Source organism: Oryza glaberrima, chromosome 10 (assembly GCF_000147395.1).
Source record: "Oryza glaberrima chromosome 10, OglaRS2, whole genome shotgun sequence".
Lineage (NCBI taxonomy): Eukaryota > Viridiplantae > Streptophyta > Magnoliopsida > Poales > Poaceae > Oryza > Oryza glaberrima.
The window spans coordinates 9,670,824-9,742,912 of NC_068335.1; the positions used below are offsets into that span (position 1 = coordinate 9,670,824).

At 41.0% G+C, this 72,089-nt stretch overlaps 1 pseudogene; it reads right to left on the bottom strand.

Annotated features, from left to right (window-relative positions):
- Positions 1-4,401: 4,401 nt before the first annotated feature.
- On the bottom strand, positions 4,402-41,914 carry LOC127785818 (uncharacterized; annotated as a pseudogene).
- Positions 41,915-72,089: the final 30,175 nt, after the last annotated feature.

Here is a 72,089-nt window from a genome sequence, read left to right on the forward strand (position 1 = left end):
ATGGGTACATTATTTGGAACACATTTGCCTCCTAATGAAGTAAAAACCCATCAGGTCTCGGGTTATGGGTCCCCGTTGCCATCTCTACTTACTACCTACTTTACAATTATGAAAGTAGGTAGTAGAGAATAATGAGGATGAAAAGTGTGTAGTAAGACCCCATACTATCTATTTTTACTATTGTGGAAGTGGGTAGAAGGGGAGGTACTAACTATACCCAGCAATAGCACTACCACCTGATAAGGGCATCCGCAGTGTATATGCTAAAAGTTGCTATTAGCGTGGGGTCCACAATCAGATAGAAATAACTATGTGAGCCTCCCTAACATAGCTTTGGCTGAGAAAAATAAGGTGGGATTCACCCATAAAAACTCATCCATGCTCTACATTCTTTGAGGTATTCCACAAATGAGATGCTTCCCGCTAAAAACTATAATTTATTTGTTTGTTGCTTGCTTGTTATCGGTAATAGTGTAAAGACCTGGTAACTATTACTGCCTCCTCCCACAATGTTTACTACTAGGTAACAAATTAAAGGTGTATTAATTGCTTACTACCCATTTCTACCACATTGTGGTTGCTCTAATAAGCAATAAAAAACATTAAATTCTCTTCTTTCTTATCCTCTCTCTCTTTTCTATCTAACTATTGCTCTGCATGACCTAGCTTACTATCTTCACATTGTGAGATAGAAGCAACTATAACCTAGTTTTGTAGATCTTATCTTACTACACACTTTGTAAATATACATTGAGGATGTTAGAGTACCCACTTACAGGCTAACAAAACAAAAAAATGTTGTGCCAAAGTCCTTGCATGTAGTAAAAAAGACGCATGATGTACAATGATTTTATCTATACTACTTCACAAAAGCCTTACATCTGCCTCCCACTGGAAGCAACAGGCTCCTCGCCAGACTTCTTCCCCTTTCCCCCTCAAGCCGTGTGGAGGCAAGGTTCCCCCACCACACTGTTTTCCCCGTCTGCGGTGGTTCCGCACCGTTGGATCCGCCGCACTGGTCACCTCTTCCTAATCACAAGCTTTGCTTTGCCCCGCCACTAAGGCTGGCCCACAATCCTCTTCTGTCCCTACAGCTTCAACACTGCCTCCTACCACAACCATTCCTCTATGCCTGGCGATCTCCCCCATTTTCCCCTTACCCCAACCTTCCTCCCTCCCCACAACCAGGATCCTAAAGCCTAACTCATTGTCTACCGATGGTCATCGGAGCTGGAAGAGTGGAGGTCGTCGGTGCATGAATGATAAAGCAATTCTAAGGTCCAAAATTTACAAGATTTGATCCAATTTTTTATTGTTGAATGCCATTTAGCAATTCCCAAAAGAAAAACTTAGTTCAGAAGTTCAGTCATCATGTCTGGACCATAAACATTATTAGTTTATTACCTTGAGATCACAAATGAAAATAAACTAATCAACTTGCGGTACAGAGCGCACCGTATTCACAATTCCAAACGGTTCACTTAGTCACCCACACTGTGATCAGTGTTCACTCCATCCGAAGATATTATTTCCCCAATTTATTGTTCTGATCTGCTCGGAATGAAGGTTCTAATTGTCATAGCAGGCTTCACAAATGCACTTGCGTTTCGGCCATCTGCCCTCATAGCTGTAGCTCCTCACGTGCTTTTGGAAGAAGATTTTGCAGGTCAGGAAGCACAGTGGCTTCACGCAGACGAACTTTGTGAAATCATAGCTGTTGCAATGCTCCTCTCTACAAGCCACAAGGTGAAATTATCTCATGAGACTTGTGAAAGGAAAGCTTTCGAAACTTATCATAGATTAATATTTCAAAAGTAGAGCTAACAATTGTTGTAAAGTAAATGTTGTTTTTCTTGCATATTTTTTATGCCTTAAACTATTTTAATTTCAGCATATACATATACAAATCTCACATAGATGAGTAGATAGATAGATAGATAGATAGATAGATAGACAGACAGACAGATAGACAGACAGACAAATAGATAGGCACATAGACACAAACAAACACAAACATAGACAAAAAGAAAGATAACCTGCATGAGTCGAAGAACTTCCTAGAAGCACAAGTAGCATGAGCAAAGAAAGAGTAACAGTTCTCTCCATTATGATTAATTGGTTTTTCTATTGGTTTGCACAAAAGAGGGCATACCAATGTGTAGATGTAGGATGCAAATTTATAACCATTTCAAAGAAAGGAAACTATCAATTGATTATGAATTATCTGGTGTAGTCTTTATAGCCTTCTTGAAATATATTTATAAAAATTCAATGCCTACTCTCCATTTGCAATAAAAAAAGATTTGCAAGTCATATAATACATGAGCAACTGTACATAGACATTAGTTGCCTTTTGAGGCATTATGCATTATCGAATACTATGCAAGTTTCCTAACATGTAATACTTGTGTGTTTTCCAGCTGTATTGTAAATTCAAAGTAATCTAAAATTGTGGCTTAGTAACTAACTTTTGTGCCTCCAAGAGATATCTAGAGTGCCTAATATTCTTCATTTCCACCTCTCTCAACCGGACGGGCCTAAGAACAAAGAGAGCAAACACTCTACGTGTCTTTATCTAGGTTTGTTTCAACCCATGGTCTTTCTTGAAGGAAACAATATCCGATTTTAGTAATATAGGCATGGTAGTTGTCACACCTCGATTTTCCTTCGGGATTAAAAATCATCAAATAATGCATTTTTAGAAATTATATTAAAAGCTAAAGTAATCTAACCAAGAAAATTAATGAGGAAATTAATTTTTTTCCTTTAAAAATCATGGCTGGAAATATTTTTGTAATATTCTCCATGCTCTAGAATATTCTCTAAAATTTTCTGTGAATTTCCGGAGCTCAATATCTAATTTTAATACACAAAGTTCATTTAACCAATTAAAATAAATGGAAAACAAATTGAAAACTCCTTCCTTGTACTTGGGCTGTTTTTGGCCCAAGTCTTTTTCCCGTACTCCTTTCCCTCCTGCCTCCTCGGGCCGGTCTCCTCTTTCCCTCCTCCCTCCTCGGGCCGCCGGCCGAGCTCGCTCTCTCCCTCGAAGTTTGTTTAGCCTCGTCCACCAAATCCAGCCGCTCCGTTGATCTCCTTCCAAAATTGATCGCAAATACGGATTCCCCACAATCTCCTCTACCTTATCCCCAAAAAACCCCCGTGAATCCCAAATCAAATCGCGTGGAATCAACGCGGTTTTGGGCTCCTATTTTCCGGTGAACCCTAGCTAATCCGCCTCCAATTCCTCTCAAATTCAATCTTATCTCCTCACTCTTTGCCTGTGAAAATCCATCCGCGTGCTCCCTCCACCTTTCCCCCTTTTACCAGAGCCTCCTGTGCCCTAGCCATCTCTCCCCACGCTCGGCTTCTGTCTTCATTGCCGGCCGCTGCTCCAGCCATTGTTAGACGCCGCTTCGGCCAACGCCCTTCTATGCCATCGCCTTCCACGACACCGTAGCCATTGTGCGAACATCAGCCACTAGTTCCCTTGCACCGAATCCCACCGGAACCACGCCTCCACCGCAAACCCACGCCACTGCCACCACCGTCCTAGTCGTCGCCGCGCCTCGCAACCACCACCACCAGCTTCGCTGTGCCGTGCCGCACCCTAGCAGCCATCCCACTTCCTCAAATCACCACCGAAGCACATCTTCCACCATCAACCCAAGGCTGTCGCCGTATTCGCCACCTCTAGCCGCCGTTCATCGTCGCTAGGTGCTGTCCTCGCTCGCCACCACTGCCTTCCCCAGGGCTCGGAGCACCTCGGCCGCCACTCCTCCATCACCGGGAGCCACCGAAATCCACCCCGCTGCTCCTCGGTGAGCTCCTCCGCTAGCTCCTTCTTTGGTTGGCGTTTCCTGTCGCACCGTGCCGCCTTTTATCTCCCTAACCCCTCCTCCATCATCCTTAGGTCAAGGCTTAGCCCGTCCACCTCTCCGTCTTCCCGCTCCGCTGTCGGACTGCCGACCACGCCGTCTCCCTGAGGAGCGCCGCCGCCATCTCCTCGTTGCCGGTCGCTTTCCTTCACCGTGGTGCGCTCGGTGAGCATTCCCCTCTCTCCTCCCCGCTTCCCTTCCGCCGCTTCCCACACCACCATCGCTTGCCGCTGGCGTTCTTTGGGTCAGCGCCACCGCCGTCGCCTATGTCGGCACCTAGGGATGGAATTCCCGAATACCCGGAGCGTACACCGTACTAGTCCCATGATTAGTGGCTAGTACACGCATCCACAACCTTGTCATCACATCCATACGATATACACATACAAATAGATAATATGGTTCACATAACTTAGCGAGTGCACAAGTCATACAACATAGATAGGGCCGACTGGCCAAATGAAAGAGTTTAAACGCAACGGAATAAGAGTAGCAAAATATATATGTTCTTCGGTATGCCCATCTACCAAACCACCACAGGCAACCGACTAGGAATCACCATAGAAAGAACCCTCCTAAAACCTCCGGAACCCGGTGCAAAGTACTCGTCACTAGGCATCTCACTTCCTGTATCAATGTCTAAAAACAACAACAAGAGGTGCGTCAATACAAACGTATTGGCAAGTCCTACCCAAACCTTGGGAAGCCTATGTCTATTGCAAGCTGAGATCAAATGAGGCTATGTTTGTGGACTAAATTTCAGCATAAAGCAAATTTTTATTCACAATAGTAAGTAGTAATAGATTGCAACGAAATTTGTAAAGCAATAAGTAAACAATAGTAGTAGTAACATAAGCATCATATTAATATCATCCTTGTGCCCTCCATGGCAGCAAGTAACCATTTTACTTTCAGCCCACACCGGGCAAAGTCATCACCAATTTTCCCACCATGCCAATTTCACAAAACATTTATTAAACCACCAACACTATACTTGTATCATTTCACCAAGTCGCTCATGTCCGTGAGCACGGCTAATCGATTAGTTCAACACCCTGCAGAGGTTGTGCACTGTACCCACATGACACAAACTAGCAACCATGTAAACCATGTCACGCGATACCAAACGGTACCCGATTTGCTAGCATATGACGAAGTTACTACATTACTCAAGCCTAACCTTGCATGAGCACGGTAAGTGTTAACCCACACTAGGAGCAACCCTAGTGCCACTAGTCCAGGGGGCCCTCGCTGGTCCTAGCGCCGTGAAGTGAACCATCCGTTCCCTCAACGAGGCACTTAACCATTATATTGGATACGCTTAGACGCCTAGGCACAAACCGCACTAGGTAGCTCCTATAAACCATCATTCCGACTAGTCCATACTACTACGGCCTTCCAATGCAAGGTTAGACATTAAGCAATTTCATAACTAAGGTTACCCCATAAATAACACATGTGGTTGAACTGTAAATCTTAGTTGGTGACACATAGCTCGGTCCTTAATCGACTCGGGCGAACACTCCCCCTATTGGTAAGCAACTACCACCGTATGCACACCACTTGCCACCCAAGTCTAAAATCATCACTTTTCAGTTTTCAACTTCACAAAAAACAGAGGCGACACCTCTGTCCAACTTTTTCAAATAGCCCAAATTTTGAAGAGTGAATGATCCACCGTTTGTAACATACGAAACTCTAAGCATGGCTAAGCAATAGCTATATTAGTAGCGTGAATATACCCAAATTGGCACTTGGACAGTACCTCAGCCATTCCTAGATATATCAATAGTAAGGTAATCAATAATCAAGGAGGATAAGTGCAGCAAATAGGAGTTTCTACCAAGATCCCACATTTTGCAATGTCGCATGCAGCTTATAAACAATATAGCATTTGCAAAAATATAGGATTCAACATGTTCGAAGGAGGAATTGAATAGGACTTGCCTTGCTCAGTGAACTCCTCACAAGTCTCAGCTTCCTGATCACTCCCTCTACGGCTGCAACTTTGTTGTCTATTCAAATTTAAACGAAATTCGGATGAACACCAAATAAACACCAAAAAATAAAAATGCTCAAATATGCATGATTCTAGTACAAAAGATAGAGGATGATTTTAGAGGAATTTAGGTGAAAGAATCATTTAAATCCGAGTTCGTATGCCTTAGATATAAGCTTTCAAAGTTTAAAATCCTGAAATTGAAAAACATACTATTGACTGATTGTAAATTCGAATTTTGCTGTACATCTGCATGATATTTGTGCAATATTTGCTCTAACCATTTTAAAGACAATAACATGGGGATCACACTGAAATTTGGTTCATTCAAATCGGAGTTAAAATGAGTTCCCTGTGATTTTTCAAAGTTTCAGCATGTTATAGAGTAAAAATAAATCACAAAAATCAAATTTTCCTATTTACACTACGGAGAGGGCTCTGGGTCCACATGTCATTGGGTTAGTGTTTTAGTCTCTCATCTGAGCACTAGGGTTTCTAGAAATTACGCATAGGTCCTGAACATATTTTTCCATGAGTGATACTTCTACAGTTTGGACCCTAAGTTTCTTGCTATTTATGTGCCACAGTTCTTCTTCTTCCTCCAGAACTAACGATAGACAGGAGAGGGATGGCAGTTCGTGATGGCTGTGGCCATGGCGCTACGGAGGGCGGCGCCTCTATTAGGAGTAAGGAGATGGTCTAGGGACTACTTCGAAGCTTACCCTGTGGCTAGTTGGGGATGAGGCGACGTGGAGAGGTCCGGCGACGGTGTCCTACTCTCACGGCGAGTGGCGTCAGCGGCGGAGCTCCTCCGGCGATGGAACCTGTGGAATGTTGTCAAAACATGAATTCGGCAATAATAAAAGGGGGTAGCGCACGAGACCTAAAAGTGGATGGATGCGGAGACAAGGATTTAGACAGGTTCAGGCCCTCTCAATGAGAGGTAATACCCTACTCCTGTTTGGGGATTTGAATCCCCCGGGTGTAGTATTGATCTGATGATCAGGTTGTGTTCATGCCCCTAGAGGGCCTCCTGCCCACCTTATATAAGATGGGGGCAGGATTACAAGATAGAAACCTTAGAAACCTTAACCAATACGGTATCGGTTTCCTAAATTTACTTTACAATATTATCAAACCAGGACTTTAGGCCGTTCCATAATATACAAGAAAATGGAATACCCAAGTCATGATCTGTTACATATTTCATAGATATGAGTTATCCCCTATAACTAGTTGGATAATCATGCCGTGTGGGTATGGGGTACCCATAATCTCCACAGTAGCCCCTGAGACCTTCACAGTCGAAAAGATAATATTCTCTCGAACCAGATTACTCCAAAGCCGAATGCTTCAATCATCTTTGCAATGGTCTCCCGAGTACTTTTACCAAATCTGAAGACTGTGGAGGGCTGAAAAATAATTGATTGTAAACTTAGGTGCATTGACTAGATGCACCTAATAGGTGTAGCCCCCAACTATGTGATTAGTTGAACAAACCAAGCATATAGTCAAGGAATAAATAATCCAACCAACCGAGTGGTTTTGATAATCGTAGTCAACCAAGTAACTTAATATTAATATATAGCATATGCGGTGTGAATCCCCGAATAACATGATCTAAGTGATATACCGACTGCTTTATAAAATAGGATGCGTGCAACCTAAAGTTGACTACATCATTAAAAATTCACATAGCAAGACAGCTATAACGAAGCTTGTATGTTGTGAATAAAGAAATTTTCAAAGTATTGGGCACATACCATGCGCACACTGCTTTAACAGATGTGCTTAAGTCCCTAAAAGACACATGGTTTCACCACACCTAGAAATATATGGTATATGTGGTGTAAAATCTGAATAAATAAACTCATAAAGGATTTACCAACCGCCCGGAAAATGACCATAATATATAATCAGCCTAAGCCATAATATTGGTCAATAAAAATGTATACTTACATGGCAAAAAACAACGATATTGTATCCAATCAATTGCCTAAAAACCCAAACGGCACCTTGACTTATATAAAAAAGTCAGCGGGATAGCTATATAAAGTTTTACTATTTGACACCTTTTAAGATGCATTGTTCCAACTCCTAAAATGTTGAGTAACTGCGGTATAAAAGGATTTTAAGGTATTGGGCACTTGATCACGCGCACTTTGGCCTAAGAAAAAAGTGCCTAAGTCCCTAAAATAACATGACATGCCACACCTGAAAATATGGGCTGCAGACATATTAGGCCTAGGCCAAAAAATATGCATTCAACACCCTTTAAAGGATGACGCATGTAACATGCTCCCGAGTAATAAATCTTCCGGGTGATATAGACCAAGTGTAGCTCATATGAATAGCTTCTGATCTGAGTGATTATCCCTTATGGGATACTCCAAAATAGATATAAAAATTGAATCCCGACTGGCGCAGGTAATTCGGTTGATAGCCCTTACGGGGAATAATGATTAGTCCAGTCTTCGAGCATAGAAAATAATCTCAGGACTACAAGTGCATGTTGCCTATATCTAGAACAAAATCCAACTTGAAGGTATAATCCTTATACTTGAGCTCGTAAGCCCCTGAGCATATAGCTTATCCTTTTGGAGTAGTTGAAATTGTCCATCGGTGATAGCTGATGCAATTGGCATGGAAGCGAAGAAACCAGTCAGCAGTAGTCAGATCAACTAGCAGTGAAGATGAAGGCACCCAGCAATAGCAACAGAGTTTTGTAGCCATGGTGACGAAATAATCAGTCGGAGACAGACGAGATAGCTAGTGAAGAAGATGAAAACGCCCATTAGCGGCGACATAATAAGCTAGCCATGAAGGCGAGAATATCAGTCGGTGGCGATGAAAACAAGCCGACGATGAAGACGTAGATGCGCATCAACGACGATGGCAAAATCCTTCAATCATGAAAATGCAGGAAATAGTCGACGACGACAAATGCAACCAATGGTAATGACGATTGGCAGCAACAGAGATGATCAAATATAATGACGAAGTTGCCCATCAATAGTAGTAGAGTGGGCTATGTTGAAGAGGCTTGACATGATGTTGATGAAGATGATGATGTCGGTGATCCAGTCAATAGTGGTGTAGCAACCGATGATAATGACGAAGACGCTCATCAGCGTTTGCATAGTAGGTCAACTATGAAGACAAAATAAAAAGTCAGCGATGAAAGTTGGTGATGACAAAAGCAACCGAAGGTGAAGACGTAGTCACCCCTTAGCAACGGCGGAGACGTCAGGGCTGATGAAGTAGAGGTGTTGGTGATGATGTCAGTGACAATAATCCTTCAAATTGTTGAGAAGATAGTTAGCGTGTGCATAACTGAGATTGATGCAACGCCTCTTGATTTATGACGATAGCAGTAGAACTTGGTCTTGTAGCTATTGCAGATGCTTCATTTGGAAGAAAGTAGATGTTGTTGTCCAACTCGTCGAAATTGAGCTGATTGGTTGATAACTCTAAACTCTCGAACATGTAGATTAAATCTTAAACTTGATACTTGAGATTTTTTGAGTAGATTATGGCAGCGCTAAGAAGCTAAAATTGCCGATAAAATAATTGGAATTGCTAAAGTAGAACGCCTGCTTTGGAGTGAGGACGAAGCTGATGACTCCCGAAATAGATTCCATAGAACTCGTTGGCTAATTAATTGATTGCTTCATATTGACATAGCATCTGTCGAATTTTGAGTCTTGTATTTGTGTAGCCCCCGACTCTTTGGCTAGTTGGGAAACAACTGAACATAGAGTCGAGAACTGTAGCTTGTCGTCGAGTAGCCATTGCTTGAGTGAAGATACGTGTTGAAGATGTCCAAGTAGAATTCTTGAATATTGGAACACCAGTTGTTGTAATAAAATAACACGGCATCATATTTCGTGACACATGCCGAGATATTGAGGCTCTTGTAGATGTCGTGGTTGGTGAAGTAGCAAATCTTTCGAAGTAGCGGCAATAGAGTTTGCCGGTGCCGAAGATAATAAAGATGAAGTCACTTCACCATGGTGACAAAGTTGCATAGCCGTGATGAAGTGAACACGAGTTGGCGGCAACAGAAGCAAACCGGTAGCGAAGACGCGTAGTTGTGAAGATTAAAACACCAGTCGGCGGCGGCATAACTAGTCGATGAGTCCGGAAGAGGTAGAATGATGACGAAAACGAAGACGTCCTTGAACGGTGGCAAAATAGGACAACCGTGAAAGTGAAGACACCATGGGCGGTGCCGAAGGCAAACCGGCGATGACGATGACGCCAGTCAATGATGAAGAAAACGCGCAGCCGTGGAGGTGAACAAGCCAGTCGGCGTCAGACAAGGCGGCTAGCAATGAAAACGATGACTTCCATTAGTAGTAGTAGCAATATAAACCAGCCATAGAGGCGAGGGCACTAGTCAGCAGCAGACGAGATGACCAGCGGTGAAGACGATAAGGCCAATCAACATTGGCAGAATCATGCAGCCATGGAAGTGAAGAAACCAGTTGGCAGCAGACATAGACAACTTGCGTTGAAGGTGATGACGCCTATTTGCGGCGGCGGCAACATGACTAGCCGTGAAGACGATAGCACCAGTTGGCGTCATACGTGGTAGCCGGTCGGTGAATATGTAGACGTCTAACAACAGCGGCATAATAAACCAGCCGTGCAGGTGGAGACCCCAGTTGGCGGCGGCAAAGGCGAGCCGGCGGTGAAGACGTAGATGCCCAACAACGGTGGTGTGATCAACCAACCGTATAGGCGAAAACACCAGTCGGCGACGGACGAGGCGGCCGGTCGGTGAAGACGTAGACACCCAACAACGGCGGCATAATAGGCCAGCCGTGCAGACGGAGACACTAGTCGGCGGAGGCGAAGGCGAGCTGGCGGTGAAGACGTAGATGCCCAACAACAGTGGTGTGACCAACCAACCGTATAGGCGAAAACACCAGTCGGCGATGGACGAGGCGGCCGGTCGGTGAAGACGTAGACACCCAACAACGGCGGCATAATAGGCCAGCCGTGTAGGCGGAGACACCAGTCGGCGGCGGCGAAGGCAAGCCGGTCGGTGAAGATGTAGACGCCCAACAACGGCGGCATAATAGGCCAGCCGTGCAGGCGGAAACACCAGTCGGCGGTGGCGAAGGCGATCCGGTCGGTGTAGATGTAGACGCCCAACAAACAGCGACATAATAGGCCAGCCGTGCAGGCGGAGACACCAGTCGGCGGCGGCGAAGGCAAGCCAGTGGTTATGTTCTGACTGATCCATTCCTGGAGCGTAGGAGATAAGCTTAAAGCCATGAATGCATATCTGGATCTGGATCCTGCAGAACAAACATATAGGATGAGTAATATCTGATGTAAATATAATACTCGAGGAAAATAAAAATATTTTAAAATGTTTATAAGTATGTATTTCTCCTCTTATCCATTTTGATTTCTCCAAGCAGATGACTCCTTATGTTTAAGCACTCTGCCCGACTAGTCATAGCCCCCAAGCACCGAGAGTCGGCGTAGGCACTTCCCAAACATGCGTATGAGTGACATGAGTTCTTCATTAATGGAACAAAGTTTCACGGATCAGAGTTTACTACTCGGGTACTTTTGCAATTGTTAAGAGCAGAAACCAAATTATCTTATCTCTATGCTTTTGATTTTTTCCAAGTAATACTTAGCACCTTACGTTATTCGGTCCATCCAACGAGTCCCCGGGTGCTAGGAATCGGCCCAAAGGCAACTATCCATCGACAAACCAAACGGAAAGCATAGAAAGATAGAACTCCATAACTCGATAGGCACTTTTGTACTCAGATTATGTCGCAAGCAATCAAGATAAATATTATGAAAATTGTTGAAAAAATATGATTTAACATCTATAGCCCCCGACTCACTAGTCAACGGCGAACCAGTTGATATAGTGAGGCAGAGGAAAAGCAAAATATCATATAAAGAAAATTAATGATGACTTAGCTTTTTAATATTCCCCTCGGTGATGGCAGAAGTAGCCGATGTGGGGAGAAGGTCATCCATCAATACAAATGAAAACACCATCCATGGAGGCAGCCGAGGCACCTAGCGGTGTAGGTAAATAAATGCCCATCAACGGTGGTGTGACCAACCAACTGTGTAGGCGAGGACACCAGTCGGCATTGGAGGCAGGCCGGTGGTGAAGTCGTAGATGCCCAACAACAGCGGCATAATAGGCCAGCCGTGTAGGCGGAGACACCAGTCGGCGGCGGTGAAGGCAAGCCGGTCGGTGAAGACATGGACGCCCATGAACGGTGGTGTGACCAACCAACCGTATAAGCGAGGTCACCAGTCGGCAGCGATGGAGGCAAGCCGGCGGTGAAGTCGTAGACGCCCATGAACGGTGGTGTGACCAACCAACTGTATAGGCGAGGTCACCAGTCGGCGGCGACGGAGGCAAGCCGGCGGTGAAGTCGTAGACGCCCAACAACAGTGGCATAATAAGCCAGCCATGTAGGTGGAGACACCAGTCGGCGGCAGCGAAGGCAAGCCGGTCGGTGAAGACGTGGATGCCCATGAACGGTGTTGTGACCAACTAACTGTATAGGCGAGATCACCAGTCGGCGGCGACGGATGTGGCGGCCGGTCGGTGAAGGCGTAAACGCCCAACAACTGTGGTGTGACCAACCAACCGTATAGACGGAAACGCTAGTCGGCGGCGAGATGAGGTGACCGGTCAGTGAAGACGTAGACGCCCAACAACGGTGGTGTGACCAACCAACCGTATAGGCGAGGTCACCAGTTGGCGGCGATGGAGGCAAGCCGGCGGTGAAGTCTTAGACGCCCAACAACGGCGGCATAATAAGCTAGACATGTAGGCGGAGACACCAGTCGGCGGTGGCGAAGGCAAGCCGGTCGTACTTCATACTTCTGTAGATGGATGGTGATGATGCAGTCATGACATCGTGGCCGGAAAATTAATTGACCGCACATGCAAACGAATAAATATCGATCCATCCAAGCCTAGGATATGTTTGATTTGTCCGGCACAAATGCATGTTTGCATGCCCGGCCAGGACATTATTGGCGATGACCCATATCGCGTGATTCGAAACCGGTCAGGAGGACGCGAGCGCCAGGCCCCCAAGCCCCAGCAGGGACGAGATGTATGTGCAGCTTGGTTGAGATCGTGGCGATGTACAGTATGGCCAATTGTCACGCCCGGAATTTCTATCCAAAATTCCAAACGCTTACATGTGCGCGAACCCTCATCCAGGAATCAGCCGAGGCACACAATAACAAATTGATAATAGAGTACAATTATTACTCTAATTAATAAGCGAATAAAATGTCATTACAGAGGTAGATAGTTCCTCTCAATCAATAAAGATCTAAGCAGCGGAAAATAAGATAAACGGCGCAGACGATTCCACTCCACAGGCAGCTTGACCAGGGCTACACCTAATCCTCCACACCATCAGCATCACTGTAGAACTCCTCCTCTGATGAATGATTGCAAGGTGAGTATATGACATACTCAGCAAGCCACGCAGCAAATATGCAAGTGCACAGGATAACAAAGGATGGCATAATAGGGTTTCATTTGCATAAACAGCATTTAATAAACATTTCAGAATTTAGTAAAACAGTTGAGTAATAATTAAACAATATTATTCCAACGCTATACAACATACCCTGTTGCATAGGCCCAACCATTCTGAACAACCAATCCCGGCTGCACAGTTCTATCTCCAAACCAGGAATATACCATTCCAAACCAGGAGCTAATCAAATTATTACCAGTCATAGTATCTTTTATTATGATGAGAGGTATGAGACTAATCACGAAAGACATTGTTAGACCCGCCCATAACCGCGGGCACGGCTATTCGAATAGTTTTACTCTGACCAGAGGTGTACCACTGTACCCACAAGACACAGCCCCACGACATGTCACCATGCGCCTTGATACCACCACGGTACCTCAGAAAGGAGCTGTGACAGTACCCCTCGCACAACACAATCCACCACAGCGCACCGTTCCTGGATCATAATCACCCCCTTATAAACAAGGCATGGACTCCCCAGCGACCCCCGTGGGCTTATCTCCGCCACTTCTCAGTCTGGTGCCCCGCAATGAACTATGCTATACAAAAGGTAAAGCCGTTGCCCACGCTGGCTTGTGGTTGGCACGGTTAATGTTTCACAACCGAAACTCGTGAACCGGTCCTTAATTGTCATGAGCACGACCATCAAAACCATGTGCTCACAACCCACCATTAACAGGTTTTAGTAGGCAAATTAATTAATTAACCAATCATGATTAACCATCATGAGTTATCATTAAGCCATCATTGAATAATAGGGAGTCATAAGTTATCCCAATAGTGTGCTAATGTTTCTAAGCATGGCTAAGCAATCACATCTAATATCTAGCTGAACCAATATATAAAGCTCAACTAGTCAATTTATAAGAACCCAAGGTATCAAGGAATAAAGTAATCAAGAACAAAAGGGCTATAACAAACAATAGGTTAATTCCACCCAATGACATTCGAAAATAAATGCAATGGTTGAATAGAAACAATAGCTTTAAACGGGATCAACATGCTCAAAGGGGTTGTTTGGGATCTGTGTGACTTGCCTTGCTGGCCTTGGAACTCTTCAAATTCTTCTCCTGCGAAAACGGACTCTCCGGAAACGTCGGAATCTAAACAGAAAAGAGCAAAACACCAAAACAGCACATAAACAAGCATGAACAGTACATGTGGATATTTTTAACATGTAGATCTCAATTTTAGAAAAATTTAGAGACTTGAACCAACTAAATCCGAGCTAAGATGAATTAGTTATGAATTTTTAAAGATTAAAACGGATTAAAACACTTATATGGATTTTAATTGAATTATGACGCAATAATGAATTATTTTTGAAAAGGAAAAGAGGATTTATTGCGTCAGCGGCTAGGGTTAGCGGTGGACCGGGTGCACGGCGACGGTTCACGGGAACGGACGGCCGAGATCGATCCATCCAAAACGAACGGCCGAGATCGACCGGTCCACGGCCGGACCACGGCGGACGGCATCGATGACGTCGGCGATGACGTCATCTCCGGCGGCGACCGAACCGCGCGAGCTCGCCGGCGAACGACGGCGTGGCGGCGCGAACGGAGAGCACCTACGGGTAGCGGACGGCACGGCGAACTCACCGACGACCAAAGCGACGGCGGACGATGACCGGACGACGTCGGCGACGAGGAAGAAGCGGCGGCAACCTTCGGCTTGACGACGGCGACGGAGTTCCGGCGGTCGACAGCGACGACGGAGGGGCGGACGAGGACGGCGACGTGACGGCGACCACGACGGCGGCCTTCCCGAGCGACGGCGACGACTGGAGCGACGGCGGCGCACGGCTGGAGCGGCGGCGACGACGGCGGCGCGAGGACTCACGGCGCTAGGGCTCTACGGACGACGAGAGGCGAAGGCGAGGGTGGCGACGGGTAGCGGAGACACCGGGGATCCTTTTATAGGGGCAAGAACACGGCGGCGAAGGCCCACGGCGGCCGGCGACGAGAAGGAAAGTCTAGGGTTCGGAGGAGAGAGACCGATCCGATTCGAGATCGAATCCTCCGCTTTCCAAACGATTTTAGCCGAAGTTCCAAAAGGGAAAAGGTAGAGGAGATCGAGAAGATCATTTCCCCTCTATTGATTTCACCGGAAACGGAAAGGATCGGCCGGATTTGGAAAGAGACGGCGGCGGCGCGGCGCTAGGGTTTCGGGCGGCGGCGGCGCGAGGAAGACGACGAGTCTGACAGGCGGGCCCCACCTGTCAGCGGGCGGACGCGCGCGCGAGCGACGGCTGCGGCTGCGGACTGGGCCGACTTGGGCCGAGGAGGAGAGAGAGAAGGTTTTGGGCCGACTTTCGGCCCAAAGCCAAAAGAGACTTTTAAAAACCTTTTTCCATTTAAATTATTCATGAAATGCAATTCCATTTATTAAAAATACTTCCTTAGCTCAAATAAATCCCAGAAAAATCTAGGAATTATAGAATTAAGCAAAGTATTTAATAAAATTTTATCTAGCCCCATTTTATATTGGAATTTATTATTTAAAATTAGATCTTCTCTTCTAGGCTTTTAAAATCAATTCTAATAATTCCAATTAAACAACAATTTATATATTTGAAATTTTTAGGGTGTGACAAACCTACCCCCCTTAAACAGAATCTCGTCCTCGAGATTCGGAAGAACTGGCGAACAGATGCGGATGAGCTGACTTCAATTCATCTTCTCGTTCCCAAGTTGATTCTTCTTCCGAGTGATTACTCCACTGAACTTTACAAAAACGGATAACTCGATTCCTGGTTCTTCTCTCATCTGTTTCCAAGATACGGATCGGTTTCTCAATATAGGTCAGATCCTCTTGGACTTCTATCTGTTCAAGATTAGCTTCTTCGGTTGGTACCCTTAAACACTTTTTCAATTGCGACACATGGAACACATTATGGACTCCTGTTAGAGATTGAGGTAACTCCAACTGATAAGCGACCTCTCCTCTTCTACTGACAATCTTGTAAGGTCCCACGAAACGCGGTGCCAATTTTCCTTTAGTGTGGAAGCGATGAACTCCTCGAAGAGGCGTGACACGAAGGTACACATAATCTCCTTCATCAAAACTTAGATCTCTACGACGACTGTCGGCATAACTCTTATGACAGGACTGGGCCACACGCAATCTTTCTTGAATGATTTTTACCTTTTCTTCTGCTTCCCTTAGAATATCAGTCCCAAAAACCTGACGTTCTCCCGTTTGATCCCACAAAAGCGGAGTGCGGCACTTCCGACCATACAGCGCTTCGTAAGGAGCCATCTGAAGACTAGCTTGATAACTGTTGTTATACGAGAATTCCGCATAAGGTAAATTCTTATCCCAACTTCCACCGAAGTCTAAAGCACAAGCTCTCAACATGTCCTCCAAAATCTGATTTACCCTTTCGGTTTGTCCGTCTGTCTGCGGATGATAAGCAGTACTAAAGTTCAGCTTAGAACCCATCTCTTCTTGAAGCTTCTTCCAAAACTGTGAAGTAAACTGACTACCTCGATCAGACACTATTTTCTTAGGGACACCATGCAAGCACACAATCCTTGCCATATACAATTCAGCCAACCGACTTCCGGAATATGTTGTCTTTACTGGGATGAAATGAGCCACTTTGGTAAGTCTGTCGACTATCACCCAAATAGAGTCGTGGCCTGATGATGTTCTGGGTAGACCAGTGATGAAATCCATACCGATTTCCTCCCACTTCCATTCAGGAATCTTCAAAGGCTGCAGCAAACCTGCGGGCTTCTGATGTTCTGCCTTGACTCGCTGACAAACATCACATACTGCTACGTATTCTGCGATTTCACGCTTCATACTTGCCCACCAAAATCTTTCCTTGAGATCCTGGTACATCTTGGTACTACCAGGTTGAATGGAGTACAAAGTATCATGAGCTTCCTTCAGGATTGCATCTTTTAAACCTTTGTTGTCTGGGACGCAGATTCTCTCGCCCAACCATACAGTTCCTTGCTCATCTTCCAAGAAACCGATAGCTTTTCCTCTTCTCATATTCTTCTTAATTTCTTGAATATCGGGGTCATTAATTTGAGCTTCTCTAACTTGATCAATTAGAGTAGGCTTTACTTCTAAGGCTGCAACAAAACCTCTACTAACAATTCCCAAATTTAATCTTTCAAATTCCTTGCATAACTCCAATGGCAACTGTCGTCCTTCCGTAGCATTGCAATAACCTTTCCTGCTAAGAGCATCTGCTACAACATTAGCCTTTCCCGGGTGATAATGAATTCCCATGTCATAATCCTTAATTAATTCCAACCACCTCCGTTGTCTCATGTTCAGATCTGGCTGAGTGAAGATATACTTTAAACTCTTGTGATCGGTGTACACCTCTGTACGAGTACCGAAAAGATAATGACGCCAAATTTTCAATGCATGAACCACTGCAGCCAACTCAAGATCATGAGTAGGGTAGTTCTTCTCATGCGGGCGTAACTGATGAGATGCATAGGCAACCACCTTCCCATCTTGCATCAGAACACAACCTAAGCCAAGCTTAGATGCATCGCAATACACTTGGAAACCCTTCTTTGGATCAGGTAAAATTAAAATAGGAGCTGATGTTAAGCGATTCTTCAGCTCTTGAAAACTCTGCTCACATTCTTCTGACCACTTGTACTTTACATCCTTCTGAAGCAGTCGTGTCATGGGCTTAGCAATCTTGGAGAAATTCTCTATGACCCTCCGGTAATAACCTGCAAGACCCAGGAAACTGCGAATCTCTGAAACTGTCTTCGGTTGTTTCCAGTTGGTTACGGATTCCACATTACTAGGATCAACGGCAACTCCTCCGGCTGATATGACGTGACCAAGGAACTTTACTTCAGACAACCAAAATTCACATTTGCTAAACTTGGCATACAACTGATGTTCTCGCAGCTTCCCTAGTGTAAGACGAAGATGTTCTTCATGCTCTTCTTTTGTTTGGGAGTAGATAAGAATGTCATCAATAAAGACCACCACGAACTTGTCTAGGTATTCCATAAACACCTTATTCATTAAGTTCATGAAGAAAGCGGGGGCATTGGTAAGTCCAAAAGACATAACAGTACATTCGAACAATCCATACCTAGTGGTAAAAGCCGTCTTAGGTATATCCTCTTCTTTAATCCTCAACTGGTGATACCCTGATCGAAGATCTATCTTGGAGAAAACGGTGGCACCTTTAAGCTGATCAAACAAGTCATCAATTCTGGGCAGCGGGTACTTATTCTTGATAGTCACATCATTTAATGCACGATAGTCCACACACATCCTCTGGGTATGATCTTTCTTTTCCACAAAAATAACTGGAGCTCCCCATGGAGATGAACTCGGTCTGATGTATCCCTTTTGAAGCAAATCGTCGACTTGCCTTTTGACTTCTGCCAACTCATTGGCTGCCATTCTGTAAGGTCTCTTATGGATCGGAGTTGTTCCGGGTATCAGATCTATTCTGAATTCAATATCTCTCTTAGGCGGCATACCAGGTAAATCGTCCGGGAACACATCCGGGTATTCTTGTACTACGGGAATCTCTTTCAAAGCTATTTGGTTCAGACTTGACCTTAAAGACTTAGAGGACAGTGCATGAACTGTTACAACTCGACCATCATTGCTGGTGAGAGTTACTTTTCTGTTGGCACAGTCTATCACACCTTTATACCTGACTAACCAGTCCATCCCTAGGATGACATCAAGATCTTTGGATTCTAACAAGATAAGGTTGGCCAGAAATGGCACTTCTTGAATTTCTATTCTGACAGAGGGGCTACGTTGCAAAGAGAGTACTTGATTACTCGGGGTACTAACCATCAAAGGACGTCTAAGATCTTCTACTTCCATCCCATGATTTCCTGCAAAACTCATAGATAAAAATGAATGTGTAGCACCAGAATCAAAAAGCACTGTTGCAGGGACTGAGTTAACAAGGAACGTACCCAAAATTACATCTGGAGCACCTTGAGCTTCTGCAGCAGCAACATGATTGACACGAGCCTTTGGCGTAGGTGCGGTAAAGTTACTCTGGGTAGGGGCAACCTTCACGCGTCGGGGCTTCGGACACTTGTCAGAGTAATGTCCTGGTTCACCACAGTTGAAGCATACTCCGGGCTTGCTGCCTTGCTCCTTCTTGGCAGGCTGTTGTTGTGTTGGAGCTGCCACAGGACGTGGAGCTTGATTTCGGATGTTGTTGCCAGCATTGTTGTTGAAGAACTGACGCTGCGGACGAACAACAGACGAAGAACCTCCTTGTGGCATGGACTGGGGTCCTAAAGTAAGACGCGGCCTCTGACTATTCCCTTGTTGTGCCTTGAAGTGAGCAATCCGACGTTTCTTCTGCTCCATGTGGTTGTACTTGTCCTCCTGACGAATAGCCTTATCCACTAACTTCTGGAAATCATGGTAATCCCCAGTCATGAGTGGGTAAGACAGCTCATCATTAAGTCCTTCCAAGAACCTCTCCTGGCGCTCTTCATCAGTGCGCACATCTTCTGGAGCATAACGAGCCAGACGATTGAACTCGTGCAGATACTCGGTGACCGTGCGAGATCCTTGGGTGAGCGACCTAAATTCTTTCTTCTTGAGAGACACCACTCCCGATGGTATATGCGTCTTCCGAAAAGCAGCGGTGAATTCAAGCCAAGTGATAGGTTCAGCAGTAGTCCTGTTAAGGCGGAAGTGATCCCACCACTCAGAGGCAGGGCCATGCAGTTGGTGTGATGCAAATGAGACCTTCTCCTGATCAGTGCACTGAAGCAAATCCAACTTCTTCTCTATGGCGTGCAGCCAATCACCAGCTTCCACAGGATTAGTGGTGCTAGAGAAAGTGGGCGGCCTCACACGAAGAAATTCTGCTAACTTGTTCTGGGGAGGTGCGTGGTTATTTCCCTGATTCTGCTGGTTCTGGAGTTGCTGCATCATCATGTTCATAAGCTGTGCCTGTTGAGCCAGGACTTGAGCAAGTGTGGGGTTCTCTCCATTGTTGTTGTTGTTGTTGTTGTTGTTGGGGCCATTCCCGTTGCTGCGAGTGAGCACCATCTGGCATGGGCAAGGGCACAAGAAGAGAAACCGGGGAAAAACTACTTAGGACAGAGAATTAATTTTCCCACTAACTTAACTTTTATTGATCTTAACTGAGTTTCATTATTACAAAACTGAAGACTCTCTCACACCACTAAACTCACCAACTACCTAACACTCGAAAGCAAACAAACGCATGCACTTACATCCCACCACTGATGTAAACCACATGCAGGACCCACACACACAACCAAGCAAACTAACACAACGATCTAGGACAACGGCTTGACAAGGAACTCTAGGTCTTCCGGGCATCGGAGTTGATTGAAGGCTCGTTCGGCTCGTCTTCATCATCTTGAGTGGCTCCCCACTCGACCTTTGAATGGGTGCGCTTCGATTCTTCTCCTTCATCATCACTTATATTGACGACCGGAGGATCTGCTAGGGCTGGGGTAACTTCTTTCTCCACCACACGGACCTTTGGCGCCAATTGGTAGCGAGGGACGAATAGAGCTCTCTTCCTTGCGGTAAGACGAACCCTGGCCTTCTGCGGCGGTGCTTCCCCCTTCAATGCGGCTAGTTCTTTCTCCAAACGATCCACCTTGTCTTCTAGCTTGCAAATCTTTCCACGATTCCGGTCTTCACGATCTTGAGCTGCTAGCACAGCCTCCGCGCGGGTCTCATCCATAGCCCACAGCATTTCAACCAAATGCCTTGTGGTAGCATCATTCTCAATCCCCTCAGTCTCAAGGTAGCTGCCACGGTCACTTCCCTGGGATTGGCGAGGATGGTAGCGATACTCAGTGTCGGCCAACTGATCACTGTAGCGATCACGGAGCTCTCCTATGGCTATCCTTGCCACCTCCTGACATGCATGAATATAATTTCCCCCTCCAGCTTCGAACATCACTGATGGGATATCTTCACTATTACTGTTTAAGGTGGCTTTGACTCGACACTTCTCTTCATCTCGATCATGAGGAATCTGGGCATACATAGGGGCAGTCCCAAATCCTATGGCAAAGGACATCGTACGCAACTCCTGGACAAATCCCTCAACACCAAACAAGTACTCAGGCTTGTAGTGCGGCATCTAAAGACAAGTGAAAGGAGGGAGTTAAGACGTTTGTCCAATTAATGGCACAAGTTTTTGGATTAATTTGAATAAATTTAGAAAATCAAAGTAAAAGATAAGTAAATAAGGTAAACCAAGCTTGCAAGATAAGTTGAAACAGTTGGAAACAGGATCACAAATTTTGCACTTTTGAACAACAGGTTTCAACATAAAAGAAAAGTTATAAAATCAACCTGCTAAATTTATTTCATTGTAACAAGATAAAATAATGTTGTAAAACTTTTGCTGGTAAATGAGCCATTAGTACGGTAATAGATGTACGGTACTAATAGCACAGGATTAATAATAAATAAATTTTTAAATGAGAACAATTAAAGGAATTATAAACTGCATGTGCCATTTGTTTGGTTTAATTAAAAGAGAAAGAGAGGAGAATAGTTCTATTTTTCCAATATTTTTAGAGGGCTTCTATGGGTAACCATTTGGCATAACCTAGGGTCAAGGAGGCTCTGATACCAACTTGTCACGCCCGGAATTTCTATCCAAAATTCCAAACCCTTACATGTGCGCGAACCCTCGTCCAGGAATCAGCCGAGGCACACAATAACAAATTGATAATAGAGTACAATTATTACTCTAATTAATAAGCGAATAAAATGTCATTACAGAGGTAGATAGTTCCTCTCAATCAATAAAGATCTAAGCAGCGGAAAATAAGATAAACGGCGCAGACGATTCCACTCCACAGGCAGCTTGACCAGGGCTACACCTAATCCTCCACACCATCAGCATCACTGTAGAACTCCTCCTCTGATGAATGATTGCAAGGTGAGTATATGACATACTCAGCAAGCCACGCAGCAAATATGCAAGTGCACAGGATAACAAAGGATGGCATAATAGGGTTTCATTTGCATAAACAGCATTTAATAAACATTTCAGAATTTAGTAAAACAGTTGAGTAATAATTAAACAATATTATTCCAACGCTATACAACATACCCTGTTGCATAGGCCCAACCATTCTGAACAACCAATCCCGGCTGCACAGTTCTATCTCCAAACCAGGAATATACCATTCCAAACCAGGAGCTAATCAAATTATTACCAGTCATAGTATCTTTTATTATGATGAGAGGTATGAGACTAATCACGAAAGACATTGTTAGACCCGCCCATAACCGCGGGCACGGCTATTCGAATAGTTTTACTCTGACCAGAGGTGTACCACTGTACCCACAAGACACAGCCCCACGACATGTCACCATGCGCCTTGATACCACCACGGTACCTCAGAAAGGAGCTGTGACAGTACCCCTCGCACAACACAATCCACCACAGCGCACCGTTCCTGGATCATAATCACCCCCTTATAAACAAGGCATGGACTCCCCAGCGACCCCCGTGGGCTTATCTCCGCCACTTCTCAGTCTGGTGCCCCGCAATGAACTATGCTATACAAAAGGTAAAGCCGTTGCCCACGCTGGCTTGTGGTTGGCACGGTTAATGTTTCACAACCGAAACTCGTGAACCGGTCCTTAATTGTCATGAGCACGACCATCAAAACCATGTGCTCACAACCCACCATTAACAGGTTTTAGTAGGCAAATTAATTAATTAACCAATCATGATTAACCATCATGAGTTATCATTAAGCCATCATTGAATAATAGGGAGTCATAAGTTATCCCAATAGTGTGCTAATGTTTCTAAGCATGGCTAAGCAATCACATCTAATATCTAGCTGAACCAATATATAAAGCTCAACTAGTCAATTTATAAGAACCCAAGGTATCAAGGAATAAAGTAATCAAGAACAAAAGGGCTATAACAAACAATAGGTTAATTCCACCCAATGACATTCGAAAATAAATGCAATGGTTGAATAGAAACAATAGCTTTAAACGGGATCAACATGCTCAAAGGGGTTGTTTGGGATCTGTGTGACTTGCCTTGCTGGCCTTGGAACTCTTCAAATTCTTCTCCTGCGAAAACGGACTCTCCGGAAACGTCGGAATCTAAACAGAAAAGAGCAAAACACCAAAACAGCACATAAACAAGCATGAACAGTACATGTGGATATTTTTAACATGTAGATCTCAATTTTAGAAAAATTTAGAGACTTGAACCAACTAAATCCGAGCTAAGATGAATTAGTTATGAATTTTTAAAGATTAAAACGGATTAAAACACTTATATGGATTTTAATTGAATTATGACGCAATAATGAATTATTTTTGAAAAGGAAAAGAGGATTTATTGCGTCAGCGGCTAGGGTTAGCGGTGGACCGGGTGCACGGCGACGGTTCACGGGAACGGACGGCCGAGATCGATCCATCCAAAACGAACGGCCGAGATCGACCGGTCCACGGCCGGACCACGGCGGACGGCATCGATGACGTCGGCGATGACGTCATCTCCGGCGGCGACCGAACCGCGCGAGCTCGCCGGCGAACGACGGCGTGGCGGCGCGAACGGAGAGCACCTACGGGTAGCGGACGGCACGGCGAACTCACCGACGACCAAAGCGACGGCGGACGATGACCGGACGACGTCGGCGACGAGGAAGAAGCGGCGGCAACCTTCGGCTTGACGACGGCGACGGAGTTCCGGCGGTCGACAGCGACGACGGAGGGGCGGACGAGGACGGCGACGTGACGGCGACCACGACGGCGGCCTTCCCGAGCGACGGCGACGACTGGAGCGACGGCGGCGCACGGCTGGAGCGGCGGCGACGACGGCGGCGCGAGGACTCACGGCGCTAGGGCTCTACGGACGACGAGAGGCGAAGGCGAGGGTGGCGACGGGTAGCGGAGACACCGGGGATCCTTTTATAGGGGCAAGAACACGGCGGCGAAGGCCCACGGCGGCCGGCGACGAGAAGGAAAGTCTAGGGTTCGGAGGAGAGAGACCGATCCGATTCGAGATCGAATCCTCCGCTTTCCAAACGATTTTAGCCGAAGTTCCAAAAGGGAAAAGGTAGAGGAGATCGAGAAGATCATTTCCCCTCTATTGATTTCACCGGAAACGGAAAGGATCGGCCGGATTTGGAAAGAGACGGCGGCGGCGCGGCGCTAGGGTTTCGGGCGGCGGCGGCGCGAGGAAGACGACGAGTCTGACAGGCGGGCCCCACCTGTCAGCGGGCGGACGCGCGCGCGAGCGACGGCTGCGGCTGCGGACTGGGCCGACTTGGGCCGAGGAGGAGAGAGAGAAGGTTTTGGGCCGACTTTCGGCCCAAAGCCAAAAGAGACTTTTAAAAACCTTTTTCCATTTAAATTATTCATGAAATGCAATTCCATTTATTAAAAATACTTCCTTAGCTCAAATAAATCCCAGAAAAATCTAGGAATTATAGAATTAAGCAAAGTATTTAATAAAATTTTATCTAGCCCCATTTTATATTGGAATTTATTATTTAAAATTAGATCTTCTCTTCTAGGCTTTTAAAATCAATTCTAATAATTCCAATTAAACAACAATTTATATATTTGAAATTTTTAGGGTGTGACACCAATCCCGTCGATCGTCCTGGCAGCGGATAGCTTTCCCCGACGTGCGGCGGATAGCCAAATCGTCGAGACATGAAAACAAGAAAAATACCAGGGCATCAATCTATGAGTAGATTTCAATCTAAAGATGATAGATTGGAACGACAAACCCGATATCTCTCTGTAGATTGATTTGATCAGAAGATGGCGTCGACGGCGGAGGATCTCAAGCTACATAAGTGAAGCCGATGCCGACGACTCCTGAAAATTGATTCCATCGCACTTCGACAGAAAACTCGACGCAACCCCTACCTGGTGCGCCAACTGTCGAAACATGAATTCGGCAATAATAAAAGGGGGTAGCGCACGAGACCTAAAAGTGGATGGATGCGGAGACAAGGATTTAGATAGGTTCAGGCCCTCTCAATGAGAGGTAATACCCTACTCCTGTTTGGGGATTTAAATCCGCCGGGTGTAGTATTGATCTGACGGTCAGGTTGTGCTCATGCCCTTAGAGGGCCTCCTGCCCACCTTATATAAGATGGGGGGGCATGATTACAAGATAGAAACCTTAACCAATACGGTATCGGTTTCCTAAATCTACTTTACAATATTATCAAACCAGGACTTTAGGCCGTTCCATAATATACAAGGAAACGTAATACCCAAGTCATGATCTGTTACATATTTCATAGATATGAGTTATCCCATATAACTAGTCGGATAATCATGCCGTGTGGGTATGGGGTTCCCATAATCTCCACAAAAGCTGAGGGGGAAAGGCTTAGGGTGGTCCTAGGAGTGCGCTGGCACGAGGGATAGAGTTATAGCTCACCAAAGCAGCGGATCGATCGTGAGGGCGACGGCGGCGGTGTTCTGGCCGACACGAAGGACGTCGAAGAGGCGGTGTTGCCTGGTGGCGTTTCGTCTGAGGAAAAGGGTAAATTGGATTCAGTGAGGGATGCTAAGAGAGATGACGTGGGTGGTTTCTCTCGAGGCTCACTAGAGGGGAGTCGGTAGCGTCGTGGGCTCGCTGGCACCGACGCGGGCGCTCGCGTTCCGGCTGTCCCAAGGGACTTCCTTCCCTGGGTCTGCTTGGAACGTGAAGAGGCGAGCTAGGAGAGAGTGTTGGCGCAAGGGTAGGCTTGAAGATGGAGTTTGGACGCGGTGCTCGTGAGCTCGGTCTATGGCCTTGTCTCTGTCTCTCTGTTCTCAAGCAGCGCGGCGATGGAACGGGATGGCTGGATGTGTCAGGAGCTTTGCTTCCTTCCCAGAAAGAGTGAGGAGGAGATTTGGTTGCGCGCGGAGATTGGGCTGGAACAACTTCGTCTACTCTCAAAGGAGGATTACTCACGCGACGATTTGGGGAGAATAGCGCGAGGTGGACGATGGGTATGGAGACACGGTGTCCAGGCCCACCTGCAGCGACTTCTAATGGCTAGGCTTCGCGGAGAAGGCTCGGCTTGGCGTGGTGGAGGGCTGGGTGGTGTTGTTCTCCAATCCAAAAGAAGACGCATGCCACGTGTTCGACGAAATGCCTACAAGGATAGGGAGAGAGGAAGAGAAGGTGGGAAGGCTGGGTGGTGACCTGGGCTTGCCTACTGGGTGGTTAGCGGGGCCAAGGAAGGCTGGACCCAGTGGAAGTGAAATAGGGTAGGGTGAGTGAAGGTCAAGTTGAATTTTCTCAAATTTAAATCACATACTCACATTGCCTCTTTGACCGGTCGTTTTTAGTGGGTTACACTGAGGCGAAAATTTTGGCAAAAATACTGTGAGTAGAGGAGGTCATGATGATCTATATGGCAGAAAAGCAAGGGCAGAGGATTTATGGTTTTGCTGTGGTAGATTTTGAAAGAGGACTAAGTGATATGTTTTAATTCCAGTTTTTGACTGGTTTGACTAAATAATTTGAGGTACCAAATGAGCTGATAAAATAATGCCAATTTAACTGAGGGTATTCCATAATGTATAGTAATTTTGTGAATTTTTCCAAAATTTTTGCACACACATATTAATTATTAAAATCATTCCAAGCTAGTTTCAATGCATATGAATGAATTGACGGATGCATGAAAAATCCAAAAATGAGCAAAATAATCTCAAAAGACAGAGGGGACCCCATTTCACTGATTATAATATGTATTCAAGGTTTTACAATTTCTGGGTCTATTACAGCCCATTAGTCAGCCGCTGTCATGCGCGCCCGCCTTGCTACTCCGCTTGGCCACTCCCAGCCGCCTGATCTGTGCCAATCATGTGGGTGTTCCATGTTGGCGCCACCTCAGCGCCATGTTGGCATCACCTCACCCTACCCGGCTGTCGTGGCCACCATGTGGTTGCCACGTGGTGCGCCCGTACTCGAGCCGAAGTGGACACTGTTGTGGAAAACAAGCCAGCAATCCAGCAAAGCACTTCCAAAAACCTTATGAGTGCCTTCTCCCGATGTAGGGCGTTGAAGGCGAAGGTTGTGGAGACCTGCTCTCCGGGTTGTCAGTGCATGCCAACGAGCAATAGCGTAGTACAGAGGAGGAGGCAAACCTTCGATTGTTTTTGCGTGTGTTGCGAGAAGGCGACAGCGCGGCTTATATAGAGATAACATGACGCGTCATCAGGATGCCTGCATGAACTACAAAGTGCGTAACCAAACTGGATAAGTCACATGTAACCAATATGGACTCCACGCTGCTCCACGCACATTAGGTTTCCAAAAATAAAACACCGAAGTTTGCAGCAAACAAAACTATAAAAGGAGATCGTGTCTGCCCAATCATGAGGAGCCAATTTTGGTGGACCATTTGTTTCTCTAGTTCTTTTCATCACACATGTTTCTAGACCTCCCCTAAAGGGAGGTCTCTCTGTTCTAGAATAAGCAAGCTGTACTAAAGGTTCACATGTAACCACTTCTCATGAGGAGGGTCTTTGTATTTTTTTAAGTAATTATTCTCTAAGTCCAATAGCAACTAATTCGTCAACTTCCTAATCTGTCGTGCTAGGCTAGATCGCCCTGCAAGCGATAAAAGTTGTAGTAGCCAGAATTCAAGGCAGCTATAGTGAGGAGCAGCATCAACAGGATGACAATACACATTTCGTCAATGTTGTTGACAGATGAGGTGTGATGTTGGATCTGAGATGTCCGTGCCCGAACCATTTCATATAGTGTTATGTTGTGTTGGAGGGGCTTCTTCTTTTCTACTTCCATTGGTTGGTGTTGGCAAACGAAGGCACTAGAGGCGAAAAGTTATCAGATCGGATCGAATGGATCCAGTATTGACAAGGGCAGGGTGGCAAAGGAGCCAGTACGACGTGATAGAAATGTGGACTCGGTTTGCATATCAAGTTCGATTCAACATGGTTTTTGGTGCGACAGGAGTTGTCAGGAAGTAGAAGGTAGAATGTTAGTTTTCCAGTATTTTCTTCTTTTTATTTGTTTTATCAGTTCTTAGTTATGTGACTTGGAATCTAAGTATTCATGTAACTTTTAGCTATGTATATCCACTTCTAGATATAGAGTATCATGATTTCTATCGATTATCTTATAAACATATACTAGCTATCTGCATCTTCTTAACGTTTACATAAGAGCGGTCTAGATCTGTCTAGCTTGGAGCTATAGTTGTCATCTTTTTGATTGACATGAGAGTCAATTACATAATATACTTTATGACGTTCTGATATGCAGCCGTGCTTGTGCAGACAATTGCACACCCGTGCACTTCCATTTAGAAGCCTTTTGTATTGTTCTGCTATCTGCCATAGTAGAGTACATAAGCATTGTTGTACTTTGGCCACCATTGGGAGATACAAACAAATCCATCATGTGTGCCAACTCAATTAATTAATGCTTGTGTGCAACCGCAGCGATTTAATTTACTCTGATGACATATATAAGAGATTGTATAATTTCATATTGGTTTGTAATTAAGAACTTATCCCAATTATTTATACACTAACAGAAAACATGTAATTTTTTTATGTACAACGGATCGAATGTTGCCTCGTACAATGGAGCAGCGTAGACTACGTATAATATATTACATGAAGAATTTTAATAATTTTGAGATGACATTTATAGAATGAAACATAGAGGGATATATCATCTGTGATGCATCATGTCCATGCATGGATGTCCTTTTATCAATGGAAAAAAATATTACCGAATTCTGGTGTAAAAATTAAGTTTTGTATTCGTCCAGACCAACATTTGTTCTGTGCATTCCAAGTTATTAGTACACTGTCCATCATCTAAAAATAGCCGACTCCGTTTTAATATGAATTTCTACAAATTAGTGCATAAGTTTATCATTGTACAAATTAATGTGTGAGTTTATAGAAATTTCTAATGATGAAGATTTGGATTTCTAGATTAAAATTGTGATGAACCCTTTGAAGGAAGGCACGTGATACTTGAGTATGTTTTCAATGCAATTAGTTTTACTGTTTTTGGCTATGTTTGGTTGGTTTTTCAGCTACATCGGTAGCAAATATTTTTATTTTTTTGGGTACACATTACATGTCTTTCCAACATTTTAACTGATATTAATGGTGTATATCTCTCCAACCTCCAACAAGTTCTCAAGAAAATAGATAATGTTTATGGTGAAATACGCTGTTTCTCACAATATTGGGTTAAAGAAAGCAATTGTAACGGATATATCACTATAACATATGAAGAGAAAGGGTCATTTACCACTCTCAATGGGTGAAAGCCACATCATCTCGATGTCACCCTACGCCCGCATGGGACAGCTTTAGAGCCACCCGAACGAACAACGGTGTTAATACTATGCCATGCATGGCCTTTTAGTTTGACAGTAGCGCTAATACGCGTGCAAAGCTCGAATTGTAGTCCGCACGCTGCACCAACTCCCCTACCACGCGACCCCCTCCTGGATTTTTCATTTTTCTTCATTCCGACTTCCGAGGCATCATCCCACCTTTTCGTTCTCGTTATAATCACTTCATGTAAGCCCGATATCTATTAGAAGTAAATAAATTACTATTGGGATATTTTAGTACTAATTATTTTTCAAAACAGTTAATAAGGTCTCTGTGATTAACCCAATATTTTAGTACTAATTATATTCCAAACTGTTAAGGTTGCAGTGATTAAATTAGCTCCCCATATGTAGCATCCTGGTAAAGAAAAAGGGTTAATTGGATCCATGCTACTGCAACTTTGCCAAATTTAAAAAATACCATTACTATTTCAGAAAAAGTGACATATGGGAACAGAGACGGTGTGAGAGATGAGACGGAAAAGTGACGGGAGTGTTATGGTTCCAATTTTAAAAATTTTCATTAGCACGTAGCCGATATGATGAATAGTGGCATTTTTAAAATTTGGCAAAGTTGCAGTGGCATGGATCTAATTAACCCTAAAAAATCATTAAATTACTAGTCGTTCTTCGCTAACCAGTGATAGGAAATATTTTACTAACCATAGTACGTGAATAATAATTTCTTTTACGATGGTTCATGCTAGTGCTATTGTTACAACCATTTTGTGAGTGATACAATTACACGCATGTCAGTAATTCAGAACAAGTACAAAGGTTATACTGGTACTAACCAGGCTCGAGGCATGCAGCATCATTCCATCAAGTTTAATGACAACACCTCAATACATCAGCCTACAGGTCCACAGCACTCAATAGGAACCATATTACAGTTACAGGTGAGTTCAAGACTTCAAGTGTTCACACACAGTGACAAATACAAAATCATTACAACCAAAATGACATAAGTGGTTCTTAGGCTCCTTGCAGCCTCTAAGGATTTTCTCCAACAACACCAATTCAATTCATGAAAGCAAAATACATCCATCATCTTCTAGTCTCAATTCTCAAATAGCAAGTTCCTACATAAGTAGTTCAGTACACAAAGTAGAAACCACATTAGTTGTGCGTCACACTGACAATATTGACTAAGGAGGGAGAAATCAATTTATATTTTGTTGTTGCATAAGAGTGGCACAAGTGAATCGACAAACAATGTTCAAGAGAGAAGAAAGCAATAACCTGAAGACCAAAATGTAGCTTATTGTTTGTCCTTCTCATCAATTGCAAAACAAAGAATTATAAAAGAAATAAAGAATTAGTTTGTAGTTAGAAGAAAATCAACTAATTGCATAACAACACAAGTGCAAATTATATATACCTTTGTACTTGTTTTGAACCCTTGTGAGCACATTAGAGCTTCTAACATCTTAGTAGTGAGCCGACTAAGATGCTCACTAAGGTCTCTCCCACTAGTGCTAAAGCTGATTCTGAAGCAACTGTGCTAACATGAATTGCAAATACTTCTCTATCTATCCTCCTCAAAATAGGGAACTGAGTTCTAGCCACCTTCCACCAATTTGAAACATTGAAATTATTTGTATGAATGTCCACAAAATCATCATCCAAGTAATGGTCTAGATCAGTTACTGCTGGCCTTTTGGTTGCAGCACGGGCACTAAAGGCTGGATAAGAAATCATTTGAGCCAACAAGTGAAGGTGTTGTTGATTTGGTGACATCTTCATCCTCCTCAACATGGTACTCACACATCAATTGAGCCATTGAAATTTTCATTTCATTAACCTTGTCCTTATGCATTCTTTACCAGTTGTACCAAGTAAAGACTCATAACACATAAGCAGAGCTAGAGTTTTAAAGCGAGGATCAAGAAGAGTTGCAATGCCCATTAGTCCTTGAATGTCTGACCAATACTTATCAAACTTGGTTACCACGTTAACAGACATGGCCTCTACTAATGGATTGCCACAAACTGACCACCACATAATTTTCTTTCTAATCTCAACAATCTTGGTGAAATAAATAATAGCAGTTACATACTCAGTTCTAGATAACATCTCAGTTATGTCATTAAACAATCTAAGCCTCTGCACAACATCCTCAGCAAACTTCCATTCTTTCTAACTTGGCAAAGACTCATATTACTTGTCTACACGGCTTGCTCTCATGAAAGCAGCCTTGTAGGGCACAGCAAAACTAAGCATTTTGAGAGTGGAATTCCATCTAGTCTTGCAATCAAGGGTTATCTTTTTGTCTATAGTAACTTTAGCATACTTAGCTATCTCCTCAAATTTTTCTATCCTTTTTGGGGTGGATGTCCAATAAGCTAGATTTCAATGGATGTTCTCAATTGCATCTTTCTACTCACAAAATCTGTCCTTTACAATTAGATTAAGGATATGGGAAACACAACACATATGTAACACTTTCCCATCATTCATAAGCCTACTTTTGCTAGTATTTCTCACAAGCATAGGGATTACCACATCATAATCTGGAGTCCTAACCTGATTCCAATGGAGTCAAAGTGATGGCAATGATGTCGGTGACACTGCCATGGCTGGCTAGTAGGCGGAAGGGAGAGAGAAGAGAAGAAGAAATTGGGGAACAAGATGGAAAATATGACGGCGACAGCATGGTTCTAATTTTACCTATATTTGGATGGCATAGATATAAATACACGAATTATGATGGTATTTATCTAAAACAACACATTTATAATTCCATGGATCCAATTAAACCTTTTTTATAAACTTTCTCAAACTTAAAATAAGTTTGACTAAAAAGAGTCAAAGTGACATAATATGAAACGGATGGAGTATTATTCTTTAGACATATTGGACTTCAATAGATCCATATGGCACAGCCCCTTACGTTTCTATTGCTAGTATCCTGCATGCCACAACAAATATTTTGTCTGTAGTAAGTAGAATTATATATAAGAATAGAAGCATGATCGTCTTCTTTGGACACTCCAAGATGGACACGAGAACGGCTCCTCTTTCCTTCCTCATAGTACTGATGCTAGTCACAAATTCTGCATCTGCTGGTTTGCCTCCTGTCTCCTTTTCTGCTTGTGATTCCCCCACCCATTTTGCTAGTGTTCTCCCATCACTTCTCTTGTAACTCTCATGTTGGGTATTTCAATAGTTCTCTTTGTAGCAAACTCCACATGGTCTAATAATCGCCAAAAAAACCACATGACCCCTTTTGATTCTACAGATTTATCAAACATGAGTTTCTTTGAGACATGCTTTAGGTAGTTGACTTAGACGAAGCATATAAGGATTCTTGTTTTTAATAATCGTATGCTAACAGGCAGTAGTTACTTGGGTTAGATTTCTTACCCCATTTTCTCTCTTCTTAATCCAATAACATGCACATTTCCTGTGGGTTCTCAATTATGCGATTCATGTTGCATACGTTATACAAAAGTATATAATGATCACTTTTCTAATGAGGCCACATGTACACACATCTTTCTTTTACAGATGAATGCAACATAGTCACTGTGGATGTAACTTGGTGCACAAAGATTCTGTGCAAGCTTGGATGCATTGTATACAGGGCCTCGCATGGTGGGGGCAAAATTAAACAATATTGGTGTGAGGGCGGTTGGAAGGGAGGTGTATGTTATTGTGAAATGTGCCATGGGTGATATATCCATGGGCTGCCTGCTTTGTAGCTATATGCCATGAGAGTCAAACCAAGAATAAGAGACAAATAATAATATGTAATTTCCCATGACTGGTATGCATATATATAGTATGGAGATATGATGTGTTTTCCTCTTCCCATGTCATCATTTTGCATGGTTTTAGGTTCACAAAGGTGCCGTGATCAACACATATCTAGCTATCAGCTATGTATGGTTGTGTCGTCCACTTCTTCATGTCACCATTTCACTTTTTTTTTCTATGTTGGTATAAGAGTCATCTATATATATTAGGATGTTTTGACATGTTTTAATCTGTGCATACACAGTTGTACACACATGTAGCCCTTTGTTATGTTCCATGATACACGGCTATGTTCTTCTGTTTTAGAACAATTCATAGTGGGAGAGCACAGCAGCACTTTTGTGCTTTGGTCTGCACCACTGGGAGATACAAACAAATATATGATGTATGCCAAGTTAATGTTTCTTTGGATTTAGCACTACCTGTTGAACCAAAATCATTTGGATAGGTGTGAGCTACATATATTAATCCAACCTCTTCGTACATATAATTCTTGTTGATAAAGGAGGTAAATATTTCCTAAAAGTCACACTTATCAACATCTCCAAATATTTTTTTATATAGTCGTACCAAAAAAACATTGCTTAGATTTACATTTTACTGCTCTACACTAGAATGCACTATAAAAGGATATCTAGGGATGAATATCAAAGGGATCAAGACAATGGATTTGCATACTGTCACATCCAGAAATTTAGCCCAAATCTCTAGAATATTCTGTGTATAAATCCTTGTCTAGGAATCAACCAGGGTACACAAAACGACAAGTAAATATACAAATCCAAACGTAAATACTCCGTAAAGCGTAAAATACTTAGAGAAGAGGCACTTAGTCCTCACACCGACAAGAAAACTGCAGCGGAAAAAGACGATGCTAGCAGGGCTTCAGCTCCACTCCACAGGCAAAACTCAACTGGGGTTATAAGCCTTGGTCCTCTAACTTCATCTTCAGCTTAGAAGCACTACACTTCTGAAAGGGGGAATACTAGCAAGGCTGAGTATAACCACCGTACTCAGCAAGCCACACCAATGATGCATGCGTGCAAGGGAAGACAAAGAGGGGTTTGTGGCTATTTGCATAAAGGCGGTTGTAAACATTTATAGTTGAAAACAGTAAAAAAGCAATATTGAATCTCCACTGAACAACGCTACCCCACGTTGAACAGGCCCAACCAAACCACCTGAACTACACCAGTTTATTAAGTCAAGTTAATTAATAGAGTGCGACTTATCACGGTGAGCTGGTTGATCACCCATAACCGCGGGCTCAGCTATTCAAATAATTTTACTCTGGCTAGAGGTGCACAATTGTACCCACAAGACACAACCCACCGGCATGTTACTGCGCCCGGCCGGACAAGTCACCATGTCAATTGATTGTGACAAGACCCTTCGCATAACTCCCCCTAACCAATAGCACCCACTTCAAGTTTCCCCCCCTCCTTTTAGCCTAGTTGGGCAGCCCCCTCTTGCGCCTTTGGTGAATCCAGAAGCAAGATAGACCGCAGCATGGCCCATCCATACTCCATCATGCCAACCCTTGCCTTGGTACGTCAGAAAGGGGAAAGTTATACTACAAGTCCAGCAGTTGCCCATTCTTGCTTGTGGTAAGTGCGGTAAGTCTACCAGGGATTCCCGAGAACCGGTCCTTAATTTCCATGGGTGCGACTTAGCAAAACCATGCACCCACAGCCCACCATTATGTCATATTTTAGTTGGATAATTGTGACCAATGAAACATGGCCAGATGTCTCGAGCCTACGGCTCATCAAAATGCTAAGTGTGAGTACTATAGTTATCCCATTTTGTGAGCTAGCGGTAATTAAGCATGGCTTAGCATATATAATTCTAGCTAGGTCAATATAAGAAACAAAAGCTAGTCAAATTATCACCCAAAGTTTGATAAAGGACGGATCACAAGTAAACACGGCACAAGCGAGTAGATAGGTAATCCCATAATCCCATGTAATTAGCAAAACATGCAATTTTATTTGCAAACAGTAAAACATTTGTAAATTAGGTTCAACATGCTTCTTCAAAAAACCTTCTGAACTCTTATCCTCGCGAACGCGATCTTCCTAAACGGTAGATTCTACACGCTGGCACACAAAACGAGGAAAACTCTAATAAAAACTAAATAAACAACACATAAAAGTAAACAAATATGTAGAACTCAATTTTAGATGAATTTTGCAAGCTGATTGGCTCAATTGGAGTTCGTATAAATTAGTTATGAATTTTAGAAGTTTTGAGCCATTTAAATTAATTTCAGGAATTAAACCAAATTATGATGCAATTATTAATTATTTTCTCAAAGGAAAAGGACGATGCTGACATCATCAAGGGTCCAGCGGGACACGCGGGCCCCATGAGTCAATGGCACAAGGAGGCAGCCCACGGTGAACTCGGTCCGCGTGTTATTCCCGCGGTGCACGCTGCTCCCGCTTAATCTGATCCTATTTTGTAGCATAACCAGAACCATCGGTCATTCACTAGAACTATCGTCCTGATCGTGCACCGTCCACATGCAAAACACCGATAAACAAAACAAAATGAAGTTTGGAGGACATATAATTAGATAGATATTCCACTCAATATAGGCATGGTACGATCTGTCTCTACTTCATTTTCAAATTTAATTATCAATCAATCCACCAACTGCAATGAAAAAAAATGATTAGCTCCTGACATTCTATTTAATAATATTACCTCCAGACCATGCATCAAAAACTAATCAAGATGTATAACATATAAATCATACTGACTTCAAAATTCCATGTTATTCAGTTAAACATGCACTACGATCAAGATGCATTCTATAAGCAAATGTTATTTCCCCAGTTCAATAATGGTGCTTGTCTCCATTGACTGAGTTGTCTAATTGTCATCGCAGGCGTAGCAGACACACTTGCGTTGTGGCCAGGTGCCCTCGCAGCTGTAGCTCCTCAGGTGCTTCCGAAAGAAGATCTTGCAGTTCAGGTAACACAGTGGCTTCACGCATATGAGCTTTGCGAAATCATAGCTGTTGCAATGCTCCTCTGTACAGGGAAAATTAAATAGAAATAAAAATGTGTTAACATGTGAAAGGAATGATTTCGAAACGTAGTAGAACCTAGCATTCAGTTGGAAAGGTAGTTTTTGAGTCGCTTCCTTCTAGCACGTGGCACCCCAACACTTTGATAGCATCTACTAATTCAGGACATAATTTGAAAGCCGTATTTCACAATATATATAGATATCTGCTTTTAGATAAATATAGATAGATAGATAGATAGATAGATAGATAGATAGATAGATAGAAAAGGCATCCATGCAAAGACATGAGAGAGAGAGAACCTGCATGAATGGAAGAATTTCCTAGAAGCACAATCAACATGAGGAAAAGCAGAGTACCAGTTCTCTCCATTCTTCTTTGTTGGTTTTTCTTTTGGTATACACAAAAGAGGGTAAGACAAGGTGGATGTAGGATGCAAATTTATATGTACCCACCTTAAAGGAAGGAAAATGCCAATTAACACCGAATTCTCCAGAGTGCTGTCTTTATAGCCTTCTTTATGAAAATATATATATTAAAATTCAATAAATAGATTTAGCAAATGATGTATGCCATGACTAGCTGTAACGTAGACATTAATTGACTTTGGAGCAATACATATTTAATCTTACATTTAAGGAATGGTGGGATTGGTACATATAGCATTTAATTGTTTCCAGCTGTGATATTACAAACTCAAGAAATCGAAAATATTGTGGTTATTCATGTACATTATGGTACAGTTTTTTTTTTTCATCTGCAAGAGATGCTCTAGAAGTCTAGAGTGCCTAGACTTCATCAAGAAGCAAGTGGACAAGTTTTTTGCCATCATAATTTAATTACAAGGCATTGCTTCATGAAAAATACAGATAATTTGAGATCTTAAGGATGTTACTCTTCTGTCAAACTAAACATGACAAAACATACATATTGAGCCTCACATAGTTGTTTATATATTTTTACCTAGTTACATTCTTGGGCCGAGTGGACATTTCTTGGTCTTATAGTAGTACCTCCAGTGGTGGAGGTTAAAGCATAACAGTGCTAATATGCTCGCTGTTGCATGGTGAGAACAAGCACCGCTCAACTGAATGCATGCGTGTACACTTATATAGTTGCTTATGACAGCTCTTATGACAACATAGTGCTGGTGGAATTAGGAAGTGGTCAAAACCACCGTATATAGCTCACAGCAAGATATATATGGACCGCAATTGTGTAAGCCTAAAAGATACAAAATGATGACACCAACAAGAAGACAACATAATATGTGTCACAGGAAACTACAGTATTAGCACCTCCATTTTGAACGTTGCTGACTTTTGGACATAGCATTTGACCATATGGCTTATCCAAAACTATATAGTACTACTTATTTTGTTGTGACTTGTTTTGTAATTAGTGATATTTTAAGCCTGGGTTATATTGGTTTGTAAATTTGCATGACGAATGATCAAGCATCATATCCTTTAATCATTAATAAAAGGAGTACTTTTTTTTTACAATTTTTCACTTTACAACATTTTAAAAAAATGATCATAATGTTTTGACCGGTTGAGCCTTGTCTATTCTCATTTGGTCACTCGCGTGCTAGTGTTGCACAACCTTCCTTCCAAAATCATAGTGCAGCGCTGGTCTCCTTTGCTGAACTTTTCTTTAAGCACAAGCACATTAACCAGTCAGTGGCATTCTGATCAGGTTTACCGATTTTCATATAGGGAAAGAGCATGCAGAATTTTCCATACCATCCATGTGATTAAAATGGTTGCATCAAGCGAATTGATTCCTAACCGAACTTATGCAAGTATAACTCTGATTAGGAATTGAAATATGCAAAAAACGTATAGTTGGTACGAAACAAGGGAGTTATTTACTTGCATTCATGTAAGTACGGATGGTGCAGTTCTTGTGTCTTGACCTCACAGAAGAAGAATATAGTGTATGGTTTTCAGGAGATTGTCCTCAAAGCTTAGCATCATTTGAATTTTATAATTCCTTTTGAGAAGTGACCCTTGTTCTCTTCTCGCATGACAAGATTAACACAGGAAATTTCTTTCATCCTGATTATAGTTTTTCTAAATGGTTACATTTTCTGAAAGGGCATATTTGGATTACGGGATTTTCATTTTCTCATGGTTCCGAAGAAATTTCCCTAGCATTGTCGCTCAAGGTTGATGCATGAGCCCTCACCTTATGACCACACACAACACTAGGGAAAAACACAATGAAAGTTGAAAATCCACACAATAAATAGATTTCTCCCCATTAAGTGCTATAGGCGAGGGATACCTACTTCACTGTTTTTTTATCTTCCATCTCACCGAATGAAAATAACTTGTTACACTCGTTACAAACCATTGGATCTGCATGAGAAACTAATCGAGTTGTAGTACAAGGTGCACCACACTATGATCAGTATGCATCCCATGTGTGAACATTATTTCCCAGTTTATAGTGGTACTTTCCTTGCAAAGTGTTTACTAATAGCAAGCATAACAGACGCACGAGCGATGTAGAAAGGTTCCTTCGCACCGGTAGCTCTTGGTATGCTTCTGGAAGAAGGTGAGACAACTCAGGTAACACAGAGGCTTCACGCATACCAGCTTTTCAAAAGCGTAGTCGTAGCAATTCTCTGGGTAGAACCAAAGGTAAAATAAATCCACAACTCGTGAAGGTAATTAACCTTTGAAACACACATTGCTAAGCATGTTTCAATAGAACTAATGAGTGGAGAAGAAAAATTGCATCCATGTGATGTGTTAATCTATTTTAGGTTCAACATGCATGACATAAACGATAAGGATGCATGGATAAATAGAATGGCGGAGATAGAAAACCTGCATGAGTCACAGTACTTCCTGCAAGCACAAGTAGCACGAGGAAAAAAAGTGTAACATTTCTCCTGTTCATGTTCTTGTTTGTTGGCTTTTCCTTTTGGTCTATACGAAAGAGGGTATGCTAAGATAGTTATAGGAGATGTGAATTTATGGCCTTCTAAAGATGGGATATCAATTAGTAAACTCGATAACCATCCAAATAATTTATGTCTAGCCTATGCCTCCCAGGTCCAAACACTGGTTAAGTTGGCATATATCATGGTTTTGTTTGCTTCTCTTAGCGGTGGAGGGTCAATACACAGCAATGCTACTCTGTCGTTTTGTTGGCTCTGAAACATCAGAAAATGTGTGTAACAAACAAAAAGGTTATTGAACTGCTCGTGGATGCAACTGTCAGCATGACTGTGGTTGTACACTTGAATGTCAAAACATCATAATGTATAGAATACGTTTCTTAAGTCATTATTGCATCATGAAGATAAATGACATCACAACTACAGAGAGCCAGGCAGGATATATATGTAGACATGTGACACAAAATTGCATATTTTTTTCCACTTTGTGTCATATTATTAATTTGTAGGTTTGACTCCCATAACACCGAGCCAAGCGAGCAGCCATTGGATACGTCACCCATAATCTCACATTCCAGGCTCCCATCCAGCTGCCTTCACGTCAATACTATTGGAAATCTAGTCATAAGTCCGCATATTTTAATGTAGAAAAACATAGTACTAAGCATGACATGTGTATAAAACAATGATTAAGTTGCAATGCTAAATATGAACATGCTAATAACAGTAATAGCATCATCTAAAAATATGTTTAATACTAAGGTCAATAGAGTGATATACCCAGAGAATGCTCTGGATGAAGAGACATTGTTGTTGTTATTCCCTCCCCTTCCATTGGCGTCGTTTCCGGTAGTGGACAGGATCGGAGTAGTCGACATAGAGGAAGTAGTGCAGAGAGCAGTCATGCGTTCTACGCACTCCCCAAAAACTCCCCCTACCCGTGCATGTACTTAGGTGAATGGAGTTTTGGAGGCCTGCTCATCCTGAGTACTTATGCGTGCAAGTGCTCAGAACCAGGGAGGCCGAAGCAGCACAGGAACAGAAGGTTGGGAGGTGTGTATCAAGGAAGAAAGAGAGAGTCAGGGGAGATGAATAGAAGAATGTTAGGAACAGAAGGTTGGAAGGTGTGTACCGAAGAAGAAAGAGAGTCAGGGGGAGATGAATAGAAGAATGCTTTCTGTCTATCCCGGGAGATAACTAGCGCTAGAGAGAGACGTTTCCAAAAGGAATTAATCCAATTGATTGTTCCGTCCGTTTCTGAAGTAACGAGTTTCTATCAGTTACGCTTTTCCCTCATAAAAAAGTAACTTCATGAAGAAGAGTAGATGTCTCGTCTGGCACGCATGCCATGCCTCGCCCACGGCCTTGGCCCAGCAGGCTCGGCGCGCGCGCGCATGTGGCAGTCCCACCACCATCTCAACCCTAGGGTTGAAGCTGGAAAAATGGTAGAAACAACCAAGCTGGAGTACGGTAGGGGTAGAGGAAATTTTCGGTGGAGTGGTGAAAAGCATTGAGATCGGAAAGAGAGGCTCCGTAAGATCGCATAGAGTATAAATGGAATAAGTCATGTGACATGATCCAATTCTCTATTTATTACACTTAATTTCTTTTATTATGGTATGGAAATGCATTCATTTTCTTAGCATTGATTCTGATCTGCAATACTATCGGAGTAAAGAAGCGATCTGAGGAAGAACGTTGACCTAGACACTCTCTTCGTGGCGTGCCAACTATTGATTCTAGATATCAGCAACAAAATTATGGGGTATATGGAAACACTTATAAGCTAATGGTGACACAAGGAAGATTTCTTTTATAGGTTCAGGCCCATGGAACGAGACAATACCCTAGTTCCTTTCATTGATTGGATCTTATGTCTAGAGTTTTCAACCAAGTATGTGGATGTGTCCCTGTGAGGGTCTTCCTGTTTCACTTATATGTATGTGGGAATCTAAATTACAAGTGGTTCCTTTCCATCCTTCCACCATAGTCGGGATAGAGAGATTTATATCTTATCTCTAATCTACCCACATATTGGGTTACAAATTAGCCTTATCCCCTCCAGCAACATGATATCGCTACTTGGCCCACATACCACCTGTTAGCCCAGGCGGGAAGAAAGCCCTCCGTGTTAATACGCGGGTCCAATATAGTCCACAATGTTATTATTCATTATTATTTGCAAATAGTTTCATATATATTGCACCGTTCAGTTATTCGCCACAGTATTTGTAGATTACTTCATGCAAATAGTACAGTTGCAAACGGCACTATTCCCTCTGCCTGTGCACCATGACTCCCTGACCTTGCCGTGGTGACCAATTGCCCTCATCCCGCACGTCATCTTGCACAGTGGGAAGACATAGGGACATGCAAAGTCGGGGATACGGAGCACCAGACAATCCTCTGCAAAGAGCATATCCATGGGATATACGAGAGCACTTTTTTAAGTACCTTTCTGCGTAACATTCATGCATGGTATCAAAAAAGCTCAGCAAATGTGAGACATATTATACTGCTGGTCAACATCAGAATTTGGAGTTTTTCAAAACCATTTTTTCAAGTAGGAGTTTTAAAAAGATCAACCCATGAGGTTTTACTTTTGAAAATGGACATTATGTCGATTTTTGCATAGAAACTCACTAATTTCTCTATTTACTTTTGTTGAAAAAAAAGTTGAAAAATTTATGATATGGTATTTACATAATACCATTATTTGCACAAGTTGTTATCTTATATTAAAGCAGAAAGTATTTTATGATCGACTACACATTTCATGATTTTAAAATTTTTGTACGGTTAATAATACTAGTACAAATTGAAAATGAAAATGATAATAATACCTACCAAAATTTGGCGGCCACTTTCGATGTTTAGTAATTCTAAAAACATTGGTTAAAAGAACTCGCACAAGCAACAGAATAAACACAATTTTTGATCCCAACTTTACCAAATATTGGTAATGCAAACATTTGACATTATAAAATTTTGAGAAGTTCTATTTGAGCATCAAATAAAAACGAACAATATGTTTTCAAATTGAGAATCATAAATGATACAATTAAGAATTTTCTTTGTATAAATCTGGATATCCCGTTTGCTCCATACATGCGAGGGAGGAGAGAGAGATTCCAAACTTGCGAGGGAGGAAAGAAACGGTGAGAGATACACGAGATAGAGATAGAGACAAATATAAAGATAGAGATACTGAAAGAGAAATCACTAACCGGAACACGATGGCTTCCCCTGAATTACAAGTACAAGTAGGAAGAGAAAGGTTGCAACCCTTGCATCCATTGCTGAGTGCCTAAATTTTGTGTACCAAGTGAAGCCAATGTATTATGTCACTAAGGATACAAGTCGACCTCTTTATAGAACAGCCGAGAAAACAAGACCAGCATTACGTAATGGCTGCATGCGGCTGGCAGAATTGATTAACACACAAGACCATCCACCTACCTCTAGAATACCTGTTGTCATTGAATTCTTCAGTTTTTCATGTTGGTAGTAAATTAAATATACTGCTAGCACAGGAACTCTCCAATCCATTAGTTCGACTGGATCCAACGGCCATAGTTCATCCTATCTCTTTGCCTCCAAGGTTTAACAGTAAAATCATTATTCATGAAATCCGTAAGAATCATTCAATCAGGTGCGGGAACGTACGATATCACGATTGAAACAAAATATATTTCTTTCTAAGCATGGGTGGACGATAAACTATTATCAGCAACCATTTTATTAAACACGATTACATAGAAATATGATTCAAATTAAATATTGCAATTAATATGTTCATGAAAAAAAATCATTAACAACATATCTGGCGTTAAATAATTGAGATGTTTCAAGGCAATGATAACATTTACCAAAAAAATTCTCCATACAAGTCAAAATAATGTAATTTTCTCTTTTTCCTTTGCTTGGAGTGTGTAACTGTGTTGGTAATTAACTCCCCCTGAATGTTCTACAGCCATGACATTTGCAATATATTTTACCAAGCTAATGGCATCCAAAACTGACATCCAATATATAACTGCAAATCTTGCCTAACTTAAATTATTGGAGTGCTTTGGTCAGTAGTCAGTTCTCTCAGTGAAAGAAATAAAACTGTAACTATAAAAATATCAATAGAAAAAAATAAATTTATGCATCTTGAAGTTACTTATCATGTTTTTGGGAGCTGATCACATTCTTTGAATTTGGGTGCATGGAAAAAAAATCTAAAACTTGTCATTATACAGAGAATATATATAAATTATTTTTTTCCCAAATTTAAACATTGCACCAGCCCCCTCCGTTATATCAAAAGTAAATCGGAGCTGTGTAAGAGCAAAAACAGAAAATCACTATGACAGTTAAATGGGTACTCACACAACAAAGATGCCCCCCACAAAATGTTTCACATTTTGCACCAAAATTCAAAATTAAATTAAAAACTCACAAATTTCATTGCCTTACAAACCAATCACCGACTAGAACCTATGCCCATTCTCCCCTCAGCATTATCATCCAGTCATGCACTCTCTGTACGGTATTCCAGCTGTTTCCTTAGTCTAAAATATCTACTTCTAACGTTTAAATTTTGTCTTGAAATATAATTACATTTTCATCTAGTCTCTCATCTTAACCAACAAGTTCACACCCATCTCTCATTGAGCTTCACCTCTCTCTGGGAATTTATTCTATTTTGGCAGGACGGGTTAACTTTCTAAGTATACATAAATTTCTGCATATGCCTGAATAGTAGAAAATCACTTCGACCTAGTCAAAAGGGTCCTAACAAAACAAAGGTACCCCTTAAAATGTTTCACAATTTGCACAAAATTTCAAAATTAAATTAAACTCGCAAATTTCCTTGCCTTACCGTTTACGGCCCGTTTGGTTGGAGGGAGTTTTCAGGAGGGATTGGGAGTTTAGAGGGAGGAGGCTATTAACTGCTTTGTTTGGTTGGGATACATGGGAATTTTGGTGCGATGGAGATAAGGAATTGAGGGAGGAACTCCCTCGTTTTCAATACCTAGGTAGGTGGTGGTAATTGGGAGGGAATTCCTCCTTTACTTTACTTAAACAAATCTCAGCCATCCGTTTTCATTAATGACCTAATCTCCAACTAAACTCCCTATCAATTTCCACCACCTCTACCAAACAAGATACTGGAATTAAAAATTAAATTCCCATCTTAATCTCACCATCAATCCCCTTCCCTCGCGTTGCCAAACAAGCCGTTAGTAAAACCAATCACCGGGCAGAACCCATGCCCATTCTCCCCTCAGCCTTGTGCTATAAAACGTACAGTCAGGCACACTTTGTATGGTATTCCAACTATTCTCTTCGTCCAAAATGAGTACCGTTATATGTACGACCAAGTCCTACAAATTATGTACAGCCAAAGACATGCAACCATAGATGAATCAAAGGAGAGCATGCTCATATGCACTGCAACCGTTTACGACCGTTGATCAAATTCAGTCATACGCGAGTAGGACAGTTGTATCGTATGCATAGTAATTTCCATACAAAATATAGATACTTGTAACGTTTAAATTTTATCTTAAAATAAAATTACATCTCCAGACTCCAGCTATTCTCTCATCTCAACCAACTACAAGTTCATATTCATCTCATTTTTGGTTTCACCTCTCTTTGGAACTGAATCTATTTTTGGAGGAGGGACGAATAGCTACTACTCTTCCTATAAAGGCACATACTAGTGAAGTGAGCGTAACTCAATTGGTTAGACTCCTTGTGGTGAAACAAGCCCAGCCAAATTCAAATCCAAGATTTGATACGGGTGCTTGCATTTACAGCTAATCTTTATTTCAGTGGTAGGCGACGTAAACGTCGATAGCGAGGCGTCTGTAGTGACTTCGTCAATCTTAAGATATATTGGCCCAGTCTTCCGAAGGTGTTCATAGGTGTAAAGTGTTGCGAGGTACACAGTAACCAGGTACCTAAGAAGAGTCCTTTGGGCCGTGCAGCATGGGATGGGCCGAGTGCGCTAGGCCCATGCAGCTAACTTGTAATCTAGGAATGATATATAGGATAAGGAAACCAATTCTATCCCTTGTAAATAGATGGCAGGTACCACTACTGGAGAAATGATCTTTGCCCGGATGGCAAAAATTACATTAGTCCCAGTTCGAATTGGAACCGGGACTAAGATCATTAATTTCTAGTCCTGGTTAAAAAGCCTAATAAAACCTTATGATCTTTAGTTCCGGTTGGTAACCGGGACTAAAAAACATTTTTAGTCCCGGTTCAAAATAGACGCCAGGTCGTGTCAGGCCCCCACTATCTTTAGTCCCGGTTGGTAACACAAAGATTGAAAAAATTGCGTTGAGCCGCATGAGCCGCACGCCTCCTCACCTCGTCCTTATCTCCTTAATCCTCCAGTCCTCCTTATCTCTGAAGTTGCGTCCTCCTCCACCCCTCTCCGAAGTCGTGTCCTCCTCCAGTCCATCGCATGCCTCCCCTCCTTCCCCGCACGCCTCCCTTCGTCCCCTTCCCCTCTCCGTCGGCGGTAGTAGGCGGCGGCGGGCGGCGAGAGCTCTGCACCCCACGCCACTTCACCCTCCTCCTCCCCCACCCCCCCTTCCTCTCTCCGTCGGAGATGTGGACGGTGGGCGGCGAGCGGTGGTGGCGGTGAGTGGCGAGAGCTCTCCTTCACATGCTGCTTCGCCCTCCTCCTCCCCCTCCCCTCTCCGTCATAGAGTCAATGGCGACGACAGGCAGCGTCATCGGGCGGAGCAGGCGGCGGGCAGTGGGCGGCAACGGCAGCGGGCGGAACAGGCAGCATCTGGCGGGCGTCGGCAGTGGAAAAAATAATGTGGATGATTTTGTGGATTTGTGGATGTTTTAGATGTTTTTTGTGAATTTGTGGATGATTTTGATGTTGCAATGGATCTGTGATGTTGATTTTGATGTTGTTGGATTCGATCTATGGCGTTGGAATAAATAATTTTGTTGTTGTTGCATTTGATCCGTGGCATTGGAAAAAAATAAAGAAAAAACAATATGCAAGCAACAAAAAATAATAAAAAAAGAAACAATGATAGTGCTACCATCTTTAGTGCCAGTTATTTTATTTTTAGTCCCGGATTGGACGTCCCGATTTGTAACCCGGGACTAAGGGGGTTGCAAACTGGGAGTAAAGATGGTATCCCTAACAGTGTACTCAGATTATAAGGGCTACCTTACCATTTGACTACCGGTGACCCTAGATCTATATAAAGGGCGCCGGGAGAAACCATAAGGGGTTAGACATTCCGTCATTCACAAGAGTCATCAGCTACTTCATTGTTGACCCGCACACATCGACATAAATCCAATCTAAACCAATTGGACTAGGGTATTACCTCACATTGAGGGCCTGATCTAGTATACCCCATAAATAATATTGCGATATAAGAAATCGATAGGTGTGCGTGTGTCTATAGGGGTGAGTGTGCACATATTGTGGGTGCATATGTTTTTATTGTGTTTAAAAATATATATAAAGGGATGAATATCAGGCAAACGCATGCATCCACATCATTCCATATTTATAAAATTCATGCGACGATAGGATTAATGCTTTATTAACATCACAGTCCCTTGAGTACACAGGCATTAATTAACTGTCAAAACAAAGTCTACATACGCAAATGCCATTTACAAATCCATCACACCAGCCATCCTTGTACTTGGCATGATGGGCTTTGGCGTCGGCCAGGCAAGCAACCTTGCAGAATGGTGGGAAACATGTCACCAAACGAGCACTGTTGAAAATGCAGGACTCTACTGCAGAATCAAACAATAAATATATTAAAAGCTTGATATGCAGATAAAAATTGTTACTCTTTTCACTAGAAAAATCAAATGTAGTACATATCCTATTTTACCAATGATGGAAAAAAAAGAAGAGGGAATATTATGATGGATGTTAGCTGTCAATTCAGCACTACTCCCTCCGTTTTTTTTTATTATAAGACACCTTAAGTTTCTTCATAGTCAAATTTTTCTTTTAAAAAAACGTTCGATCAAGTTCATAGAAAAAATTAGCATATACAACATTAACTTAGTTTTATTATATATAGCATTAAATATATTTTGATAGTATGGTTGATATGTATTAAAAATATTGCTTTTTTTTCTATTAATTTGGTTAAATTATAGATGTTTGAGTAAAAAAGTCAAAACGTTTTCAAATAATATGAAATGGACGGAGTACATAGATAATCATTACAGAGCATATAATGAAAGCAACATTCAATATGCACAAGTTTAATTTGTTAAATTGAAATAAAAACTCTAATATTTCTTAAATTAATATGTCGGACTAGGTAGGAGTCTTCATGCATCCAGTGTGCCACACGAATTTGGATAGGTAGCAGAACATGCGCGCACACACTCCGGTACTAGTGTTAGACTCCGTGAAGTCACAACAAACAGAGGCAGTAACTTTACTACTGCTGCATTCTCGCTATCCTTGATGTCATTATAGTTTGATTTTTCCGGAGATTGAATAGCAGTTTTCTGGAAACAAAAACTACTATTTACACTAACAGTTTAACTTAGACAATCCAATTATACGTGTAGAATGCTACATATGAAAAAAAAATATGGACAGTTTGCAAGCATCCTATCTACCACGGAGATAGTACTGTTCGTTTTTTACATGCCGTAATGTTTCTCATTGTGTAGTACTGTTCGTTTTTTTACATGCCATAATGTTTCTAAGAAGCACCGGACTTCTCCAAATTTTAAAACCAGGTTGTAACAAATTACATAACTTATTAATGTGACATGCATGTACCACAATATCAAGACTTGCATGTAGTACTATACTAAAGGTAAATAGATAATTCTATGTTTAATGCGTTGTATTTGTTTTGATGCACTCAACATTGTATAGATCAAATACAATGTAAAACTCTCCGACTATTTACCCCAAATATATATAATCAGAAAACCACGCTAGCTACATACATGTCTTCAAATCATATAAATGTTTCTTTATGTATCCGATCCTAATCTGATACTCAGATGTTCCAGATTTATGAGAAATACTCCTTCCATCTCATAAAAAGTCAACAAACTAATACCGGATATAACACATTCTAATACTACTTATCTTACCTAGACAGAGGTACGCCTATATATCCAAGTTTATAGTAGTAGGATGTGTCACATCTGGTACTAGGTTGATACTCCCTCCGTACTCATAAAGGAAGTCGTTTTGTATAGCGACACGGTCTCCAAAACACAACTTTGACTTCTTATTTCTATAAAAATATTTATTGAAAAGTGATATATGTATACTTTTATGAAAGTATTTTTCAAGACAAATCTATTCATATAATTTTTACATTTTCAAACTCAACAACCTGAGAGTTATTTATGATTTATATTCCCAAGGTTTTACTTAAACATTGTTCTAAACGACTTCCTTTACGTATGGAGGGAATATTTTTTATGGGACAGAGAGTAGATAGATAGATAGAGTCAGAGAGTGAGAGAACACTTACATGCGCAAGATGGATTTTCTTGATAGACAAGTATGAGTAGGAAGAAAATGGCAGCAGCTCTCGCATCCATTGTCTACTACGCAGAGGTAATTTTGTACCAACTCTAGTCAAAGTATTAGTGAGGATACAAGATGACCACCTTATAGACTCATGAAATTAAATAAAAAAAATCATAAATCATAACTATTGAATGCGCAGGGTTGGTAGCATTAATACATTAATGATGAACCACCTACCACCAGTGCACCATTATTAATGGCATATACTGTAACCAACTATATCCATATTACCTTCATGTTTATGCAGTTGGGTAGGCTTATGGCCAAGCCACCTTGAGGCCCACTCCTTGACAATCTTCCTCCTTTTGGTAGGTCAATCTGCAACCCTTCACGCAGGCCCGCAAATCTACATTTAATTCGAGGAGTGATGAGATTTGAAATGAGTCTGAAGGTATCTACTGGTTTTCTAAGGCCATCATCAATGGGAGTTTCATTTTTATTAAATAGGGTATCAAGTCAACATTTTTTTGATGTGACAAGTAATTAATGAAGAAATAGATGAAATGAGTTTCATTTAGATGAAATCATAGATAAATACGTTGTTTCCGATGTTACTTGCCTCTTCATGTTTTGCCTAGGAAACAAAAACAATGCACAATGCATTGTGTGAGTTATTTTAACCATCAATTAAATTTCTTATTGCTTATGTGGTACCCTTGAAAATATAAAAATAAAACCTCCCACTTGGAATGGCCCAACAATTTTCCATGGAGGTATTTTCAAAATATAAGGACAATTAATTGTAACGGATTCATAATTTTTCTGTTGGAGTAAAAAACAATGTTTATGAAGGATCAGGGTAGTGAGGTGCTGTTACTTTGGGAGCTAGGGACGATTGTTAGTTTGTCTCTGTCCGGCTCCATGCCATCGGGGTAAGTAGGTAGGGAAGTGTACCCAATTGGTTAGAAGAGACAAATTTGTCTAAGAGACGGTTCGGTAAGCATTTGAAAATCCAATTTCTTGCTTTAATTTGCATTTGTAACCCAAATATCCAAAGGTGCAATTTTTTTGCATATCCCATAGACTTTTTTCAGGTCAGAAGGATCAATATATTGGATAGGGAATGCATCAATAAGAAACGTGGAGGTCCACAACACACGCGTTCATGTATCCACACAACATTCCATAAACATGCTTGAAATATTATATATATAAAGATTTATTCCCCTTACGATAAGAGGCCAACATATGCAGAGATCGATCGATTACTCAACTGTTATTGCAAAGTTTACATCGGCAAAAGCCTCTAAAAAATCCTTCACACCAGGTATCTTTGAGCTGTGCATGATGCACTGCTGCGTCGAGCTCACACCCGCAGAAGCATGTCGGTTGCATACACATTAACATCCTTGCACCAGTGATAATGCAGGACTCCTCTGCAAGAACGAATAAGAGTTATATCTATAACTGTGCTTGCAGTACCCACAAGCAAAATAAAATGTGAAACTATATATGTGTTTAATGCCAAACAACTTGAGAAATTAATAGCATGTGTATGTAGAGATTTTCTGGATTTGTATTCGGTGACAGATGAAAAACTAGCTATATATCAACATATACGGAGCGAAAATTTGGATTGAAGTTTCAAAAGAAATGGATATTTTGGATTACACAGAAAAATTTTCGTCGACTGCAGGGACGTACAAACAGAGTTGGGCACTTGGGCACACAGCCATAGAAAACACTAACCTGCAGAAGATGGATTTGCTTGAAAGATAAGTAGGACTAGCAACAAGATGGTTGCAGCTCTCGCATCCATTCTTTGAGTATATAGATATTATGACTATGAAGTACGAAGTATAGCCAGATAGAAAATGACCTTTATATACTATCAGTAAAAATAGATATTTAATGCTGCAAGGTTGGCAAAATAAATATGTGGCTATCCACCTACCACTGTTGTACTTACTCATTGAATTCTTTCGTTTTTGATATAGGTAGAATTAAGTAAACCTACAAACCAATTTTCACACGGGACATTCAAATCGAATGGCCACTGATCGTTCCACCCATACATGGATGTCCTATATGCCACATTAAATAACCATCATTAGTGCGTTATTTAATTCTATTTAAAAAATTTAAAAAAATAACAAGACTCGTAAAAATGAAAAATACAATAATTCGTACGTTATAGACAACACCCCTATCTAGCCCGATACCTAGCGGGTTAACAATAGATATGCTATACCCAGCTACTTGTGGGTATACTCGAACTATTGTATTGTATATATGGGATCAGGCGACATGAGCATACAAATAAATATTGGTAGCGTTATGGATAAAGGTGTCCTGTTCGGATCGTATTCTACATAGAATGGACAAGGTGTTGCACCCACCATGCATAATCTAGAAGGCCTGGTCCACGCGTCAAACTAGCTATAGGAGGCCTCTGAGCAACATGGCCCCATGCTATGCCCAATGACCCAGACTGCAGTCCTGAGTCAAGATATATGCGTAGCCCAACACGTAAGCCATGTTGCTCCGGTATATTCATTCACATCAGGGCGGTATCATCCCCTACATGAGAAAAACAAAAGGGTGCAAGTTGACAATGCCACTTTGCGCCAGATAAAATTAATTCCAGGCAGTATTTGGGTTAGTAACCAATGGCAAAGTTATAAAGCAATGTTTATACTACAGTTTGGATCAGGTCTTACAGCCTAGAAGTCCAAGGTCGAATTTTGGTAGAGTGTCAAAGAGTGCTCCAGAGAACCTGTCAAAATCCTGTGCTTAAGTGTTTAGAGAGTTGTTTGGTCCATCTAATGAGTTGATAAGTTAAACTAAAATTCACATTTGGTTTCTAAGATCAGCAAGAAGTTACCACAAATTCTTCCCAGATTTTTGAGTTGTCCCAAGTATTTTTCTTAAGTCCATTAGGTTAACTTAAGTATGAATATGATTCTTGCATATGCAAACACCACAAAATGCACAAGCAAGCAAGCATAAAAGTTTTAGACAAAAGTTTTATTTATTGTACTACTTCCACCATTTCCATGTTTTCCATACATCCAAACTTGTGGTATGTGACACTAATATATCAATCGTATGTTTCCATAATACAATATATAAGTTCTATCCACCAATCATCAAGTCATATTGCTTATGAGGAATTGATGCACAGTGCACCTAATAATTAGTTGACATCCAATGAGCACTTATGTTATCGAGCACCGAAGATAATGGACTATAGTAAGTGAGGAACTATCAATAAATAATAGATAAGTAGAACATGTCACCAAGCCATAACAAACAATAGTCGACTACAAGTAGATTGTCAGCATGAGTAATAGCATTTCTACACTTCTACCAACACTCTTAAGATGTGACATGATAGATCTAATAAATTAGAAAAAAATTATAAAAAAAATCCAACCATCAATTTACACTTAACCGGTAGTTCTATTATTCTTAACCATTAGATTAGATGTATTCCAGCTAAAAACCATTAGATTATATATATTCCAGCTAAAAACCAGCTAATCGCTCCCTATGTACGTACGTACACAAGATGTATCAAAAACAAAAAAAAAGGAAGAGTGCATATATGATATGTTCCGTCTGTAGTTTTATGTTTCTTTCTTTGCAGCACTAAAGTTTTCCTCAAATTATATATATCTATAGTGAAACTCTCTGTGATGTTGTCGAAATAGTCACACCATTGTGCCGTCGCTTCATGCCATTACACCAAACTTTTTGAAAATATTTGTTTTTACTAATTATGTAAAACAAAATTGTAGACGCTCATAGAAACGTGTGCATAACCACCCTATGAATACACACTAGTATTCATAAAAAAAACATACTTACAATAAAAAAATGTCACTTGGAAACATATTATATCCTTATACAATTATGTCATTTTGATGTAAATAGTGTTAATAAAATTAGCACAAATAATATTTACAATATGAATTATTCCAACGGGATATTACCCACGAACATGTATTGGTGACTTAGATGAAAAGTAAAAGAAAAAAAATCTAAACCCACATTAACTTGTATGTGTTGAGAAGGATGGTGATATGCGATTTTACGTAAAACCAGAACAAAGTGAATTTTGCTTGAATATAATAGACACTATCACTTAGTATATCAAAGTCTATGGTTTATTTTAGAGTATAAATATATCTTTATTTTACAATTATAAGGTAATCTATATGGTTCTTAAAATGAATATGGTAACTTATGATTTATTTTAATATTCTTTTTTATAAACAACAAATAAATTATCCGTGTATCTGTGCGGGCTTTCTTCCTAGTTTACAAATAATTGTCCGACGGGAAACTTAATTAGGAGGGTTTCCCTATTAGTATGTATCTACAAGGATTTTAGGAAATACACATGTGTGCACGTATGATAAAAATTCAGTCATATCCAAATGACGCGAAGATATATCAAAATTAAAGCAAACTTATTTTCACTGGGAACAGGTCACAATAATAAATATAATGTTCAGGTCCACACCACACAAGTGCATGCGTGCATCCACACACAGAATTCCAAATATCCTTGAAATATTACATATATTTCCCCTTGATCAGATCAGAGGATTATTACATCTTTGTAAACATGGCAGCGGTCTCTCGCTTTAGTCATAGCAAAGTTGGCATGTGCAAACGCCATTGAAAAATCCCTTACACCATCCATTGCTGTACTTGGCATGATGGGCCCGTGCGTCCACCACGCACGCGAACTTGCAAACCGGTGTCACACACGTTACCAGATGGGCACTAGTGTAGATGCATGTATCGTCTGCAAACGTACACAAATTTATAAAAATCAATCTGAAAAACACACTTTTTGGTTCATATATCCTGTAATCCGAATTGGTATCCATATGCTCTACAGTTCTATGAGCATGATACAATACTTATGTTGCAGAAAAGAGATATAAAAAACAAAATTTTTCCAACACCAGGGTTTTATTTTTTTCAGACGAACTAAAAAATTCTCAATTGTAAAAATGAAGGGAGGTATCAGTTATTTTATGGATAGAAGAAGGATCGATAGATCGATGAAGATCGAAAGAGAGAGGGAGAAACAGATAAAAGGGAGAACTAACCAGCAGAACATGGATTTCCCTGAAATACAACAAGGAGTAGAAAGAAAAATGTCGCAGCTCTCGCGTCCATTGCTGATCGATCGAGTGTGCTAGACTTTCAGTGTCAACTGTAGTACAAGAATTATATGTTCCCGAGAGGACACAGGAGAACCTCTTTATATAGACTATCATTCAGGAGAGCAAATCCAGAGCTGATTAATGCTGCGGGGCTGGCAAAATTAACATATGACCATTCACCTACAACTGGCACATAGCTGTTGTCAATGAATTATTTACTTTTGTTTCTGTAGAAATAGTTAATTATGTTAAAAAATGGGAGAATAGCCAATATGACCCTAAAGTTCCGCTCCTAGGTTATTTTAGTACTTAATCTTTTATATTGTCCAAACAAGTCTTTTAAATTTGTCATGTGGGCTGATATAGTCCTTGGTCCCACCAAAATCACCATATAGACATGCCACGTCACCTTCCTATGCAAAATCTATATGATTTGTCTAATTTACCCTCACATATATCATAGGAAAATAAAAACAAAAGAAAAAAGTTAAAAATATATGGTATATGTTAGAGCAAAAATATACCTCAAAAGGGTGAAAAAAAGGAGAAGAATTTTTTTTCTATGGTTATGTCTAATTCACACTTATATTTATTTTTCTATGATATACGTAAAGGTAAATTGGACAATTCATCATCGATTTTGCATGAATGATGACATGGCATATCCATATGATGATTTTGGTGGACCCAAGAACTATTCTAGGCTTTATGACAAAGTTTAAGGATTTCTTTGGACCATTTAAAAGAATGGTCGAGGGATCAAGAGAGAGAGAGAGATTGAGAGAGAGAGAGATAGATAGGGAAGAAGAGGGCTTGGAGAGCTTAGTTGTGGGTAAAAATGGAGAGCTCTCACTTTCTACGTGCTGTCGTTCTGCGGTGACTTCGGCCACTGTGCCACCTACTCCCTTTCCTGGCTACGGTAAGCCGCCACTCCGTTGCCCCTTCTACCGCGAGAGCCCCATCTGCAAACTTGTCTTTAACGGATGTTTCTCTCTTCATTTTATTTGAAAATAACAAAATAATGCCTTGTGTGCCCATCAATTAATTACCAGTTTTCTACAGTGGCCTACAATAGGTACGTGTTCTTGCGGTGTCCCCTGCTAATTACAAGTTTTTTGGATGCTATATACCAAATTTTGCTTTATTTAAATTATCAAAGAACACACCCGCCCACATGAGAAACTCCATGCAAAGAACTTATTGTGGATATTAACTATTCCCTTGCATAAGCATGAAGCTATATATATATCTAAAGGCAGTACAAGCAATGACAATTGTGCCAGCCTCCACACCAGTATTCCTGCATTTTTCCTCCCTGCAGAACAGTACCAACCGAACAGCTAAACTTGCAGGTCCGGTCGATGCACAACAGTTCCCAGCCAACAAGTTCGTGACAGTACTTCTCTGCAAAAAAAAAAAAAAGAAAAAAAAAAGCTTCTTAATTAGTTCTTTCGCATTGACTGATGAAATAGGTGGAACTGTACTGCTAGAGTAATCTTTCCAGTAAGAAAATAACCTTTTGGAATCAGCATTCGAATATGTGATACAGAGTTAATTGTGAACAGAAGAAATGTATATGAATTAAATTAGTTGCTTTCTGCAAAACATGCATGGCACAAGAATCACTAGAGAGTTTTCCAGACTGTCTATATGGCTGTCACTACCATTCCGAAAAATTTGAGAATTCAATCAAATCTGTGGCTATCGGATTGCAGAAACGGATCACCCAGTACAGAGGATCACATACTCGAGAAATGTCATATACCTGCCAATGTTGAATCCAGCAGTAACACAAGAAGCAAGAGGAACCAAAGGTTCCAATATTTAGCATCCATGTCGAAGAAGGGTTACAGTTTCTTATCACCCCTTTTCTATATATGAAGCAGTGACACCCTTGCTGTACACATCTCTTCTCGGTTTATAGTTGAGTATATATTTTATTTTTTTTTGGATAGGAAACAATATAAAATACACTCCATCAGCAATGACGATGATGAAGAGGAAGTCATCATTTTGACTATGAATGTAGAGACGAGACACTTTGGTGAGTGCTAAAGATTGGCATGGCATGCGTGTACAATCATAAATGCAGAAAATAGGGTAGGTCATCTTTGAAACATCATGAGAGGTGGGGCATTATCGATGTGCACTTAATAATACCTACCTCTATCTTTGTTGTTTTGCAATGTCTAATATTTAAAATAATATTTTTTCTATTTTTCAGACACTTGATAATTTTCTTTCTTTCAGCCATCTAAAACTTGCACCAACCATAGATAAATTTGCACAAGTGTACTTGCATAAAATAGAAACTTCTTGTTTGCTTGGTTTTTGCATAGACTGAACATAGACTGAATATGGATCGTACAGTTTCTCCGTACCAATATATAGACAACAAAGTAAAATTTCTTTAACAATGTAGATCACACCATACTTTGTTTCAACACAACAAGAAAAGACATAAGTACGAATTATTGGATTCTGATTTGGTGTCGAAAAACGTGATTTATACATGAGAAAAAAAATCAGTAATTAATCATCTATTTCTATTTATATATGGTTACAACCTACTAACCTCAGTGTACGTGAGGCACTTGCTTCAATTGTCTATTTTGTTTCATATAAATAACCACAGCAATGTGTACCCTATTGACATTTGTATAGATTGTTTATTTTGTTTCATATCAACTCTAACAGCATCACATGGTATCAACTAGTTTGACAAATAGGAAACCAAATGCACCAGGTGAATACCGCTTGGGTCAAGCCATGTCATCACCTTTTCCCCCAACACCAACAACCACCAGGCCTTGCCTGCTTACGGTGACTAATTAAGCATAGCTAGAGACATTGGCAATAGCGGTGGGTACTAAAGTGCAGTGGCCGTGTCGACCTGTGATGAGGCATGTACCATTTGCCCAGAAGCATACGACGTATCGTCGGTCAATTTGATAGCGATTTCTCTAAGGGCGATCTGGGGTAGACCAGAGCTTCACATTATTTTTTTTTCACATCTTGTGTTCTTTTGGGTTGAAAGGTTCATGATGAAAAATGAAAAAGAATTCGTCTAGATTCACAACAGATTAATACTACATTTTAGCTTGCTTGATAAAATTTTTCCGTAGCAATAGACAACAACTAGCACTATGCCATTCATTTCAAGAGTGACGAAAACCTGAAACAGAAAGGGGCAACTTTGAATTCTTCTTATTTCAAAGATGAAAAGTAACAACACCGCAGAAGACAGAAGGCAAGGAAATGAGCTTTGCCGGTCATCGAGTGATGTCGTTGTGGACTGCTTGAGAAAGGCCAAAGAATTAAAAGATAGTGAGCATTAGCTAAGGGAGCATAAAGACGAAATCATGAACCGTGCAAGCATATATATCTATACTCCTTTAAAATGGAAAATGGAGCTGTGGCAATGATGAATCTATCACCATCACAACCACCAACTTCCTACTCCCTCTGTCTCATTTTAAGTGCAGCCATAATTTTTCGTGCACAAGTTTGACCATCCGTTTTATTTGAAATTTTTTAAAAAAATTAAAAACATAAGTCACATACTATTCATGTTTTATCATCTCATACCAATAAAAAATACTAATTATAAAATTTTTTTAAATAAGACAGACAGTTAAATTTGGGCATGGAAACTTATGGTTGAACTTAGAATGGGACGGAGGGAGTACTTTCTTTTATTGAAAGGAAATAATATTGTGGGTTGCTGTGTTCTTTTGGAGGGTTTGGGAACCCCTCCCCTCCGCACGGAAAATGGAGCGATAGATTAACGCATGATTAATTAAGTTTTAGCTATAAAATTTGAAAAATAGATTAATATGATTTTTAAAGCAACTTTTAACTTTTTGCAAGACACATATCTTTTAGTAGTTTGAAAAGCATGCGCGCGAAAAACGAGAGAGATGAGTTGGAAACACAGTGGAAAGAACACAACATAAACTTTTCTACTACCTTCTTATTTAAACTCTCTACTCTTTTTGGAAAGGAAAAAGAACTGTCGGGGTCAAAGGACTCACACGTTAGTAAGAAATACATGCAGATATTGAAAAATGATATATACAAGAAATAAGATATGCAGATATTGTGTTTGCTTTATGTTAAATTGGGGTGTTTTTGTGGACTCCTTGGCGTGTGAACACTTATGGGCAAATTGGTGCAATAATTGATTGTAGCTCGTTGAGTAAAAGCCGGAAATATATTCTATTATCTTAAAAAAAGAAAATAATAGTGATAATCGGGTTAATGCTTTTTTTTAAGTTAAAATCACGTTGCTTAAATGGCTTTTAACATTTCACAACCTAGCATAACAAAAGCCTGAACTAAACTCTCTCACTTTCTCTTAGATGTATTCTATTTCGACATTAACATATCTGCTACATATCACACAAACATGCATGCATACATCATCATTATTGATATCACATCCATAAAGAGTTTCGTCCAAATACAAAGTACAATAATGGGGATTTGATATATGTCTGAAGTACATATGGTTCAACTTAATTTCAACTCTAATTTTTGTCACAAAAACGATAGTACCACTCGCACTTGATCACTGATCCTATACATGTGGCTTCTACTATTTCCCCGTTTGTTGCTTTTGCACCAATCCAGCAAGTCGCCTTGCACACAAACCTCACACGGATTGGACAATCGGATGTTGATTACCAGTATTCTTCAGCAAGAATATATAGATAATACATAAACAGTCACACTTTTTAAGGTCATCATGCATCTCCTATCATACTCCCTCCATCCTTTTTATATGATGTTGGTTAGTTCAAGGATGAACTGGTCAACATATAAGTAGAAAGTATTAAGTACATTGAATATGTTCGAACACTGGAATATCACCACAAAAATAGCCATAAGGCAATTTTAACATTTGCAAGAGTAGAATATTGAGTTGGCTGAATAGATGAATACATTTTAACTGGCTTGATCCATTTTCCGTAGGAATCGACTGCCCCTATAACTATGGCATTCATTTCAACAGGAGCGACTACCTGAACTGAAAACAACAAAAAAAAGATTTAGGGCAAGATGGAGTTTTCTTATCTCGACAAAGAAAAGTAACAGCACCGTATAAGACAGAATGCAAGGAATAGAGCTTTGCCATTCAACCATGAGCTCACCTAGTGATGCCGTTGTGGAATTCCTGAGAAAAGACCAAAAAATGGAAGTTAACGGGTATTGACTAAGGGAATATAAAAACGAATTATGAACAGTGTAAGTAGATATATATATCTATAATAATTTAAAACAGAGCAGGGATGGTGGTGAATCTATGACCATCCCAACCACAAACTTCCTACTTTCTAAGTAAAAGAAAAGGATAGTGTGGGGTCAGAGGGTCTACATGTCAACCACTTGTTACTAATTCCACCACTATTTTGGAAAAGGAAAAAAAATGTGGGCTTAGAGGACTCACATGTTACTAACAAATATAGGCAAAATTTAAAAACTGATATATATATATATATATATATATATATATATATATATATATATATATATATATATATATATATATATATATATACACACAAAATGAAAATATAGCAATAATCAGGTTAATGATATTCTTTTAGTTAAAATCACATCATAGCATATGAGCAATATGAAAATAGATATAAAGATTTGCAACAACAGAACATGGGAGTTGGCTGAACAAATGAATACATTTTAGCTTGGCTTTATCAATTTTTCCGTAAGAATCAGCATTCACTATAACTATGCCATTCATTTCAATAGGGATGTACATCTGACCTGAAAACAAACATGACTAAGGGCAAGATGGAGTTTTGCTTATTTCAAGAAAAAAACTAACAACAACGCAGAATAAAGAATGCAACGAAAAGCTCTTTCCTATTCATTAAATCCATGAGCTCACAAGTGATGTTGTTGTGGACTTCCTGAGAAAAGACAAAAAGGAAGATAGTGGGTATTGACTAAGGGAGTACAAAAGCAGGGTCGGTGTAAGTAGATATCTATACTCTTTTAATATAGAGCAGGGTCGGTGGTGAATCTGTGATCATCCCTACCACAAACCCCCTACTTTCTTAATAAAGAAAAAGATAGTGTGGGGTCAGAGGTTCTACATGTCAATCACTTGCCACTAAATCCACTACTGTTTTGAAATGGAAAAAACTGTAGAGTTAGAGGACTCACATGTTAGTAACAAATATACATAGGAACTAAAAATGATATATATATATATACACACACATATACACATATATACACACATATATATATACACTATACTACAGAACCCACCCCCCCCCCCCCCCCCCCCCCGGCGTACACCACTCCACCCCCTCCCCATAGGCATAAAGTACTACCGCACCGAACTAAATCACCAGTAATCTATTTACTTAGCTATTATGCGTATATTCATATTAGGATACAACCAACCAACCATCGATCCTATTTTCCTGGATCTGATATCATCCACTTCCACGTTGTTTTTCCCGGATCGAGCAAGAGGGAGAGAGCACGGGCGAAGGTTGGCGGCGGCGGCATCCTCCAGTGGCGGGTTATGGGTGAAATCGGTCGGAGACAGCGGCGCATCTACGGTCAATGGCGATGGCGAACAGGTTCCCTCCCTGTTTGTTCCCCCTTCCCATCTCTTCCCCCCTTCGGTCTCTTTCTTTCTCCTCTGATCCTCTCCCATCCTGGCACCGATGTTCACTTGCTGAAGGTGGCACACAACGGCATAGGGCAGCGGCGCATGAGAAAGGAGGAGGCAGCGACGCATGGTGGTGGTTGTGTCGATCTTCTCCATTGTGCGATGCATGAGGAAGGAGGAGGCAGCGGTCCGTGCAACATGCCAAGAAATTGCCGTGATGGACATCGATTTAAGAACCAGGCCCGTCGCTGACCCAAGCTCCTTCACTCCCATGAAAAGGTAACGGATCTTAGACTAGGCTTTGCCATGCCGATCTGATCCTCTTTCTCGTGCTTTTTTTTACTTTCCTTTCCATGCTTATGAATTTTTCCCTTGCTCCTGTTTTCATGTGCATATATTCAGAATGCAAACGAAAGTGCACCCAAATTTTATTGTTTCCATAGATTTGCAGGTTTCCCGATCAGAGCACACACGTCTCCCAAGTTCTCACTGAGGTGAGTCAGATCCAACATCAACCTTCTCCACGGAGCCGTGTGAACTGTGGAGGACGAGGCAGTGCTGCCTGGCAGATGGAGTGGAGGGAGGAAAGCCAGCGCTCAGCTCCTTTCTCAGAACCAGTGTAGGCCATCAATCTTGCTGTGTGCTGATCTAGCTGCATATTTCGTTGACGATCGCATGCACTCCCTGTTCTTAATTTCTCTACGCTTGTTTACTCTGTTAGCCTTTCTTCACAAATTCTAGTTTCTAGTTTTTCATGCCTTTGACTGCAATTACAGAAGAATCTTTTTAGTTGATACTGGCATGTCCTACCGGAGCACTGGCAATCGTATATAAAGGCTATGGATTAAGTGTTTTTAGTTGATCCAGATGACTCTGTACGACTGTACCTATCTAGATAGTATCAGAATCTATCCTAAATTTCATGGACAACAATTCATGTCCTCATGCATCAATTAACTAGGTATTTATTTTATAAAGAGTGAAAATTGGCATGGTTTCTGCTTTAAGTAAGATCTCAGATCGATTGATCATGTGCATGTGTGCCTCATGCAGGATGAAATTAATCATGAAAGATTTGTCGGTAATTAGTCATGCCTTCTATGTAAAATTAATATTAAATGAGTGTTCATGTGTCCACATGTATGTGTCATCAGTTCACACAGCTTGTGAAAATTCGGTGTTGCGACAGGAACTGAACATCTGCATCATGATAAAATAAATAAATCTTCAGGATAAAAATATAGATATTCACAACTTAAATCTACAGGATGATATACATAACAGTGTCCCATCGTTGTTTTTCTGCATTGTCAAAAATCACTACTTAGCACTGCCAACACCATCATCTGAGTGTGCAGTAATGCTTTAGTTCGTCTCTATTCTCAAGTGTGGGAATATTGATTGATCTTGGTTTCGATTTCGCTTAATTGCACAATGTTTGATTGCAGGCTGGGACAAGGCCTCGAAACAAAACTTCTACGGTTGTTGGCACATGCGCGATCGTCGGCTACGATGTGTCCTCCGCCGATCCAATTGGAGCAGCAACACCTAGTTTTTTCATTTGTACAATCAATATGTATGTGTACCCCCGAGTCTTTGTAAACATGAAATGTAGCTGTAATTTATTTTTGGCTTGGTAAATATGTTACTGTAGTAGCCAGGGAGTAATTTATTTTTATGAGAGAAGATTGAAGTAAATTTGTTGTTAGAGCGATGTGTTAGTACGTTTTTATCTGGGAGTAATTTATTTACCAAGAGAATACCAGAGTCATTGTTGGTATGGCTATATCAAAAGTAATCAATTTACTGAGTGAAGCATGGAAAAGTAAAAAAAAAAAGAAAACCAATGGCTAGATTAAAAGTAATCCATTTACTAGAGTAATATTTGTTGCTAAATCAAAAGTTTTTACTGCTACATTGTGAGAAATTTATTTACTGATAAAACACCATAGTAAAAATTGTGTATAACCAAAGAGTAATTTATTTACTGATAGGGCGACGTACTTAGTATATTTCGTGTGTAATAATTTATTTACTAAAGACCATGAGTGGGACTGATTTATTATCGAGAGAAGCACCCGTCCAAATAGTAATCTATTTACTGAGTTATTAAAGAGATTAAATTGTCCAAATAGTAATCTATTTACTGTGTTATTAACAAGATTAAATTGTGAAAAATAAAGAGAAATACAGGTATTTCTATTGTAAATGATCCATCGAGGATAAAAATTATAACGATCAGTAGTACGGTTCCTTATAGGGCCTTATTTAAGATGTTATTAATTCTTTTACTCACGGGCTTAAGCGCGAGTAAATCTTTTACTTACAGGCCCATCTAGAGAGGGCCTATTAGTAATCCCTTTACTCTTTGGTAAATGGCTACAGTAATCATATTACTTATAGGCGTACAAGCCTACGAGGGAGCGGACCGAGGGACAAGCGGAACAAAGTGTGGAAGGGAAAAAATGAAAAAAAGAAAAAAAAGAACGAAGCAAAGGGTATCGACTGCGGGAAAAATTGGGATGGGAGAAGGAGTGTGGGGTTTTGGGGGGGGGGGGGGGGGGGGGGGGGGGGGGGGTTGGGTGGGTGGGGTGTATGTGAGGAGAGCGTTTTAGTTATAACGCACTCAGGGTGTGGTTTAGCGCATCCCTATATATATATATATATATATATATATATATATATATATATATATATATATATATATATATATATATATATATATATATATATATATATATATATATATATATATATATATATATATATATAACACAAAATGAAAATCATAGCAATAATCAGGTTCATGATATTCTTTAATTAAAATCACATTGCAACGTATGAGCAATATGACAGTAGATATAAAGATACCCAGGTGTATGATGCAACCTGGACATATGCTTAAATGGCTTATGACATTTCACAATAGTACTAGTCGCACAGAAGCATAATGTCAACTCACTCAACTCTTACATGTATTCTATTTTGATATTATCACATCTGATACAAACTACACACATGCATGCATCACCATTATTGATATCACATCTATAGAGAGTTTCATCCCAATGTAAAGTACATACATGGGGATTTGATACATGTCTCTGGTACATTTGGTTCAACATAATTTCAACTCTAGTTTTTGTCACAATAACGACAGTAACACTCGCTCTTGATCACTGATCCAGTACATGTGGCTTCTACAACTTTCCCATTTGTTGCTTTTGCACCAATCCAGCAAGTAGCCTTGCACATAAACCCCACACATATTGGACTACTAGATGTTGTTTCCCAGCATTCTCCTGCAAGAATATATAGATAACACATAAACATCCACATATTTCTTAAGTTATCGTGCATCTCGTATCACACTCCCTCCATCCCTTTTTTTTATATGATGTTCGTTAGTTCAAGAATGAACTGACCAACATAAAAAAAACTGAGGGAGTATTCGTTAGTTCAAGAATGAACTGACCAACATAAAAAAAACTGAGGGAGTATTAATGACATCGAATATGTTTGACACTGGAATATCCAACAAAAATAGCCATAAGGCAATCTTAACATGCAGAATTAGATAGATATAGAGAGAGAGGGAGAGAGAATAGCAGAGCACAAACCAATAACAAAAGAAGCATTGCCAACGAACACAAGTGCTATGAGAAGGCCAAGGATAACATGCCTCCCATCCATGGCTATGAACCAAAACTTTGAGCTTATTTTGTTTGTTTTCTCTACTCTCCGTCTACTTCTTTCTTTCTGATATGGGCAAAATGCTGCTACACCAGGAGGATATATATAGTGATGACTCAGTAGTCTTTTTATGGGAAAGACAACAGTCCAAGTGCTATTAGATAACTACAACGAGTATGTTTTGTTTGCTTTTTTTATGGCATGGATTTAGCTAGATGTATTCCTATACTGGTATATATGATAATTTATTTCCATACCAAGGTATAAACCACAAAGTGCAGTTTCATAAAAGTTTTGTTTAGAACAATCTCTGTTTCACAACAATAGGAAAACAAATTATTATGAATCATTTTGCATATTGATAAACTTAGAAAAATGGATAGAGATGAAAAAAATAAGCAACTAAAACATGACAAATAGATAATTCCAAAATGCCAGTCTTTTGCGTATTCTGATTGAAATATTCTGATCAAAGGGAGAACTTTTTTTTTCTTGCCATTGTTTGGTTAGTATGGGAAAAAAAAGAACTGATCTGGCCAAGGGTGGTGGATACACCTAGTCACAAGCTTTGTCAGAACAAAAAATGTTTCTGAGGCCTAGAGATAATTTGTCACAAGCTTTGCTAGGGGAAAAAACAATGTTTCTGAGCCCTAGAGATAATTTATCAGGTTTTGCAGTCTTTATCCAGGAACTATATGAGAGGTGACATACACATGACATGCCATAGTGGAAGCTAGTATAAACTTGTGATGCAAAAGAAAATGAGCTTTGCCTTTCATTAAAACCATGAGCACACCAAATGATGTCTCTGTTTTGACTTCTTGAGAAAGACCAAAAAATTGGAAGATGGGAACATTGACAAAGAGAGCAAGAAGACGAAATGAACGATATGTGTGCATACCTACATCCACACACATAGAGCTACATGTGTGATGCAACCTGGAGTCATACTTAAATGGCTTTTTACAATTTACAGCATTAATCTGTAATCCCTCCATTATCATTTAGGATTATTTAAAAATGAACTAATCAACCTCATATAAAAAACAGTGGGAGTAGAACTCAACTCACTCATTTCCTCTTACATGCATTGAGTAGTGAGATTATCTACTCACAGATGAGACTAACAAAACACACACGCATGGATTGACATTATTGATCCCATCCATGAAGAGTGTCATAAAAATGTAAAGTACATGCATGGGGTTATATATTTTCCAATAGTTCTCTTTCAACATTCAAATCTATTTTTTGTCACAATAACGACAGTGACACACCCACTTAACCACTGATCCTTTACATGTGGCTTCCATGACTTTTGCGTTTATTGCTTTCGCACCAATCCAGCAAGTCGCCTTGCACAAAAGTCCTAGACATATTGGACTATAAGATGTTGTTTCCCAGCATTCTCCTGGTAAAATATATAATAACACATAAAGATCAATCCATTAGTAAATTTAACATGCACCTCGCACCATAATAATCACAAATAATGGAATAACATAAAAAAACATTTGGCCGTATAGATTGTTAACATCCACAGGGAGACAGAAAAAGAGATATAAAAAGAGAGAGAAGTTGTGCACAAACCAGCAGCAAAAGAAGCATTGCCAATCAACACAAGTGCTAGGAGAAAGCAAAGAGTAGCATGCCTCTGATCCATGGCTGAGTGAACCAAAACTTTGAGAGTATCAGTTTGTTTTCTCTACTTTCTCTATACTTCTTGCTTTCTGATATGGGCAAAATATGGCAACACTGAACAGGGTATATATAGACTTGTCTCAAAGCCTTCTTTTTCTTGGGAATACGAAAGTGACAGTTTGTCTTGTTTTGTACACAATTGAAGCTTAACAAAATGAATTTAGCATTGGCAAACAATCATTGCATATGCTAAGTTCATTGTTGCCCTTTGTGCAAAAATAAAACAAACATTTTCATGTTTAATAAAATAGAAAATCTAACCTAGGTCTGCTTTTGAAGCCATGCACAAGGCCAATGGAACAGAATACGCTTCTCCAAAAATGGCCATAAGAATTGGTGGTGGTACTGCTATGAACTGGCACTGAACGTATCGCTATGGATTAGTAACAGGAACCAACAACTCTCCAATTCTGATATTCAATTGACCATATTTGTTTCCGTGGGCCACCAGAAACCATTGCGAGTTCCAACCTGCGAAGCTCTCATATGCATGGGCATATGCTCAATGACTTCCTGTAGGTTACTGACATTGGTTGTGCCACAGGTGTGCTGCATCATCGGCACAACCGGACAATGGCATTGGCGCTGTTAGAAGTATAGATATGTTAGTTAGGATAAGAGTCAAATACAAATATAGAGATAAGATATATATATCCTATAGATAGAATCCTAGAGATAAGATATATCCTAGAGATAGAATCCCAAAGATAAATCTACTCTTACTTGTATTTTACTCCAAGTCTCTATCTTCTATGTACTCCTATATATACCCCATGAGAGGGTCAATCTAATAGAATATTAGAAAACACCAAAAATACAACAATTAGATTTTCTCACATGGTATTAGAGCCGCATACCAACGCCGATTAATCCGATCGTACTTTCCGTCCGCGCGTCGCCCTGGGTAAATGAGATCTCCATAATCTCCCTGGGGGCACCGCCACATCATTAGCTACCACAAATAATCCATAGATTAGATTTTACCAAGAGTAAAGTACACCAGCAGTACCACAACTTGTTTTGTTGGGTGCGATTAAGTCACTTATCATGCAAATTGCTCAAACAAGACACCTATCTTGTTTCCAAGGTGCAAATCACAGAAAACATATGCTAAGTGGGATGATCATGTGCTAAGTTTGATGCCATATTAATTTCATTTATAAACGTTACCACAAATAGACTGATGGTCTAATAGTATTGACAGTAAAATCTAATTTAAGTATATTTTTGTTTTTTAATTGCTAAGCACTATGCGATTGTGTTGACTGAAAGCATATGCATGTAAGAATATAGAGGTAAATTTGCAATTTTGTTGCTTAAGTTGAAACTTGTAACCTTGCCTTGCCCATATGGCTCACAAGCGCATCATCTTATCCCAATAGGGTTTTTAATTTAACAAAAACACTTCATGTTACATATATTCTATAATATTTTTACAAGTTGAGTTGCTTGTTTTAGCAATTTATAAGATTAGTGACTAAAGTGAAGCCACATTACAAGTTTTAGTACCCACAGTGCATTTTACTCTTTTACCAATATTAGCATTAGATCAATTCCTTCATTAGCCACGCAAAAGCCTATGATCCTTCTGAGTAGAAGAAGCAATCACAACCATCATCCACCAATCTGTAGCCAATTCAAGCATCAGATCGATCAACAAGAAATAATCGTCTTCACCGATCCTACTTCGCCGGTTATCTTCATCAACATGGTAACACGCCACCGCTGACTCGTCCACATATATGGACACCTCGCGTCCTCTGACAGATTAATCTGCAAGACGCTTCATCATCAACGACATCAACCGCATCCTCTACAACGGCAACGACCGCATCACCGATGACAGCATCGATCACATCATCTACAACGATAATGACTGCTTCAACTCGGCATCACTATTGTGATGACTGCTACGCGATGCAGAAGGACCAACCAAAGTGGTGGCCTCAAAGCCAATGACGTCCTCTCACATATGCAAGACGTTCCCATTGGCATCCTCTGATATCTACAAAGTGCAAGATGCTAACAATTGCAGTTTTCGTCTTCACACCGCGGCATAAATATTTTTTTCCCCTTCGGCTATTTGCGGCTACACCAACTACCATGACTACTATGAGCACGGCTACTACATGATCGGCTACATCGACATACGTCAACAACAAAAATCATTGACGGAAACTCCAGTCAAAGCGTTCGTGTCATCGGTATCGTCCATGGCACTCCCGCTATGACTACGGGAGGGAATAAAGAAGAGTCAAGGGACGACACAGAAGGGGACGCATGCACCAAGTGGAGGACCGTCCATCAGAGATTGAACCGATGATGGTGAGTCAAAGAAGATGAAGAAATAGAAGATTTCAAATCCAGTCGTAATTGTTCGCTTCACTCCCATTACGACTAAGGGGGAATGTTAGAAGTATAGATATGTTAGTTAGGATAAGATCCAAATACAAAAATAGAGATAAGATATATCCTAGAGATAGAATCCTAGAGGTAAAGTAGAGTCGTAGAGATAAATCTACTCTTACTTGTATTATACTCCAAGTCTCTATCTTCTATGTACTCCTATATATACCCCATGAGAGGGTCAATCTAATAGATTAGAAAACACCAAAATACAACAATTAGATTTTCTCACATGTGCTACGTATATTCGGTGCAAACCACCAGGAAGTTTTTACTTATGCTGCTCCCTGTCAGAATTTAAAAAAGTTTGGCGAAGAAATCACCCTAAACCTAGAGCAGACTATACATGAGGCCGCGGAGGGTTCTCAGAATGGGGAGTGGTGCATCGAATTCGGAAACCAAAATGTGCTGAAAAGGAAAGGTCACAGTGCTGTTGTTGGAATGTGTAGTGGAGCAATAAAACTAGTGGGAAAGCCAAATTAGGAGGAGGTCAGCCGTTGCTATTGTTGGGTCATCGCATGTGAAAGCATGTAGACTCTTTTGTGTAGTTTTGGTGATTAATGACAATATTGGTAGTGGCGACTGGTCTGCAGATGGCTTAATATGTGACATGGTACTTTCTAGGCGGCGACAGCGTATGGCTTGCTACGGGCAGCTGTAGGCAGATCCATTGCCCAGAGGATAAAGGCCGTTCGGCCAGAAATTAAAAAGAGGGGATGTCAGATTGGAGGCTAAATCTAAGAAACTCAGAGAGGGATATTAGGGATGAAGCAGATTGAAACTCCCTAGATCCTCAATTCAAAAAACCTCAACTAAATTCCCAAATTCAAGAAACCCTAGAGACCATCATTCCCAAATTCCAAAAAATCAATTAAGCTCTCAACAATTCGGTTACTTACTAGAGTACAGAGCCTTAAGTCACCAGGAAGAGCTGCATGATATTGCACGACCCTTCACCAGGAAGCGGCATCCCCACCGTCACCGCCCGAGACTAATCCTTGCCCGCGTGTGCCTTGGCTCACGCTTGCCAGCTCCTCCTTGTCGTCGCAACAGCTCCGCTACTTGCGCACCACACCCCAGCCGATGAATCGACGGAGCTGCGTAGTTACGTGACATTCTCTTCACCAGACCAGCATACTATCGTTACCATCGCCTTTGCTCCTCGCTCGCTTAGGCACGTCGGGGAGAAGAGAATAGAGGAGAAGGGGTGTAACATACCGAAAACTAACCATTTTCTAATCCTGCATCATGCCGCTTTTTATGTTCTTAATAACTTCCTAAACCTAGGAAAATACAATTAGAGGGACCTTCTAAAACTAACTTGCATAAAATCTCTTTCTGGTATTCAACTTCTTTTGTGTTTTTCATTTAAAAATATAGTTGGTTAAATTAAGGTGTTTCTTGATCTGATTTTAATTTAAAAACCTTCTTTTGACTAAGATACTTTTATTCAAATTTAGTTTGAAAACTCTTTCTATTTTTTTATGAATTATGGTCCAAGAAACCTTCCCATACTGTCCTAGAACCTAAAACAAAGTAATTCCAATTTAATTGGAATTAATTGTTAGCCCATTCTTTGATCTTAAACCCATCCTTTGATTCTCGATCCAAATGTCCAAATTCCTCCTTTTGATCTAGCCACCAATTTAATTCCCGTGGCTTGATTTCCTCTTGGCACAAGAATAGTATTATTGCAAATATTGTGAATAATTGCTCTTGTGCTAAGAAAATACCAATTTATATTCTTCACTCAACTTTCCCTATTAGCCACAAATAATTCTTCAAATACTTCTACTATCAAATTTAGGATTCAAATCCTATTTATTTTCCCTCCAACCATTCTCCTCCAAACATATATGTATATTGAGGAATTATATTGTTAATTCCCCTCTCATTTGAGTGCATTAAATTCCACCATATTCCACTTCCAAAAATATTGCACTCAAATTAGAAAATATCTCTTTTGGAAATTAGATCCAAATATAATTTCCTTTCAACCTTACCTATTCAAATTATCTCCAAATATATTTTCCTTTCAAAATCTTCTATTCAAATTCCTTCCAAATACAAATTCTCCTCTAAATCAAATTATTCAGCCCCAGGAAAAATTAGACTTTCTTCCTTCTATGTTTGGGCCGAATTCTCCTTTTCCTCCTTTTCCTTTCCTCAGTACAAGTCGGCCCAATTAGCCCAGCCGGCCCCACCGCACAGAAGCAGCCGTTCCATCCTTCTCTGTGGACGCCGCCGCCGTGCGCCATCGGTGCGCCGTCGCCCACAATCCTACCGCCGCTGCCGCTAGCTTGCCGTCGACGCTAAGAAATCGTTGCCGACGTCATCCGCCACCTCATACCGTCGACGTCAGTTCCTGGAACGAATCACCGTCGTCGACCAATCCAGAGACGAAGCGGCGCCGTCTTTTCTTCCTTCACGACAGCGTCGCCGTGGCCGAGTCGACGACCACCTCTACAACCGCCTTCGGAAACCGCCTCTCCGCGACCTATAAATAGCCAGCAACCCCTCCCCTTTTCTCCACACAAGCCGAGCTCCTCGAGCTCTCTCTCTCTCTTAGCCATGTCCGGCCATTGCCGCCCCCACCCGATCTCCCTTTCCGTAGCTCCACAACCCAAACCCTCGCGCCATCGGCCTTGCCTCGGCGAGGTGAATCCGTTTTTTCCCTTTCCCCTCTCCTTTAGCCACCGCCACCACCCATCACCGCCACCCACCATTGCCGGCCGAAGAGAGCTCTTGTTGTCGCCGTTCCGGCATCCTCCCTCTCCCTCTCAGCCAGCTACCGCCTTCCATGGATGCGCGGTACTCGGGAACACCACCCGACACCGGCTTCGCCGTCTTCCAACTACCGAAGAGCCGGCGCCCCTCCTCCCTCTCTCCCCTCTGTTACCCGGCTGGAAGGAGGAGAAAGAAAGAAACGGGAGGAAGAAGAAGGAAAAGAAAAAGAAAAAGAAAGGCTGACAGGTGGGCCCCTGCACAGTAACTCTTCGTATTTTCTCTATTTAATTCAAATCCTAATCTTTAGAAGCCCATATCTCCTAAACCGTAGATCCGATTCCAGTCAAACTTAGACCTAAATTCATATAAATTCAAAATCTATCTTTTGATACCAAACTTGCTATTTTAAGATTTTATTTGAATTTCCTTAATTTATTCAAATACTATTTGAATAAATATTTGATTAAATCTTATAATTGAATTTACAACTTAAATTTATATTTGCTTTTTCAAATATTTTCTTTTATTCCAAATTACCCCTTTAGCCACTAAAAAGCCGCCGGTTGGAAGTTTACGCCTTCTATGGGGACGTTCGCGGTTTACTATCCCCGACGTCGGACCGTCGGTTGTAAAGCCCGGTAAAAACCAAACCTAAGGTCGAAGTGCTGCTCTTGGCACCCCACGCCTTGATGTGTATAGTGGTCGGAGCTTCACTATTCCCTCGACCTCCACA